This window comes from Hevea brasiliensis, chromosome 1 (assembly GCF_030052815.1).
Source record: "Hevea brasiliensis isolate MT/VB/25A 57/8 chromosome 1, ASM3005281v1, whole genome shotgun sequence".
NCBI lineage: Eukaryota > Viridiplantae > Streptophyta > Magnoliopsida > Malpighiales > Euphorbiaceae > Hevea > Hevea brasiliensis.
In genome coordinates this window covers 103,671,801-103,743,889 of record NC_079493.1, presented here as the reverse complement: position 1 = coordinate 103,743,889, position 72,089 = coordinate 103,671,801, and the positions used below count along the sequence as shown (strand labels likewise).

Sequence of the window (72,089 nt, the reverse complement as noted above, 5' to 3'; positions counted from 1 at the left end):
CTAGTCAAATTGCCAACCAAAAGTTGACTCACCAAATCTGCCAGAACCTAAATTGCCCAGAATTTTTGGGTTTTGACCAATCCTGTCAGCCTTAGTAAAAATGGCATAACTTGAGCTACAAAACTCCAAATGGAGTGATTGAAAAAGGGAATTAAAGTTAAGACATTAAGGAACAACTTTGATAAAGAAAAGTTGGCCAAATTTCCATTGTAGATAAGTCTAATGGGACAGTAAACTTTGGAAACAAAAACTGAAAATTTGGAATTTCTCTTAGGGAGTTTTGAATTTCAATTGGCAATCAATGCCAACACAATTGTAACCCAAAATGTGGTATGTAAGTATAATTAGAACTAGTATACCTATCAAGTATGAAAAAGTCAATATTTTACCTAATTGGTCAAATGAATAATAACCCCATAATCTTAAATACAAAGAACTCAACTTAGAAGACCTTATAAGTAAATTTTAAATGGAAAATTTAATTGTTAGAATTATTGTTAGAATTATTGTTAGAAATAATTGAGAATGAGTATTGAAACACTTTAAATTATGTGTTTAGTATTGAAACACTTTAAATTATGTGTTTCAGTTGAAAAAAAGCCCTCTAAGGAAGGGAGAAGTGTAAACTAAGACAAGACTAATATAAGAGGTTTGTGCACAATAACTTTTGACTTCTTGTTTGCTACTTGAAAATTTTATTTGAAGATGTATGGTGAACAATTTGTGCTTATTATAGCTTTTAGAAATATTGTGTTGCCTATTTTACAAATGAAAATTTGGAATGAAAAATGCTTAGTGCTTTGCATGAAATGTTTGAACAATATGATTTGAATTTGGTTTTGGATTCACACTTGGCATGGCAATATCATTGTGTTCTTCCTCCATTTATGGGGTTGAGATTGACTATGTTCCTCTCTGGCTTTCCAGTTTGAGGTTGAGATTGGATGAGTACTAATATAGTTAGCTAGCCACCTCCCTCATTGATTTCGATTAGTGGGATTGAGTTTGCTTTGTCGTGGTGTACAACACGGCATTGATTTAAAATTTTGTGTCATGACCTAAGTTGTGTTATTGATTGGCAACACTATGATTTATAAATTATTTTGATAACATGGTGTTATAAATGTTGACATCAATTTCATGAAATATGATTGTGAAAGGATTTAAATATTTGTTTATCGATGTATGCTTTTATGTTCAACAATTTTAAATTTTTATTATGCACCACTGAGCAAAATTACTCAGTGATGGCTTTTTATTGCTATCGCAAATAGGGAAAAGGATAAAGCAGTAGAGCGAGCTTCTATAGTGGCGAAGAAGCATCTTTTGAGTACTTTTATGGGTATAATATTTTATACCCTTATAATTTCTTTTGATGTAAATATTTTTGTTCATATATATCTATTGAACTAGTCGAGCAGTTGTACCTTAAAGTTTGTATTAATAATATTTTTTGTTTTCTTTTCTGTCAATTGAGACTTTTGTATGTAAATTGCATTAAATTAAATGATAATAAGGTTTATTGAAAATGTGTTACATTGTGTTGATTGAAGTGAATTGTGTTGGAAATTATTGGAGTTGTGGTTGAAATATATATTGGGAGTGTTTTTAATAGGTTTTGAAGAACTATTTTCTCAAATTACAACCGGCACTCTATCGAAATTTTTATAAAATTTTCAAAATGTCGAATTAATCAAAATTCTAACTTGTGTCCTAAACTCCAATTAAAGACTTTTAATAATGATTCAATTTTACTTTACATCTTAAAATGAATTGAATTTGATTTAAAATCACTTGTAGTATATTTAATGAGTTATCGGTAGGCGAAGTTCGTTAATTTGTTAGGTATACTATGGGATCATATTATGCCTCATGGAGGGGTAAGGTGTGACAAAAGTTGTCTTCCAAAAGGAAGACTTAGCCTTTTTATACTTCAGAGATTTTCATATCCCTAAATTATAAAGTATTTCCCTACATTTAGGGATTTGACCAAAAACAAGATGACTTATACCACTTTTAAGAATCCCATATCCTTAAAGTGGTCTTCTAATCTCTAACATTAAGAAATTTCAATTCCCTAAAGTCAATTAGTGAAAGACCACTAATCATTATTAACTTTACAAGTGTTAACATCTAATTCAATAATTAGATGTGTTTCAACCTTTGATTGTGCCACTTATCAAGTTTGTATTAATTAGGGATTTGAATTAAGCCATAGCACTTTAGGGATTTCCATATCCCTGAAGTGTTATGGAATTCTCTAAAAGCCACTTATCCAATTTTCTCTCATAACTTCTCAAGCCATAATAGCCAAATAAATTCTCCGAACTCATTAATAAAATAAACTCTTTTAATTAATTAATCAAGCTTATATTTAAATATTTTAAATATTAGCTTGAATTCTTCCATTGTTGAATTTAGTTTGAATTCATGCTAAAAACTTTGTAATCTAATTGCAAACTAAATTCATTCATTTAATTAATCAATTAAACTATTTAATTAATTAATCAAATTAATTATGCCTTAATTATTGTGTTCTTATGTGTGTGACTTCTTAGGTTCATAACTAATTAGCAATGAGAATAATATTAACTCTTTAATATTATTGGAACTCTTTCCATACCAAGAGTAAAATTCTCTTTTCACTCTTAGTTCTCATAAATCATGGTTAACACCTAGCATAGTATACCATGACTTTCCAACTAGTGATGAATTAATTCATCTCTTAAATTATGAGCCTTGATCATACATACCATGCACTAAAATCTCTCCGTTACATAATTCCGATCTGGTTAGGGCCATGGTTATGTCAAACCCTAATTGTTTGGAATCATATGTCCTCATCTTAATTCTAATTCTTGATTAATAAGACTTTTCAATCAGAAACTCTTTTTTGATTTGGTCTATCTATCCTGACCAACAATTTTATTTATCAAGAATAATTTAGATAGGCATAATATTTTATCTCTATTTATTTAGGGCAACGGATTCCATCTTGATTAAATACCTATCTTCATATATAACTAGTTACAGCTAACACATGCCCGTATACCTATACCTAGTACAAGTATGTAAATAGTACCAAACTCAAACCACGTATATACAAGATAACTATATTATCTTAAGTCAAGAGATTATATGCACTATTATGATCTAGATGAGTATGTATTGATAAGAGCAAACTCTATGTACATGTCATCTTTATATCACTGGTTCAGCCTACTTATCTTATAAGTGCCCATTGTATTTGTTATATAGCATGAGACTCAACATTCTATCTTATTAGTATCTCATACTAATTCATGGAAAACAGAGGTGACAGTCTATATGGATAAATCATATCTAATGAGATACCTCAACTGTAAATCATAATTTATAGTACTTGTGCTAGATTATTCTGTCACTTATATTTTTAACATCTTAATAATAGAACATGTAACAAGATACTAAAGGATATTTTTAATTAAATTTAAATCATTTAAATTAAAATAAAAGATATTTGCCATTAATAGATAATAAATATTTACTAGATACAAATTACAAGTTATACTATAGGGCATACTACTAACACTGCCTCACTTTTCTGACATGCTATTAAGAACCCTTGCTCATGCCTTTTCTTTGTGTGTTGTTTTGTGCTGGGGTCAAGGAAGCTTATCGACTTATAGGACTTTTTGTAGTAGACTTCGAGCTTCTCCTTTCAATTAGTTGGGAGGCCTTCTTACTTAAATTTCATGCGTTTGTGCTTTGTCCCATGCTTGGTTGCATGTAATGGCAACCATAGATTTGTTTCCTTGTTCTATGTCAGGTCTGAGTAAGGATATCAGGTCAATCCTTTATGCTCTAGGGTTTTTTTTTTATGTTTTAGGCTATAGGCTATTATTTAGGTAGGGCTTGGAGGGTTAGCTTTTCTTATGCTTGTATCTGCTCGGCCTTAGGCCTTTCTTTTACTATAAGCTTCCCTTTTTTCAATGAATGAATGACCCTATCTTTGAAAAAAAAAAAAAAAATTACATGTATGAAAAACATATATAACTTAGGAGAGAGAGAAAGAGAAAAAGTGAGAGTCATAATACTTATTTGTAAATTTTATTTTTTCATTTTAATTTATTAAATTTCAAATCATATAAAAAAATTACGAATATGTAAAAATATATATAAAAAAAATAATTGTTTATTTTAAGGTAATGCCTAGACAAAATGTATTCTTTCCTTATCCTTACTAAGAGCTCAAATGCATGGTAGTGTCAAATTCTTTTAAATACCAATTGCCACCAAAGAGTTTAGTTTGATTATGTGCTCATTAATGAGAAACAAAGAAATTGCTGTGGTTGGAGGAATCGGTTCTTTTGCTTTGCTTTTAGTGGATGTGAAACAATCGTTGGTACTTCCACATATTTCATGCTGTTCACCATTCCCACAGTGCTCAGCTGTGATGCATGGAAATGGTAAAGGGTGGCGTTTCCCCATATCGAAAACAACAAGACAAGGCAGGGAGGTGTTTGGGGACTGTTTCCTGAATTTTCAAAAGTCGAAAACGCATTTCTTGAGTCGGAAATGCGCTTCTTTGAAAAAAAATGAAAATAAGTTTTGTTAAAAACGCAGCTTGAGAATCGCACTAGTCGGAAATGCCCTTATTAAAAAGAAAAAAAAAAGTTATGTTAAAAACGCAGCCCGAGAATCACACCGCAACAAAAGAAGAAGAGGACAACTGTCGGTGACGGCGGCTGAATCATGAGATGGCAACTACGGGGCACAGATGAGTAGCTCCCTTTAATAAGCTTTCCATACTCTGATTTTTGTATATTGAGTTCTATAGATTCCTTTACTTGCTCTCCTCAAACTTCCTTTCTTTTATTCATTTTGCCAAAGCCCACACAAATATAAGCAATAAACTAAAGCTTAAGCTAGAGTAAAATAAATAGGTTCTATTTTCATATGACATTTTTTAAATAATATAGCGTAAAAATAGAGGTATGCATTATATTTGGAAATTTACAACTCACAATTGGATAGAAATTTTGGCTTAGATCTCAAGTTTTTCATTAGTTAATGGGGAAGCAGAATCTATAGTTATATTTTTAATATTTTTGTAATAATTTCTATAATTATATGTTTAATTCTATTGTCATGTGCTTTAATATTTATTATGTAATTTGTTATATATATGTATATATTTTACATTTACATGTTTCTCCATGTTCTATTTCCTATATTTTTTAAAATATTGTTTCTTTGTGAATGTTTCCATGTTTCCCATGTTCGCGTTCGGCGTTTCCATTTCCGTGCTACTACACAGAAGTTCAGTCTCAAAAATATTGTGCAAGAAGACTTCATCTATTGACTTCATTCAAACTCTCACGTTCTCTAGGGTCCTCAGACTGAGAGAGGCAAGAGTACATTGGCAAGAAAAGATTGATCAATGTAATTATGGAGTATCTTGGGATCCATGTTGAGAATTAGCATAAGCAAGATGTCATAAACAAGATGCAGAAGAGCAGAAGCAAGTTCTTCATCATCCAGTAGGTCTGCGGTGATAGCATTATTGCTACACGGAGGCAGAGGCTGGAAGAGATTGGTGGAAATCATGGATAAAAGAGGAGATAGAATTTGATCTTGAAGTATATTTTGAGGGATTTTACAATGGAAAGGAGCTGGATGAGCTTGTGTCTCTTGATATCTTGCTAAGGAGGCTCCAAAGGATAAGTAAAGGTGAAGATAATAGAACAATGAGATATAATAGACTGGATTCCATCATTTTCGGGATCTGAAGAAGACTGCTTGACAATTTTGGGACTGGAAGAGAGATGGGCATTGTTATTTTTTGAATCTAAATCAAAGAGGTGCTGGCAAGGTGGATGATCTTCTACCTGGAGAGGCTGTTGGAGAGTTTCTATGTAAGTATATATAAACATTCATCATCTCTCTGCATTTTCTCTCTGCTTTCCTTTGCTTATCGGTTTCAATCACGGATTGCTATTTATCAGGATCTGCAGAAATCTGGATTTTATTTTCTGAAAATTGCTGAAAGAAAGAAAAAAGAGAATGTGAAGTTATCTTCTTTATTTGTTGTTGCTTGATCCAAGAAATGCCCAAAAAGATAAGCCATGTTTTACGAAGGATGAGAGAGTGATATCCGATTATTGAACAGATAATTTAGCCCACATTCAGAAGCAACAAAGACTAGAAGCAGAACGACATCAATATAGTTAAGGGATCTTTATTTGTTCTTGTTAATCATCTGGGTGGTTGCCACGTGTATTCCTTTCAATACATTGTAAGTTGGTGGAACAGGCAGCTTGCTGCAGCTCATATGGAAATAGAAGCAAGAAAAATCCCTTATTAAATTTAAATTTAATCAAGTAAAACGTATGCATGTGCCTTCACCAACCCTCATCAAAATATGAGCTTTAAAATGATTCAATTGAGGGAGAGCTGTGGACTAATACAGCCAATAGCAGTTGAACATTGTAAGCATAGGGAAACAGAGATACTGGTTTTATACATCAAGGAAATGGTGATCTAGCACAAAGATGAGAAACAAATATTTCTGCAACTTGGCTTTGAGAACCATGTGTTTTACTTATACAAGTAGGTCAAGTTAATCTTTTAATTGAAATTACATCATTCAACCCTATTTATGCGACACTTTTCTGAACCATCTCGCAGAAATCATCAGTGTTCAGGTAGATTTAGAAGACGGCACATGAGGCTTGTCTCCTAACCCATTTGTGCTATCCTTACATGCCATGAAATTCTTATTCAACTTATATTAAAATTCATAGCAGTTGGCCACAAAGCATTTGTCAAGTCACTGATGAACATGTTTAAAACAACAGAAAATTTAAGCATTTAAGAAGGATTGAATGGAATATGCATTTCGTGTGCACAGAGAATTGAGAAGGAAACCACATTCACGGTGCATTACGCTCGTGATAAGTGAAATGGATGTCAGCAAGGTCAGAATTCTCAGAGAACCTAAACCACCTCTTCTTTCCAGCATACATCAAACAGGGCTGCAGGGCAAGCCCTAAAATCACTGTGATGATGCTAATGGCCGTGACTTTGAGAGAAGCAAATGCTAAGACCACTAAAATTAGTAGTGTTGGAGGAATGCATATCAAAATTGCTCCAGCTATCCCAACAGGTATTTTATAAGGCCTAGGAGCTCCTGGGTATTCCATCCTCAATTTCACAAATGCTATAAATTCCATAATCATTCCAAAACAGTATAAGAAGTTCTCTGCAGCTACAATCTCCTGAAAAGTCAACCATGAAAGCAAAATCACACCAGATGCAGAGAATAAGATCCCAGCAAGAGGAGTTCCATAACAAGACCTCTTGCCAAAGAACTCAGGAAGCATCCCACGCTCTGCCATTCCCAGAAGTTGGAAGGAGTCACTGCTCATCTCAGCCACAAACATGCCCATGTTTGACAAAGCAGAAGCACCCTGGATCCACAATCTTAACCATACACCTCCCAGAATTTTTGCAATATCTGAGAAATATCCATCAGACCATAGTTCACGATTGAGTGGAATTGCTCCAGTACCAATCAAGATAGGAAAAAAGTACCCACAAACAACCAAGATAACAGCATAAAAGAGAGCTTTGGGAAGAGTTTTACTTGGATTTTCCACCTCTCCAGCAAGAGTACTAATCGAGTCCCAATAGTTGAGATTCCAAAAGAGAGTATTCAAGTATAAACCCCAGTCCACATTACCCAAATCTATCACAAACCATCTTGAAGGCTCCAATTTGGGGATTGCTACAAGTCCCATAAACACAAAAGGAAGAAGGGAAAACACCCCTAAGAGTATAGCAACCCATCCCACTATAGTTAAACCCCTGTAGTTCATGTAAGTCAGAGCTAGAGTCAATGCCAGAATAGCTGCTACCCTAGGGAAACCACTCCCAAGTGCTGGTACTGCAGATTTTAGATAATCTAGAAACAAAACCGGGTATAAGGCATTATCAATAACCCCACTTAGCCATTTCATCCAACCTTGTTGAAAGCCCCAGTAAGGACCTAGAGCTGATGATACCCATACGACATACCCACCATTCTCTGGGAACATGGTACTCATTTCTGCAGTTATCAAGGCTTCCGGAATGCTCCATATAAATGGAAAAACCAAAAATCCAATAAGTGCTAAAAGGGGTCCAGCTGCCTGGACACTGTCTTCAACCCCAAATGGCCCTCCAGAAACTTCATAAAAGATCAAGAAAACAAGAGGCGCTATTGAAACCTTCTGGAACTTTTCTAACCTAGGAGAAGATGCTTCTCCTAACACTACATACTCGGTATTGTTGGGTTCCGTCATTAAGCAGAATCTGATTAGTTAAGAAACCCCTCTGTTTCTGCATTAAACATCAAACATTCAAAATAAAGGTTATTTGACAAGCCAAAACAATAACATGGAAACCAAATTTAAGTTCTACTTAGAATGGCAATATATTGAGCAATACCACTAACTAACAAGATAGACTTGATGTTCACATTAACCAAAAGTACTGAAGCTGTTAGGCTCGTACTGTACATGACAACGAACAGTAACTATTATATTCTAGTAATTAGAATTGAGTATTATATGCAGGGATTGAAAGTTTTAACAAAATAATTGTGCTCGACTCACTTTAATTTAGACGAAAAATCAAATTAACTTGTCAGTGTAATTTTCAGAACTACCACTAAACCATGTTTAATTATCCAAAAATAAAACCAAGATGGAAATAGTCACGGATTCATTGAATTTCTAAATCGAGCCAAATGGACTCTAAGTACCTGCTCTCAACAGCAACTTAAATTGGAAAAACAAGAGTATAACAACGTGGAAACTAACTACGAAGAAAACAAAAGCAAGCCCAAGAACAAGCACAATAAGACCCAGATAGCGCAACACAAGAACAATGCTTATAAAGACTATTGAAAGGCACTTACACTAAGATTCAACTGTGGACAATGATCTTTAAGAAGCAAAATGTGATATGGGAAACGTCCAAACAATGCAACTTCGAAATCTTTTGTTGACCCCAGAGCCAGAGGAGCTATACAGCTCTCACATAAGAAGAAGGAAGGAGGCGAGAGGGATGATGAAGGGTAGCTTTTCTCTGGGTTAACGGAGCCGCAAAATGACAACCCATCACCGTTTTCACATCGAGAAAAGAAATGAAGAAGCGAAATTGTTATCGGTAGGGAATAGCTGACCATGTCAGGGACGATAATGTGTCAGTTTCTCAGAGAAATGAGGCCTCTTAGATCACCACGCGTCCCCTGCGAATTGCTACTGTACTTCAGCCTGCATGATCCTCCTTTATATTTAACATTTTTGGGTAATTTACGATTAGGTTTTGAGACACAGCAAAACTTCTTTTAATTTTATTATTAATAAAGTAGTCCATATCTGTTAACAGTTAACTATATTAATTAGTTATTTTATTAATAAAAATAATATCTATATTTAGATTTTATATTTAAGTAATTATTTACTTTATATTTAAATAATTATATAAAATTATTTAAATGTGAAAACTATTTTATTAATAAAATGAAAATTTAAAATTAATTTTTAATAAAAACTATTTTATTAATAGCATCTAAATTTAAGGATTAAATTGTAACTTAAAAATAGATAAAAACTAACATGTGATTTTGCTATTCAAAATTTAGTTGTAAACTAAATATTTTTCTATACATTGCGTAGTAATAATTTAAATTTTTTAATTTTTAATTAATTTAAATTAAAGTGAACTTTAATTGGTTAAAATATTTTATTTTTTTCATATATTAGTAAAAATTTTACTTATTATATTAATTTGTATACCAATACATATTAATTTAGTAATATTTATTTTAAATTAAAATAATATACCAAATTAAAATTTTAAATCAAAATTTTCCATATTTGGTAATTTGATTCAATTCATTTTAAATTTTTTAAAAATTAATTTAATCAATTTGATTTTATTTTGATGAAAACAGTTGAACTAAATCAAAATTACCAAATAAAGAAAATATCTATTAAAATTTTAATTCAATCAATTATTTTGATTTAAATCAAATACTACTAAAATCAGTATATATTATTAAGATAAAATTACTTTGTTATGCATTATTTAATGCTAATAATTAAATTTATAATTAAAAAAAATAAATTCAAAATTAAATTTCAAATTCATTTTGACTTTATCTAATAAAATTAATTTCACTTTTAAGTATTTTATATTTTTAAATTTCAAATCTTTAATATTTTTTTTTAAAAATATTATTTTTTAATTATATCATATGTTAATTAATGATGGATGTAGCATAATTAATATTAATGATTTAAAGGAATTAAAAAAAAGTGAAAATTAAAATCAACAACTATTAATCATCTACTTTAGAATAACAAAATACATAGTTGAACAAAATATATGGTAAGAAAGAGAGAGACGATGAACCTTATAGTATCTCAGAGGTCCTTCTGGGCTAATGAAAATAGGAAAATGGCTGAGTGAACTAAGCAGAGAGATCGATTCAGTCATGGTCGTGAATTTTTGGGTTCCACTTGAAACTCTTCAGAAACAAAAACCTTAAAAAAAAAAAAATTAAAACTTAACTAAAGCAACCAAATTAATGGTAGTTCTTTTTCTTTTTCTTTCTTTTTTTTTTCACAACGATAATTTCATTGCAATGTTCTTAAAGGAGCAAAAATGAGAGAATTTTAGACATAAGATCATATGAGAAAGACCTATCATGAAGACATTTGGTGGTAAGATTATGAGTTGCCCCATTATAAAGTGATTCACATGCTGAAACGAAATCCCACCTATATCAGCTATCATTTGCAAAATACACAAGAAAATTCCTTGAATTTGCAGAGGTGGAGAGTTAATGGAGATTGTTTATATGACATGCTAAAGAATGTGAAACCTCTTATTTTGGCTAGGAGAATCACCTCTCTGACAAGTCTTTTAATCTATGGCTTTACCACAAATGGTGTAGTCACTTGGCAATTTCAAGTTGGTACCTTAAAAAAAAAATTACATTTTAAAAAAAAATATATAAGTTAAAATAAAATTTCAAATTCAGTTAAACTTTATCCAATAAAAATATTTCAATTTTAAAATAAAATTTTAAATATTTTATACTAATTATTAAAAGAAGATAAGTTAAAATAAAATTTTAAATATTTTATCTTTCAATTTTAAACACTTTATATTTTTAAATAAAATTATGACTGACTGCATTTTATTTCTAATATTTTTAAATAAAATTATGACTGACTGCATTTTATTTATAATATTCCATTAGTAATAAAATATAGTTTCATTAGTAATATTTCATTAGCAATATATTAATTTTAATTCCATTAATAATATTAATTTTATAATATTAACTAACAATTTTTCTTTTTTGTTTTGATTTTTTCATTTTCAATTTTGTATAGACTCCGTTAACATAATATCATTCTTAATCTATGTTTAATAGATAAAAATTTTAAATCAAATTCCATTAGTAATATATTAATTTTAATTTCATTAGAAATATTAATTTTGTAATATTAACTAACATTTTTTTATTTTTTATTTTTAATTTTGATTACTTTTTATTTTTCAATTTTTATAGCCTCCATCAAGATAAATAAATATCATTCTTAATCTCCATATAGATAGATAATAATTTTAAATCAAAGAAATTTGAATTTAATATTTCTTTATTTTTTTTTATTTAAGGATAAATTTCAATTCAATTTTATTTTAAAAAAATACCATTATCCAGTTGAAGAATGAGTCGGGGCAGTGGCTTAACTGGGATTCTGGATTGGACAGTCTGATTTTGCAATATTTTGATTCTTTATTTACCTCTCATCAAGGCCCAATGGAGACCATAATTGATTGTGTTGACCGAATGCCAACAGAGGATCAAAATGTCTTTTTAATGAAGCCTTTCTCTTTGGATGAGATTAAAGAAGCAGTTTTCAGCATGCACTCGGATAAAACACCTGGTCCGGATTGCTTAAACCCAGGGTTTTTTCGCTTTTTCTGGCAAGTTATTGGTACGGATATTTGTCATGCAGTGTTGGATTGTCTGAATAATAATCGAGAGGCTCCTGGCCAAAATTGAACAAATATTATCTTGATACCAAAGAAGAAAGAACCTAAGTTTGTTTCAGATGTGAAGCCAATATCTCTATGTAATATGGTTGATAGAATTGCTTGTAAAGCTTTAGCTAATCAAATGAGAAGTTGCATGGGGACAGTGATTTCGGATGTCCAAAGTGCGTTTATCCTAGGGAGATTTATTACAAACAATGTCATGATTGCTTTTGAAGTGATTCATTATTTAAAAAGAAAATCTTAGGGTAAGGATGGTTATGCTGCGTTGAAAATAGACATAAGCAAGGCCTATGACAGGGTGGAGTGGTAGTTTTTAGAAGTTATGCTTTTGAAGTTGGGGTTTTGTTCTGCTCGGGCGTCTAAGATTATGCGTATGGTGTCCACGGTAACTTATGAACTTTGTCATGGGGGGAAACTTTTTGGTCCTATAGTGCCTCGTAGAGGTCTTCGACAAGGGGATCCGTTATCCCCGTATTTATTTCTGGTGGTTGCAGAAGGTTTATCGGCCATGCTTCTTTTGAACGAAGTGGTCAATTGCATGGTGTTAAGGTGACACGATCAGCCCCTTCGATTTTACACTTATTTTTTGTAGATGATGCTTTCTATTTTTTTAAAGCTGTGGCTTCGGATGCTTTATGATCAAGCAGTGTTTGAATCTATACCAAGCGGCATCTGGGCAGCAGGTAAATTTTCAAAAATATGAAATTTATTTCAGTAAGAATAGCATAGATGAGGCAAAGGCGTTGGATGCAGGTTTGTTAGATGTGAAAATTATTGATGCTCCTGGGAAATACTTGGGTCTTCCGTCTGTTGTGGGTCGTAGTAAGAAGGAAGTCTTTATGGTGTTCAAGATAAGGTGTGGCAAAAACTGCAAAGTTGGAAGAGAGTGATCTTGTTGAGAGCTGGCAAAGAAATTTTACTCAAGACAGTGGTTGTTTATTCCAAATGATCTAATGACGTTATTTTTGCTTCCTTTGGAGATTTATGATGCGGTGGAAAAGGCTATGAATCGTTTTTGGTGGAAAAGTGGTGGTAATGAAGGCATGGGTATGCATTGGTATTCATGGCATAATCTTTGTCGTGGGAAGGAAGATGGTGGTATTGGTTTTCGTTCGTTACGACAATTTAATATTGCTCTCTTGGCCAAAATGGGTTGGACTTTGTTGACTCGCCTCAATGCTTTGGTAAGTATCCTGTACAAAGCTCGTTACTATGCTGATTCAAATTTGCTCCATGCCTTATCCAAGTTATTTATGGAAGTCTATTTTTGTTGGAATTCCTATTTTCAAAGTAGTTGCTTGAAACGTATTGGTAATGGTCGAGGCACTTCTGTTTTTCATTCACCATGGTTACCAATTACTGATGATCCTCATATTCATTCAGCTAATACAACTGGTATGGAGGATATTATGGTGTCAGACTTAATGGTTCTTAGTGGTTGTATGTGGGATATGGATGTTCTGTAGTCTCTCTTTAATCCTCAAAAAGTGCGTGCTATTTAGTAAATTCCGCTATTCGGCAAATTCCTTTAAGTGTTATTGATCATGAGGATTCTTGGATGTGGAAATTTGATTCTAAAGGTATTTACACAGTGAAGTTTGGTTACAAATATCAGTATAATCAACTTCTTCGAGCCCCTACTTTAACAAAAGATTTGTGGAGTTATGTATGGAAGCTTGAACTGCTGCCAAAGATTCTCAATTTTCTTTGGCGAGCTTTGTCTAATATTTTACCTGTTTGCATGAATTTAATTCATAGACATGTGGCCATGTCTGGATTGTATCCAGTATGTAATCATGAACCAGAAACTGTTTTGCATTGTCTTATTACTTGCCCTTTTGCAAAGGAGTGCTGGGTTATTTCGAATGTTGGATGGTGGGGTGCTGTAGATAATTTCCCAGCTTGGTTGTCAATGATTCAGACTCGGTGTGATAGGCAACAGGTTCAAAAGGCTATTATGATAGCATGGGAGATATGGAACGCAAGAAATGGTATTGTATGGAAGCAAAAGCATGTTGTTCCTTATACTGTTCTTCAAAAGGCACAATATTTCCTTTAGGAGTGGCAACTGGCAAGAGTTTCCACAGTTTCTTATGATCCAAATACAGTTCCTACTGTAATAAAATGGCAACCACCAGATGCAGGTTTGAAATGTAATGTAGAGGCATGTTTTGATGCAGCAACAGGGTTGGCGGGTGTAGGTTTGGTGATAAGAGACAGTAATGATCAATTTGTTGAAGGAATGTGTAAAAGTCTAGGTTATGTGCAAAATTTTTTGATTGCAGAGGCTATGGGAGTAAGAGAGGCTTTAAGTTGGGTTAAAGGAAGGCTATTTAATACGCCTCTGGTGATGGAGATGGATTGTTTGATGGTGAAGCAAGCCCTGGATCGTATTTTGCATGATAATTCTTATTTTGCTACTTTGATTCATGATTGTAAGTTTCTTGTTAAAGACGTTGCATCATTATCCTTTTCTTTTGTCAAAAAATCAACCAACCAAGTCGCTCATATGTTAGCAAGGGCTATTGGTTCTATTTTTGGTTTAGCGAAATGGAGTGTTAACCCTCCAGCTTTTACTCATGATGTGCTGCTTTTTTATCTTAATAATAATTAAGCAGTGTTTTCCTTTCAAAAAAAATTCAATTTTATTTTATTTTAAATACATTTAATAAAGATCATTCTAATAAAATAAAGTTCAAAGGCTCATTTTAGCTCTTGAAGTGTACTCCAATAGTCAATTGAGCCCTTAAACAAAGTTTGGGGTGAGTGAGCTGCACGTGTGTCGCTAGGTAAGAAGGGTTGGGATAATAAGTTCTACATTTTGAAGTCTTTCAAACTCTTGTTGGCTATATTTGGTGATTTCTGTTTGTTCACCTAAGACAGCTTGAAGCCTCCAAACCTCCTTAGCAAGATCCTTTTTAAGGATTTTCTTCACCATCTCAACAGGATAACCATAAAAAGTGTTGTAGCCAGAAGCTCCCTCAAGGTAAAGTCAGATATGTTCCTCTCGACTTCTCTCATCAATTGACCACCAACCCAGTAGCTTGAAACCATGGTGCAAGAACCCCAAGTAGTCATGAGCCCGTGAAGAAAATCTAAAATATGTTCCTGAGCTAGATTCACTTCTTAGTAAAAAGAACAAGCTTTTTTTATCATCAACCACTTTGAAATTACTTGCTTCTTCTAAATCTTCACCTTTAATGTGACCGAATCAACAATAATAATGATTAATGATGTAGAATATATTCAAGTTTCCTTGTCTACTAATAAATTTGGGTGAATTTTGACCCTCATTGAAAATTTATTTCTATTTAAGAAGACCTCGATAAGAGTTTAAAGCTGTGATTTTTTGAGTTGTTGCTTATTTTAATTTGATTCTTGCTGTCGTCAGGGAAAGAATAAAAGAGCTACAATTTGGAATTAGAATTTTATGGGATGAAAAACATCTTCTTCTTAAGGGCTTGTTTGATATTACTATTGAAACTGTTATAGAAAAATTACTTTTTTTAATATAGTAGTTAGAGAGCATTAAAAAATAATTTAAAATTAAATTTGATAGGTTTTAGTCATAAGAACACTAAAATAAGAAAACAGTTTTTTTCAAATTATTTTTTTTTTCAACAGCATCTAAAATTATGTTTTTGTTCAGAAAAGTAGTTTTAACCTTCCAAATTTAATGCCTAACAGACACTAAGCCTTATGATAATTGAAATATATGAAAACAGTGTTGACTCTATTTGGTGCTGCTTCTGCTGGTTTTGTTGCATAGGTGATGGAGATAGAAAGAAGAACACAGAGATGGAGGTTAACATCCATTAAATTTGGGCCTCTTTAGCCAATTTAAAAACTTAAAGTTTAAATTAACCCCAAACTTTGTTTAAGGGCTTAATTGACTATTAGAGTATATTTTAAGGGCTAAAATAGGTTTTTGACCTAAAATAAAAAAAAAATAGACTAAAAAAAGAATTTTAATATTTTAAAAATTGTAAATAGTAAATATTTTATTTTTTTAATTAAACTTATTAATTTTTAATTATTCCAAGTGTCAATATTCATGAATACATATGTCAATTGTTGGTTAATTATTTTTTGAGTCCTTAACTTTCACACACATGCCAACAATTTTTTTAAAATGGAATAGGATTGAATTTGCTCTTTTAGTTTTTTGAGAAAATTTAATAATATAAAATATAAAAATAAAATTAATTAAAATTTAAAATTAATAAATTTGACTAATTTATTTCAAAATTCACAATAAATATGTGAGGGCTGGAAAATAAAATAAAAAAATTATATTATAAATCTTAAATAAATTATTATTATTATTATATTTTAAAAATTTTATTAAAGTAATATATATAAATATGTATATTTTTCTAGAATTTCTTAAAAATATTTTTTTAAGGAAAATATTTTCAAAAAATTATTTTAATTGTTTTAACTATTGAATATTTATTAAATTTGTTGAATTTTATTTTTAATTTTGAGTTGATATTGAAAGAAAAAAAAAAAAACAAAATTAATGACCTTTTTTATTCTAATGTTTAATTAAAATTTATAACATGTCATTACTGTATTTTTTAGGAGGAAAAATAAATGAAGAGTTAAGAAAGAAATAGTAGAGAGAGAATAACTAAATTATAGTTTTTTAAATTTTGAGGAGTAAATTGTAGAATATCAAAATATCATATTAGTCCTTTATGTGGTGTGTGTATTTGCACACATACACACACCAATTTGAATAAAATTGGTTTAATTTGTCAATTTAAGTGTCTAATTGACCCACTTTTGTGTATTATATTTAATTGAACTCTGTTACCAAAATAAAGAGTCAAATTGCTCTTTTATTCTTTTTTTTTTAATTAAATGACAGATTAATCTTTAAAATTTTAAATTTAATTATATTTTATTTTTTAAATAAAATGTTACAAAATATTTTATTAATTTCTTAATAATATTTTTTTAGTAGTTATAAGAATTAAAATTGCTAATTAAAAAATTAATCAATATATGTATCATGGTAAATTTTAGAAATTATTAGTAATTTATTTTTTAAAAATAAAATATTTTTTAACAACTTTTTTACCTCTAACTTCTTAAACGTTCAAATAGATTTCTTTATCTCCAAACCAACCCAAATGCAAAAATTGGTTTTCAGGCTCAGAAAGATTTATAATTGAGGATAAAAAATGTGTGCATGGCTGCGTTTGATTGGCCTTTATAATCATAAGAGTGTTCTAAGTGACCAACTCTATGTCTAGTGATTTATGAGCCTAGAGGGACACGATTCTAAGGGTGCATTTTACCTAAATTGTGCAAAAATAGAAAAAAAAAATAACACATTTGTGAGTGAAAAGAAAATAAATTCCTAAAGCAAGGTAAATTTTATCATGCTATTAAATTCTATCTTATAATCACAATATTGATATCTCTTACCAACATTCAAACTACTTTACTTAGCTAAATATAGAGAAAAAAAATAAAAATAAATTAAATTAAGTTAATACTCAACTCAACTCAACTAAGCCTTTATCCCAAAAATTTGGGGTCGGCTATATGGATTCGTTTTTTTCACTCTGAATGATTTTGGGTTAAATCCTCAGAAATGTGTAATAATTAAATTAAGTTAATAATAAATAAAATTAATATAAATTCATTTAAAAAAAATTAATATACTCTAAATTGACTCCATAAAACTAGCTATCTAGCTAGCTAAGTATAAAAAAGTAAAATTAATATAAATTAAATTAATTTAATAATAAATAAAATTAATATAAACTAAATTGGCCCCATATAACTAGCTAAGCATGGAGAAATAAATTTAATATAAATTAAATTAAATTAATTTAATAATTCATAAAATTAATCTAAATTCATTTAAAAAATTAATATAAATTTTAAATTTTAATTATATTAAATAAGACTAATATAATTAGGTCATTTAAATATAGTTAGTAAATCTTTAATTAACATAACTTCATAAGTAATATATTTATATTAATATGTTTAGGTTAATATTTACAATAATATCTTTATAATAAAATTTTGATTAATATATTTAATAATTTAATACAAAAAGTGTATGATATAAGTAAATCAATTGCATTTTAGAAGTTTAATAAATTAATCTATAACTTATTTAATGTATTTATTTAGAAATTATAATGTTTTATTATTTTTGTATATTTCATTTATTATTATTACTATTATTATTGTTATTATTATTGTTGTTGTTGTTGTTGTTATTAGAATTATGACTCAAAATCCTAGTAGGATTTTGAGAGACCTTTTCCTAATTTGAGTAGGAGAGTTGTTCCTCAATAGGATAAAGGAATATTTCTTATATAGAGTAAAACTCTTATTTTAGTGTTAATCCTAAATTGAGTAGGACTCCTAATTAGATTAGGATTGAGGGAATTAATATTATAAACAGGAGAATAGTAAAAAAATTTATTTGGCTTTCAGCTCATAGAATGTGGCTATCGCCCATTGCAGAGAGAGGCTTTGTCAATTACTGAGGATTTAACTTTGCCCATTGATGAGAAGCTCCTGCCCATTGCAATCCTATGGAGGGAAAGAGGTTTCTGCCTAAGGTGGAGAAATGGCATAGAATTTAAAAGGAATGAATTTTTATCCATTGGCGAGAGGGTTCTTGCCTATATAGTTGAAAACACCCTTTACAGTATAACAGTTAAAGTAGTAAATATATTGGGTTATGTCTAGATGAGACTGAAATGACTAATTAATATATTTACTATAAATAGTTATGTAGTGTGGGTTCTCTTAGGTGTAATTAGGATGATGGGTAGTATAGCTTTGAGCTTGCATATTGATGATTTATTTATCGATGATAGTAAAAGAGTGCATGCCCGTGGATGTAGTCCTATATTGAGAGGATGATCCATGTAAATATTATTGTTTTACATGTTTGCTTTATTCTTTTATAGTTTACACACTTCCGCGGTGCATAACAAATTGGTATCAGAGCATGGGGATGATATTGGTGAGTTCAGTTGAAGGTGGAGTTATTGTGACATGTAGAAGTCACACATGGTGATGCAAGCTCGAGGTGGTGGAAAGTTGAAATTAAGGTGGAGCTCTTGATGCGAAATTAAGATAGTTGAGGACGCGAAAATTTTTTTTTTTTTAAAAAAAACAAGTTGCACCCAAGATGAAGATTGGAGAGATTAATTATTTGAAGGGTTCAAGCTCAAGCATAAAGATTTGATGATTTGATGACACCCGAGAATTTCAGGTACGCAATAGTTGATTAATTTTGAGTCAAGGTGGAGATTGTTAGAATTATGACTCAAAATCCTAGTAGGATTTTGAGAGATATTTTTCTAATTTGAGTGGGAGAATTATTTCTCAATAGGATAGAGGAATATTTTCTATATAGAGTAAAACTCTTATTTTAGTGTTAATCCTAAATTTAGTAGGACTCCTAACCAAATTAGGATTGAGAGAATTAATACTATAAATAGGAGAATAGTAAAAAAGGTTATTTGGCTTTCAGCTCATAGAGTGAGGCTGTTGCCCATTGCAGAGAGGGACTTTGCCAATTGTTGAGAATTTGACTTTGCCCATTGATGAGGAGCTCCTGCTCATTGCAGTTCTATGGAGAGAAAGAGACTTCAGCCTAAGGTGGAGAAAGGGCATAGAATTCAAAAGAAAGAAATTGTTGCCATTGGTAAGAGGGCTCTTGCCCATATAGTTGAAGACACCATTTGTGGTGTAACAGTTGAAGTAGTAAATATATTGGGTTATGTCTAGAGGAGACTGAGAGGACTAACAATGTATTTACTATGAACAATTATAAAGTGTATGGGTAGTATAGCTTTGAGCTTGTAAATTGTTGATTTATTTATCGATGATAGTGAAAGATGACATGCCCGTGGATGTAACATTATGTTGAGAGGGTGAATCATGTAAATATTATTATTTTATGTGTTTGCTTTATTTCTTTGTAGTTTACACACTTATACGGTGCACAATAATTATTATGTTATAAAAAAATAAAATTAAAATAATAAACATAAATATTAATTGTGAATACAAGAATAATAAATTTATAACGTGCTTTAAATTAGTTAGATAAAAATGTATACGACTCTAATAATGATGCAAATGTCCTCTTGCATGTAGGACGCCTCCTCTCATTTGTTCGTCGGGTGTTGTATCACCTCAATCCACCTCCATTAGACCCACTGTCTTCAGCTTGGGTAGTTTCTATCGATGTCATCGTTAAATGTAGATATGATGGGTGGTTCTGACTCTTAATAATTCCAAAATGACTGGATATTATAGAATCATCATTGATAGAAAAATGTCCACGGCCATATGGGATAAATCCAAGATCAGAGTAATGGGGACTAGAAAGGAATTGTGAAGCATCTCCAGAAAATAAATTAGTTCTTAAACTGGAAGGGATATCTATAAAATGCTTGTCAAATGCTTAGAACATTGCATCGCTAGGCGTCTGTGATTGTAGATTTTCCATAAACACATATGAAGTCCCTGTGAGTCCATGGCCTGGAGTCTGATTGAAAACCCATGGTATAGAGGAAGATGATTAAAAAGGCATTGAAGAGCCAGGACTCCAACCAGAGAATTGCATTTGTACATCACCTCCCATATGAGGAGTAGAGGATGATTAACCTTGTTCAGTGTATGTGCCAAATGTTAGTAGTTTGCCCTAGAGCATATCATTTAGTATGTATCTTGTACATGTTTTTATTAATAAAAGGTATTTTCACTTTTCTGTTTACATAATATATTTATGTGTAATAGAAAAGGGCCATTGATATTTTGTTAGAAATTCTATTCTTAAGTTGTTAAGAATATGAGTAACAGTATTTCTAGCACAAAGTATCATAAATAGGTTCACAATCGAGGATACTTCACAATAAGGACATGACTTATTCAGAAAGATTGTAATCATGTTTGTTCCCAAGTTATTTACATGAGATGTAAATAAGATAGAATGGTGAGTCTCATGCCACATAACAAACATGATAGGCACTTATGCATGATAAGTAGGCCGAACCAGTGACATTTATGATAAGCACATGGAGTTTACTCTTGTCAATGCATTGTCATAAATCATATTAGTGCATATGATCTTTAGACCTGAGATAGCACAGTTATCTTGTATATAGGTGGTTTGAGTTTGATACTGCTTTCATACTTGTACTGTGTATGGATATATGGGCATGTGTTGGCTCCTACTAGTTATATATGGAGGTAAGTGTTGATCAAGATGGAATCTGTTACCCTAAGTAAATAGGGATAAAATCCTATGTTCATTTAATTGTTCTTGATGTTTCAAGTTCCTCGCAGGACATATAGATTTAATCAGAAAAGAGTTTCTAATGAGAAAATCTTTTAATCAAGAACTAGAATTAAAAGATAACATAATATTCATAGCAAATAGGGTTTGACATAAACCATGACTCCAGCTCGATTTTGAATTTTGTAACAGAGAGATTCTAGTGCATGGTAACATATGATTATAGGTTCATTTAAGGTAAACCTTATTATTGATTGGGTGGCCACGACATGCTATGCTAGGTGTTAACCATGGTCTATGAGGTGCATAAAATGATTTAGAGAAATCATTTATGGTAAGAAAGAGTTCTGATGATATTAAGAGTTGATATCATGTCTCATTGCCAATTAGTGATGAGCCTAGTGAGTCACACACATACACAAGTAATCACCAAATTAAATATGATTTAATTAATTAATTAAAGAGTTTAATTGATTAATTAAATAGGTTTGGTTTGCAATTAGATTGCAAAGTCTCTAGCATGGCTTGAAACAAAATCTAGGTTATTGGATATATAGTATAAGTTAAATTTATATTTAAAGTGTTTAAATATAAATTTAATTATGAGAAATTAATTAGTAGAGATTAATTAATTAATTTATATTTGATATAAATTGATTAGAAGAAGAGAAATAATTATTTTGGGTTGAGAACTCAAAATTAAGACACAATGGTATTTTGGTCATTTCATAGGGTGACATGTGGCACCATGAGATGGTGACACATGGCACTACACATAAGCTTGCCATATGTCTTTTAATCATGTAAGATGATCAAAGTCAAGATTAAATATAGGTTTGACACTGGGCACAATGTGATTGGGTCAATTAAACCTAGAGGTAATCAGAAGGTGACATGTGGCAAGGGTTTTAAGTGGTGACCTAGCTATATAAGGAAAAGGATAAAAAGAAAATATACAAGCTGCTCATTCTCTCTTTGGTGCCGCCACCCTTGGTTACTTCTTCCTCTCTTCTTCTTCATCTCTCAACAATTCAAAGAGATTTTCCAATAATCTCTTGAATTAAAAATACTAGAAATCGTTTCTAGTGTCCTGTTTACATCAGTAATCTCTCAAAAGGCAAAACCTGATTTTCTAATTCATTGGAAAAGCTTTAGAAGCTGTTCAATGGGCTACCATTGGTGATCTTGGTGTGGACAAGCTAGAAGGACAACATCTGGTGTCCTAGGCGCATCCCAAAGGTGCTAAACACATTGCTGTGCATCAAAAGGTTAGTGCACTTGTTCTTAATCTAATCTAGGGTTCTAATGAATTAATCTATTAATTCTAAAATCTTAAATGGCAAATATAGATCCAAAAACATATTAAAAGAGTTTTAATATGCTGTTTATCATTGAAATCAAATAGATAAAAATGAATTTTGCATGATACATGTGACCCTAGATAAAAAATTTTTGAATTTAATGATCTAAATTTATGTTTTTCATGCTTTCGCTCCTTCAATTGGTATCAGAGCCACTATATTTGCCATTTAGATTGTTGATTATATGATTTAATTGTGTGATTTGATCATGAGATGATTAAATCATTGCTGGTTGCAATGAAAAAAAAAAAAAAAGGTGGCGGCATGCTTGGTTACACCATGGTGCGCATGGTTTGTGCACCACCATGGTGCGCATGGTAATTGATGGGTGTTGTATGTGCAGGTGTTGTATGATCTAAGGCCCATTTTATGTGTAATTAAATTGTTTAATTAGAAATATAATCACACAATTAAATTTTAATTCAAATCTGAATTTTTAAATTTGCTTGAATGTGATTCAAATCTAAATTTTTAAATTTGTTTGAATGTGATTCAAATCTGAATTTTTAAATTTGTTTGAATCATATTCAAATCTGGATTTTTAAGTTGAATATGAGATATTCAATTTAATTTAAGTATGTATGTTTTATTTAATTGTTAAATAGTGATATGCATGATAAATGATCATAGACCATAAAAGATCAATGTGATTGAATTTATTTCTTTTATGTTTCTTTGGGTTGTAAATTAATTAATTTATTTTAAATTTTTTTGGGCATGTATTATAAAGGTTGTAATATTTTTGGATTGTAATTTCATTTATTTAGTTCTTGTAAATTCGCCTTGGTATGCCAAGGATTACTATGTAATTGGATTGCAAGAAGATCAAGGATGCTAAAAGCATTGGTGGGACTAGTGGGAGGAATTCAAGATTAAGTGTTGATTATGTACTCCTTCAGTAACTCTTGTAATATGAATGAATGAAATGCACCTAGGAATGCCCTGATTCAATTCTTGGTATCTCAGAATTGAATCCCTTAGAAAGTCCATGATTATACCATATTTATTATTATCCATGAATGCATGAGATGTATGGGGATGTATGCAAGTATATAATATATGCATGCTAATTGGATAATATGCAAAGTGAGACCTTAATAGTAATTAGGACGACCACAAAATCTTCCAAACAAATGATTAAGTTGGAAATGGTATAATTAAAGTAATTATAACATGGGCCCTCCATTGAGGCAATTATTTTAAGAAATTTTAAATACTTGCTAAGATGCAATTAATTTAAGAGATTTTCTTAAGAATAATTGTTAAGTATGAGATGTTGTAAATATGTAAATGGTTTGGTGGCCAATATTGGATGTACCTGAGGTCATTAAAATTATTTGCATAAATACTGGCTCAATGGGATCAACTTAACTAATGCAAGATAAGTCAATAATGGATGTACCTGAGATTTTGAGCATTAGGGGCTAGGTAAAGGATTGAACCTCACATGAGATGTAATGGGCAAGGAGTTGCTCACTTATAGTTTATTGTAATTCCAATAATGGATGTACCTAAGGATGATCAATAGAATTATAAGAATTCAATCACCCACTAGAAATCCATCCAACTAGGATTTCTGTTTTCTACTTTGGAAGTGTAGGATTCGCTAAGTTAGTGAGATGACCAATTTGATTAAAAGACCATAATCATTTTGGTTAAATACATGATACATTTACTAATTAATCTGGTTATTATCTGTAGTTAATTTTCTGATAACAATGAGCACACCACAACCACCACCATCCAATATCCTTGCAAGCATACTTGATCGCAATAGGTTGACAGGACCTAATCTATCTGAATGGCTAAGAAATTTGAAACTTATCCTGAATCTAGAACCTTGAACATATAGGATACGTTCTAGATTCAAATGTTCCTGGTCTCTTACCTCCAGAGGCCACTCAAGAGGAACATGAAACTTTGGACAAGTGGAAGGAGCATGATATGAGAGCTAAGTGTTACATGCTTGCTTCTATGAGTAATGAGTTACAGAAGTAGCATGAAAACATGCAGAGTGCGAGTGAGATCCTCCTTCACCTACAAGAGTTGTATGGTGAGCACAGTAGGAATGCTAGGTATGAGATATCTAGACAGCTGTTCCGCATGAGGATGTCTGAGGGACAGAATGTTGGGGATCATGTCCACAAGATAATTCGGCTGATTGAGCAGTTGGAACATCTTGACTTTAACATGGATTTCCAACTACAGACGGTTTTGATCCTTCAGTCCCTTCCTGAGTCATTTGGGAATTTTGTGACAAATTTCCATATGATTAAGTAGGAATGCATCTTGGCTAGTTTACTCAACATGCTGGTTATTGCCCAAAAGAATATGCTGGGCAATTAAGAAAAAGAGGTAGCCTTGATTGCATCTTCTTCTACTGGAAAGTCCAACAAGAAGAAGGGCAATAACAAAAAGAAACCTCAGATTCCTGGTCCTTCCAAGAAAATAGCTAAACAGAAAGGGAAAACTAAAGCTGATGAAGGCAAAGGAAAGTGTTTCCATTGCCAGTAGGATGGGCACTAGAAAGGGAACTGCTCAGAGTATAACAATCTAAAAGAATGCAATGCCATGAAAAAATCAAGTCAAGTTCAAAATATATTTGACACTTAAGATTAGGTCATTTTGCAGAAGATAGGATTGCAAACCTGAAGAAAATGTGGATTTTATCCTCATTGGGTTCTGAACCTACTTCAACTTTGTGAATTCTGCCTTCAAGGCAAAATGACTAGATTACCCTTTGTTGGACAAGGACTAAGAGCTGAAAAATATTTTGGAGCTAATACATAGTGATATATGTGGTCCATTTAAAGAAATGGCTAGAGGCGGTTTTCATTATTTTATTACCTTTACTGATGATAAAATCAAGGTTTGGCTATTTGTATTTGATGAAATACAATCATGAATCCTTTGAAAAGTTCAAAAAATTTAAATCTGAAGTAGAAAATCGAACAGGAAAAAGTATTAAAGATCTTCGATTAGATCGTGAAGGTGAATACTTGAGTATTGAATTTGATGAATACTTGAAAGAGTATGGCATTGTTTCTAGCTGACTCCTCCAGGAACACCACAGTTGAATGGTGTGTCTGAAAAGAGAAATCGTACCCTATTGGATATGGTATGTAGTATGATGAGCTATACTAATATGCCTATCTCCTTTTGGGGATTTGCATTAGAATCAGATTTGCATATTCTGAATAGGATTCCATCAAAATCAGTATCTTTCACACCTTATGAGATATGGCATGGAAGAAAACCAAGTCTTAAGCATGTTAAGATGTGGGGTTGTCCAGCTTATATAAAAAAGCTGAACACTGATAAATTGGAAACCAGATCAGAAAGGGTCAATTTGTTAGATATCCAAAAGATAGTTTTGGATCTTATTTTTATTTGCCTACATCACAAAAGGTTGTGGTAAGTAGAGATGCCACATTTCTTGAACAACAATTTGTTTAAGAAGGAGGCAAAGGAAGGCAAATAGAGTTAGAATTAGAGAATTCTGACCAACCAACAGATTAGATGGATATAGATCCATCTAGTCAACCTACACCTATTGATGAAACATCTACAGTTATTCCTCGTAGAACAACCAGGGCATCTCACCCACTAGTGAGATATGATTTCCTTCATGAAGAAGAACAAGAGTTGTCTACTCATGAAGAAGTAGATCATGGAGATGATCCACTTACCTTTGAAGAAGCTATATCAGATGTAGGCTCTTCAAAATGGATTGATGCTATGAAATCCGAGATTGATTCCATGTATAAGAATCAAGTTTGAGATCTTGTTGACCCACTTAAAGGTATTGCACCTATAGGAAACAAATGAGTTTTCAAGAAGAAAATTGGTTCTGATGGAAAGGTAGAGACCAATAATGCAAGGCTAGTAGAGAAAGGGTTTCGGCAAAGGCAAGGAATCGACTATGAGGAGACTTTCTCACTTGTTGCCATGCTTAAATCAATTAGGATTCTATTAGCAATAGCTGCATATTATGATTATGAGATTTGGCAGATGGATGTCAAAACAGCTTTTCTCAATGGATACATTGAAGAAAACATTTTCATGGACCAACCTAGGGTTTTTCAATCCCAAGATAGTTCCAAGGTATGCATGCTAAAGTGATCCATTTATGGGTTAAAACAAGCTTCGAGGAGTTAGAATGTAACACTCCTATGTTCGGTAGTGCGTTCTACTATTCCGGTGATCAGTGTTGTCCGGATAGCTAGGATGCCTAGAACTACACTTAGATATGAGTGAGAAGACATAAAATAATGAAATACAAGAAAAGAAAATACAAGAAAAATAAAGGAAAAATAATAGCAATGAAATGTAACTAAGTTAAACGAGCCGAGAACCCTAGCGATGGGTGACCGCACTGGGAAGTCGCGGCATGGACCGTTGAATAGCCCTGGACCGTGGGAAACCCTGGAAAATATTTTTAGGACTTAAATAAATATCTATTGAAGTATAAATACCATTAGAAATATCAAAGAAAAATTAATTAATTAGTACAAAGAAAAGTGAGAAATCGAGAAAACGACAAAACTCGGTATTACCGAAAAATCGAGAATGCAACCCGAACAGAGGCATTGTGGTCATTTGACACCCAGAATTGTCTTTTGACCTAAATGTCCATTAAAAATAAATGATATTACACTTGGAAAATATCATGAAAAATTAAATTGGTGGTACTTAATGTAAATAGCAAAAGATAGGAGCTTAATGTGGGAATAAAGAAACTTAAGAATAAACAAACATTTATTTCTCACTTAGTGCTCCACTCACACCTAAAGTGGACCACTAAACCTTCATTTGGATAGCAGAAATTCATCTTCCTCAAACATCCAAAGAACCAGCCGAAAATGGTGAAGAAGAAACCTCCATTGCCGTCCCACCTTGAAGCTTCATTCTCCCATGATCTAAGCCTATTTCCTTGCACTTTCCTTCACTAAAATTGCTCTACACCACTTGGGCAGTAGATAGGCAGCCAGAATATCAAGTTTTGGTGAAGTTTTGAAGAGTTTCAAAAGTGGTAAGTAGGTATTTTTTATGCTTGCTTCATTAAAGTTTGTGTGGGTGTTATGGGTAGTTGAATTGTGGAAGGATTTTTGAAGTTTGATGATTTAAAGGAGAGGTATATTTTTGGTAGCCATGGAACTTCAATAAGGGTAGTTTATCTTTGCATGTAAATGGTAGATTAAAGTGTTGATGAAGTGTTTATGTGTGCAAGAATAAATTGGGTGATGTATATTAAATGTATGTGAAAGTACACTTGATTTGGGAAGCTTGGAAGCTAATTGAAGAGATGTACAATTCGGCAAAGTTTTGCCGAAGTATAGATCAAATATGTTGTTTCATGGGTTGGTTTATGGAATTATATTGTTGAATTATGGTGCTTGTTATGGCAGTATGTATATGTGTATAAGGGTTTGAATGTGGACATGTAAATGAGCTTGTTATGTGGTTAAATTGTTTGTAATTTGGACTTGGAAAATTCTGTACTATAATGTGCATATTGAATGTGATTACAAGCTGCCAAAATGACTAAAAAATGTGTTGTGAAATGTGTTAATGATAAGTACAAAACAGAAATGATATGGAAGAGTTAACTTGGTAGGCATAGGATGTGTATTTGATGAGTGATGAACAATGAACAATAGGGCAGTGTATGTTTTGGCTTAGAACCTTAAGTGTGTGACTCCAATTGGTATGAGACCAATTGGAGGTGAAACTAGGCACAAAATGTGCCAATTTTCATGAAGGAAGCTTACCAAAATTCTGCTTAGAAGGTGACTTGAAAAATGACCAAATCCGGATTTGTGCACTGAAAGCCTGAAAATTGACCATTTGGGCAACAGTTAGTATTTTGGCCATAACTCACTCAAAACAAGTCCAATTGACCTGAAATTTTTACCATGAATAGTTAAGACATACATATACAATTCTTAAGAAGACAACAAAGCCCAAAAATGGCCAGAACCAAGCCAAATACCTTGCACAAGTTTAGGTCCAAAAACTAGCCGAACCAAAAGTGACCTAAAAATGACCTAAAATGACCATTTTGGTACATTCTGACCAGCAATAGTAAAATGACCATAACTTGGTCTAGTAAACTCAGAATGACCTAAAATTTTGCCCTGCGTGCAATAAGACATAGACCTACAAGTTTGTAGTTTTGATCGAAATCCAAAAACCGAGGAAACTATGTCATCCGGCTAGGTCAAATTAGTATACCGAAATTCGGTAAATTGCAATAAAGTGCAATATACATGGAAATGAATTTGGTAACATGTACCAACACTAAAATGCTATAAAATGTGACATATTGGTAACATTAGAATTGACTCACTTAGAGTGCATCAAGGGTCAACATTATAGGTTGACTAATGAAATGAATTGAAGGGAATAGTACCAAGAAAATTTAAATATTAGATCTTATTGTTAGAAACAAATTCATTGAGTACTGAAACACTTTAAATTGTGTGTTTCAGTTGAAAAGGATATTAAGAAGCATAAGGAACACTGAGTCAGGGCCAAGAGGCATATATCAGAGGTTTGTGCACAATAGTTATTTCTTTTGAATTTTTCAATTGAAATAAATTATGATTATTTGTATATTATTGTTTTAAATTGTGTTTGTGCACAATAATTTTGATTTCTTATTTTCTACTTAAAAATTTATTTGAACATTATAGTTTTAAATTGTGTCTGTACACAATACTTTTTATATTCACCGCTTTTACTAGAAAATTTATTTGGAGAAATGAGTTATGAATAATTTTTTATTGTTTTGACTTTGGGAATCTTATTTGGAAATTATTGTGTTGCCTACTTTGCAAATGGAAATTTTGAGATAAAATGTGATTTGGGAATTGTATGAAATATTGTGATTTGGAATTATTTTGATTCACACTTAGCATTACACTGTTATTATATTCCTCCCTCTTTGACTTATCAGTATGGGGTTAGTGTGATTATGTTCCTCCTTCTTTGACTTGCCATTCTGAGGTGAGTGTGGATGAGTACTCATTATCTAGCTAGCTTCCTCCCTCATTGATTTCGATTATTGGGGTAAGTGTGTCTTGTCATGGTGTATAACACGGCATGTGTGGAAAAAATTGTGTCATGGCCTAAACTGTATTATTCAATTATTTGATCAAATGGTGTTATTGATTGGCAACACTGTATTATTCAGTTATTTGATCAAATTGTGTTATTGATTGGCAAAACTGTATTATTCAGTTATTTGATCAAATTGTGTTATATGAACTTTGTAAATTGTAAAATGGAATTGTGAATTATTTGATTTGTGAATTGTCAATAAAACATTTATATATCGCATTTCAAATTGTTATTATGCACCACTGAGTAAATTTTACTCAGCGATAGCTTTTCATTGCTATCGCAGGTAGACAGACTGACAGGACAGCAGACTAGGCTGCTAATGCTATATTGAGAGATCATCGGGTATATTGAGTATACCATATTTTGCATTTTGTATTGTAATGTATGTTCACTGTATGTATATAGTATTCTTGGTTTTGAGCAGTTGTAAATTAAAATTATACATTGAAGTTGTAAATTATATTTGTAAATTCTTTTGACTTATAAATATTGTGATATATTTCTTTTATTTCAGCCTTTGAAAATACTGAAAAATTATTGTGGATTTGAGTTGAGAAACATATTGTGTTGATTAAAGGTTGGAGTTTGAGATTGAGAAATATATTTGAAGTGCTTTTTATAGGTTTTTGAAGAACTGCTTTATTCAAAATACAAATGGCACTCTGCCAAAATTTTTACAGAAATTATTATTTCTTCGAATATGTTAGCTGTTTCACTTCAGTTCAAAATTTTTTTAATACCTATAAATAGTGCTCACCACTGTAAAAAGAAGTAAGAAAAGTTTTAAAATCCCTTGTAGTGTATTTAATGGGTTATCAGGAGACGAAGTTGGTAATTCATTAGGTATACTACGGGATCATGTTATGCCTTATGGAGGGGTAGGGTGTGACATAAAACATCCATTTTGATAAAGCCATTATGTCATTTGGTTTTATAAAAAATGAGGATGGGCCATGTGTATAAAAGAAGGATAGTGATAGTGCTATCACTTTCCTTGTCTTATATGTGGATGACATTCTGTTGATAGGTAATGACACAGGTATGTTGACAACTGTAAAGATATGGTTGTCAAATACATTCTCCATGAAAGACTTGGGGAAGGCAACCTATATTATTGGGATTCGCATCTATAGAGATAAAGCGAAAAAAATAATTGGTTTATCCCAAAGTCTATACTTAGAAAAGGTGTTAAAAAGGTTTAACATGCTTGATTCCAAGAGAGGATTTTTACCAGAAAGACATAGTATTCACCTTTCTAAAGAGATGTCTCCAAAGACTCCTGAAAAAAGAGATAAAATGGCCAGGATTCCATATGCTTCGGCTATTAGAAGTTTGATGTATGCAATATTGTGTACTAGGCCGGATATCGCATATGCTGTTAGTTTGACTAGTAGGTATCAATCCAATCCAGGTTTGGAACACTGGATAGCTGTCAAGAATATCCTTAAGTACTTGAGAAGAACTAAGGATTTATTCTTGATATATGGAGGTGGAAACTTGCAATTGGATGGTTATACTGATTCTGATTTCCAATCAGATGTCGATGATAGAAAGTCTACCTCTGGGTATGTGTTCATTTGTAATAGAGGTGCAGTCAGTTGGAAGAGTTCCAAACAGAGTACAACTGCAGATTCCACTACAGAGGTCGAATATATTGCTGCATCAGATGTTGCAAAAGAAGCTATTTGGATATAAGAAACTCCGGTCTCACCAGAAATCCAAACATATAGAAAGGCGTTACCACATTATCAGAGAGATAGTTGGGCAAGGCGATATAGCCATGTAGAAAATAACATCAGCTGAAAATCCAGCTGATCCATTCACTAAGCCTTTATCATAAGCATAGTTAGATCGACATCTTGAGAAGATGGGTCTAAGGTATTGTAATAAATGACTCTAGTGCTAGTGAGAGATTGTTAGTAGTATGCCCTAGAGCATATCATTTAGTATATATCTTGTACATGTTTTTATTAATAAAAGACATTTTCACTTTTCCATTTACATAATATATTTATGTGTAATAGAAAAGGTCCATTGATATTTTATTAGAAATTCTATTCTTAAGTTGTTAAGAATATGAGTAACAGTATTTCTAACACAAAGTATCATAAATAGGTTCACAATCGAGGATACTTCATAATAAGGACATGACTTATCCAGAAAGATTGTAATCATGTTTGTTCCCAAGTTATTTACATGAGATGTAAATAAGATAGAATGGTGAGTCTCATGTCATATAACAAACATGATAGGCACTTATGCATGATAAGTAGGCCGAACCAGTGACATTTATGATAAGCACATGGAGTTTACTCTTGTCAATGCATTGTCATAAATCATATCAGTGCATATAATCTTTAGACCTGAGATAGCACAGTTATCTTGTATATAGGTGGTTTGAGTTTGATACTACTTTCATACTTGTACTATGTATGGGTATATGGGCATGTGTTGGCTCCTACTAGTTATATATAGAGGTAGATGTTGATCAAGATGGAATATGTTACCCTAAGTAAATAGGGATAAAATCCTATGTTCATTTAATTGTTCTTGATGTTTCAAGTTCTTGGCCAGGACAGATAGATTTAATTAGAAAAGAGTTTCTGATGAGAAAATCTTTTAATCAAGAACTAGAATTAAAAGATAACATAATATTCATAGCAAATAGGGTTTGACATAAATCATGACTCCAGCTAAATTTAGGATTTTATAACAGAGAGATTCTAGTGCATGGTAACATATGATTATAGGTTCATTTAAGGTAAACCTTATTATCGATTGGCTAGCCATGGCATGCTATACTAGGTGTTAACCACGGTCTATAAGGTGCATAAAATGATTTAGAGAAATCATTTATGGTAAGAAAGAGTTCTAATGATAGTAAGAGTTGATATCATGTCTCATTGCCAATTAGTGATGAGCCTAGTGAGTCACACACATACACAAGTAATCACCAAATTAAATATGATTTAATTAATTAATTAAAGAGTTTAATTGATTAATTAAATAGGTTTGGTTTGCAATTAGATTGCAAAGTCTCTAGCATGGCTTGAAACAAAATCTAGGTTATTGGATGTATAGTATAAGTTAAATTTATATTTAAAGTGTTTAAATATGAATTTAATTATGAGAAATTAATTAATAGAGATTAATTAATTAATTTATATTTAATATAAATTGATTAGAAGAAGAGAAATAATTATTTTGGGTTGAGAACTCAAAATTAAGACACAAGGATATTTTGGTCATTTCACAAGGTGACATGTGGCACCATGAGATGGTGACACATGGCACTACACATAAGCTTGCCATATGTCTTGCAATCATGTAAGATGATCAAAGTCAAGATTAAATATAGGTTTGACACTTGGCACAATGTGATTGTGTCAATTAAACCTAGAGGCAATCAGAAGGTGACATGTGGCAAGGGTTTTAAGTAGTGACCTAGCTATATAAGGGAAAGTGTAACACCCTCCCGGTAGCAATTCCGTACATTCTACTGTTCCGGTGACCGGTGTCGGTCCAGACAGCTAGAACGTCCGGAAAAATATTTAAATCAAAGTGAGGGACCATAATTAACTCAAATATTAATAAGAAAAATTTAGGAAAAATTTTAGAAATAAAATACAACCAAGTTAAACGAGTATGCCCAAGCGATGGGTAACCAGAGGTAAGTTGCGGTTCTCGCAACGAGGAGCCCTAGACCCGGAAAAAAATTCATAAAATAATTTTTGGGACTCCAGAGAAGGGTCATTGAGGTTCCTATGGCATTAGAATGCCAAGAAAATATTTAGAAAAATTTTTCAATCGGTACAGCCAATTTTGACCCGTTAAGCCAAACAGAGGGCATTTTGGTCATTTCGCCTTCAGAGGTGATTTTTGGCCGACTTGTCCAGTTAAGTAAATAATTATTATGATCTAAAATATGAATAAATATTAGTAAAAATTTAATTAGAAATGAGTTAAAGAAAGAAGAAAGAAAAATCAAATAAAAAGGCATTAATGACATAAGCTTGATGTAATTAGAACCCCTTAGCCAATCAAATTAAAGGAAGACATTTATAATATATAAATGGGCAGAAAAAGAAGACCATTTTAGAGAATTTTCTGCAGCTACTCTTCTTCCCCAATAAAATGTTTCATGCTTCTCTTTTCCCTTCTCCATTTTCATGCTTACAAAGCTTGAATCCACACCCTTTCTCACCTCAAAACCCTAAGTTATCTTCACTAAAACTTGTCCCCACATCCTAAGCAACCTCTAGGAAGCCAAAAGAAGAAGAAAGAAGGAGTTTGGGTGGCTTGAAAAATCTGCCACCTAAAGGTTAGTGCCTATTTACACTTAAATCTCTTTTAATTCATGTTAAAGACTTAAAGTGAGTAAGGTTTTGTAAATTAAATGAATGGAATCTATGTATATGGACCCTATGAATTTCGGCTGCCCTAAGGAAGGAACAAAGGTGGAGTGTTTTTGATGGTTTTAATGGACTTAGAATGAATTAGAGATTATGTTTAAGGTGTATATACACATAAATAATGAATGGAAGTGCTTAATTAGGTGTATGTGTGAATCATAAGGGAAAACTAGGGTTTTGAGAAGTGAAAAATTGACTTGGCTTAGGAAATTGTTAGAGAACATCTTAATGGTCAATTAGTGACCATTTTAGGTGAGTTGACCATAAATTGGACTAAAATATGGCATGGCAAAGTGGAATGGTAGGCTGCCTAGGGACAGCAGCATAGTGGCTGAGATTTCAGTCCACTTGGACTGCCATATCTTTGGCTGTGTTGGTCCAATTGGTGTTTGGCCAATTGGACATGAAACTAGGCTTATAATGGCACATTTTTTCTGAAGAAACCATGCCCAAAAGACCAAAGCAAGAGGACCAAAACTTGGCCCCAATCCGGATACCCTGCAAACAGCCCCTGCAGAAATGACCAAATGAATAGTAACTGTTCATTTGGCCATAACTCACTGTAGATATGGTCAATTGACCTGAAATTTTTACAGCAACAAGATAAGATATATACAAACAACTTTCATGAAGGACACTAATCTAAATTATGCCATTAACCTAATCAAATCATTGAGCAAAGTGAAGTTTACTGTACTGAGATTTCCAGAATTTTCATTTGAGCAGTAATGTTTGGATGGCTATAACTCTCTCTAGAAAACTCGAATTTAGGCGATTCTTGAACCGATGAAAACCTAAGGCATAGTAGAAAATTTCATATAAGAAAGTTAGGCCAAATTATGAACTTAACTTGATCAAATTACTGACCAAAGTTGGACCAAAATCTGCCAAAACCCAAAAGTGCAGCATGAACAGTGCACGTGAACAGTAAACTTATTTTGGCCATAACTTGAGCTAAAAAACTCCAAATGGAGTGATTCAAAAAAGGAAATTCAACTAGACAGAATAAGGAACAACTTTCATGTTTACCATTTCCTCAAATTCCCACTGTAAAAATAACAAATGAAACAGTAAAGATGAAGCACCAAATCTGAAAATTTTGTTCAATTAGCATTAAGCTTAGAAATGGTATTAGCAACTAATACCAACAAGTTTTAAATACAAAATGTGGTATGTTTGGGGTGTTAAAACTAATACACCTATTTTCTATCCAAAAGTCAACATTTTTGTTGACCAATGAGGTGAATAGTGACACCAAAACCAAAAATTGGCAATTTTGCCAAAATGACCTAAGCTTTGAGAAAGTGACCAAAACCAACAAGTTTTGAATACAAAATGTGGTATGTTGGGAGTACTAAAACCAATGTACCTATTGTTTATGCAAAAGTCAACATTTTAGTTGACTAATGAAATGAATAGTGACATGAAAACTTGAAATTCAAAAATTGTGAAACTTAAAAGTGCAAAATGCCCTAGTAGGCCTAATGTGATTGGTTTGGATAGATTGGCATGCCAATAGGGTATTGTTTTAGCAGTACTGCGAAAGGCTTTATGCCTGTATTCATGGCTTTATGCCCGTATTCATGGCTTTTATGCCCGATTATGTGATATCATGGCTTTTTAGCCATACTGACTGCATACGTGGTTGACGTTCTGCGTCCCATGGTATGACGGCCCGAGGCACGCGGTGTCGGTGCCAACGACCCGTTATCCAGTCCAATCGTCCAGTATAGGTTACTTGGGCATGGAAAAGTATAACTGTGATTGAACTGATTATTAAAGAAAATACGAAAATTAAGTATCAGGAATGATTACAAAAATACAAAGAAGCTCAAGATCATTAAGAAAATAATTAACGAAATGCATGAAGAAGTTAATATCATAAAACATGATTAGCCCTCGACTAAAACAATAAGTGAGTAATTATTCATTTCTTATGAACACAATAGCAAGGAAATTATTATTTTTATTTGCATATTGTATTTTCTTGTATTATTGGCACCACTAAGCTTTATGCTTAGCGCGTCGCTTTTGCAACGCGTAGGTACTGAAGATTTGGACAGAGGGCCCAGTAGACCACAGATTGGGTAAGGCCGTTCACAGTTCTGCATAGTGTCCGTGTCACCTCAACTTCTGCAGTGCATTGGTAGGACACTAGGTGTCATTTTGGCATTCTGTAATAAATTTTGATTTTCTCATATGTAATGAAACTTATGTAATGTATTTTGATTTTCATGTAAATAATGCAAATTTGTGTTTGTGAAAGGAAAAGTGAATACATAACTGTGACTTGTACATGATTATTACATGAGATGAATGAATGATTAAATGAATGGTGAAAAATGTTGAGATTTTGATATTGAAGTTTGAGAGTGATGAGATGATTGAATATGATCATAGGAAGTGTTTTTCACAGGTTCCGAAGAACTGTTTTCTCTATTTGTAGCCGGTATTCTGCCGGATTTTCTTTAAAATTTTCGAAACCTCAAATAAATTACAATTTCAATAAATGAATTATATTTCACAAGTTATTTTCAAAACTATGATAAAAATGAATTCAGATAAAATAGAGTGCTCCGGCACACTGAGTGGCATAACTTGCTCGGCTACACTGTAGTCGGGTAAGGGGTGTCACAGAAAGGATGAAAAGAAAAAATACAAGCTACTCATTCTCTCTTTGGTGCCACCGCCCTTGGTTACTTCTTCCTCTCTTCTTCTTCATGTCTCAATAATTCAAAGAGATTTGCCAACAATCTATTGAATTAAAAATACTAGAAATCACTTCTAGTGTCCTGTTTATGTCAGTAATCTCTCAAAAGGCAAAACCTGATTTTCTAATTAATTGGAAAAACTTTAGAAGCTATTCAAGGGGCTGCCATTCGTGATCTTGGTGTGGACAAGCTAGATGGACAATATCTGGTGTCCTAGGCGCATCCCAAAGGTGCCAAACGCACTGCTGTGCATCAAAAGGTTAGTGCACTTATTCTTGATCTAATCTAGGGTTCTAATGAATTAATTTGTTAATTCTAAAATCTTAAATGGCAAATGTAGATCTAAAAACATATTAAAAGAGTTTTAATATACTGTTTATCATTGAAATCAAATAGATAAAAATAAATCTTGCATGATGCATGTGACCCTAGATGAAAAATTTTTGAATTCAATGATCTGAACTTATGTTTTTCATGCTTCTGCTCCTTCACCAAATGGGTGGTAGGAGATCGACGGTGGCACTAGATAGAATTTAGAAGCAATGGAAGGTATGGGAACCTCTCATTGACGCTGTGTCCTTGACCTTTTGGCAATGTGGTCAAGAGGCACTCGGTTCTGTAGAAGCATCATCTATATCATCATGAATTGGGCAGATGGAGGAGCAGGTTGTGGTGGTGGTAACTGTGTAAAACTCTTCTCTTCATTAGAAGCATATAAAATGACCCACCCTTGCATCTCGCTGAATTTAACTGGCCAATGGACCCTAAAGCTACACGACTTTAATAATTATGTTCTCAGCCACGTCCCCCTAAAAGCAAAGTTAGAAACATGTAAGGTTATGCTTAAGTAATTAAAATATTTATGAAAAAATAAAAATGTTTAGGTCATAACTATAACACTAATAGTCGCGCCTCTATGCGATATCCACCTCTGAGAGATGTTCCTATATCACTCCATGTAATGTAAATGATATTGTAGTGGCTCTCAAAAAATTCTGCCTTAAACAACCCTGTCTACATGACAATTCTAGATTTGGATCCAATGTGCGTTCACTGTACTCCAATCTATATTAGATTTTTATATTGTTTTGCAGTGGGTCATGCGGTATGAGTTGTTCACGACCAAATTGATGCATGACTCTGTCCGTTTGGTGCCACTCAACAATATGAAAACAAATGAGTGGCATGATGGATCTCCACACATTTTGTCCTTGCAAACAATAAGTTGGGAGACCCTGTATTTCATTGTCCGAGTATGGTTCCCAAACTATCTGCAATTGGCAACAAGAGATGAACACGTGATGTTTATATTAGTTAAATGAAATGAAAATTATAGACAATAATTAACAATAAAAAATGTTTACATGTTTTGGGCTCATCTTATCTATCTTAAATTTGATATCCACTAGCACACGTGTTACCACATTAGTTATTTATCGTGCTTGACTCCACCTGCAATGTCACTAGCAAACTTATAATTTTTTAATTATATGAATATTTTTAAACCATATACAATATAATAATCCGCCATATGTACCGTCCACCGATTGGTGCATCTTCAAATGGCCTTCTAATAGTGATGGTGGAAGAGAGTGATGTAAATCGATCCTAAGCCCATATCTATAGGATATGTAGAGCGCCACTAATTTGTGACACATCTAAATTAGTCGCACGACATAGCTCTTTGTATAACCATTCGAGGCATACTTCACCCCAACTGTACTCTCCCGCTCTTTGTTGATGAACAAGCAGCGGTAGGAACATCAAGCTTACTCGCAATGCATTGCTATCGGGAAATAATACACCACCGATAATTCTAAGTATATAATTAAGCCCTAGCATGACTTTCCACATCAATATCATTAGCATCGTGCAACAAATGTGTGAACGCTTCAACTAATCATATCAATTTAACAGTATTTCCAGTAATTGCTTTGGCTAGAAGCATTATTCCTAATAGTTCATTGCATACCAATTCCAAGTTAATTTGAAAAATTCCAAAAACTGCATCAATATGTTTACTGTTTATATAAAAATCAAGTATTTCACACCCTTGTAACGTGTGAAACATTTACTTAGCTTTTGGTCTAAAATAATGATATGCTAAAATTTGTAAGAATCAAAAATTACATTGGAAGTAATTATAAATATTAAATTTAAATTAAAAGAAATTATGAATGTAAAGACGTAATTATTAAAAACAAATACTTTTTATTACATTTTTCAAAAAAAAAATTTAAATTATTATGATTAATTTTTAAATTTATATCAATTAGTAATTTATTGACCATTAGTAAATCACTTTATGCAAACTATTTATTACTAAGAAATTATCTATTTAACCCACATTTTAAATTTATTTATGCCTAATATTTTTTCTATTTAACCCACAAGACACTTTGGGTAGATGCATGCTCCTTCTCTGCAAACATGCCTAGAGTCATTCTCAACTACACTAGTCTTGCTATAATTAGAATGGGTAAAGATAATTCTACTCATACTCATCTTATAAATTATCTTGTACATGATTCTTGTATGCATCTATATAAAAAATTACCAATTATAACATGGGATGAAACTCTTTAAAGTTTATCCTTGTACAAACAATGCCCTATATAATAGTGTTCATACTCACATCAATGAAAACTATTTCCAAATCCTTACTCTTACTAATACTAATTAGTAATAATGAATATTCTGATGGTAGACACCCACCTTAATAATTTAATAATTACTAATGCTAATATTAAAAGTTAAAAAAATATCATTTTTTTAAAATAAGGACTAGAAATTTATTTTAAGAGGAAAATGAGTGTGTGATTTATAATTTTGTTTATCATCATGTTAGCTTTACCTACAATTTCCTTTCAAATTTTCTTTTTATTTTTCTCATTCTTTCAAATAAAGCATAAATAATTAGTCCTTCACATTAATTTAATGAAACATTTTAATTCCTCCAAAATTGTTATTTTTTTATTCTAATAATAAGTTACTAAAAAATAACAACCAAATTATCATTTTGGAAACAAACCTTAGATAATTTTTCTAATTAATCCCATATTAATTAATAAACAAAATTTGTAAGAAAATTTATATTATTAGTTTCCTAGCCGACTATAAACAAATGCTAAAAACATCTCTTTTTCTTTTTAATTTTTTATAAACAAATCAATGCTTATGCTAAAAAATAATAAAATAATTAAAAAATTTAACTCGATCAATTTTTTTTTTTTTTGAACAGGAGTATTTTCAAAGGCAGACAGTGAGATTGATGTCCCAAACTCGACTCTAGGATGCTTATTATTTACTAAGAGCCTCATTTTTATCATCCAGCCAACATATAATTAGCAATTTAGGCTTTGCATGAGTGGGTATATATAGGTAAGATAAAGAATTTTAAATTTTTAGAAAGTGTAAAAAATTGATTTGTTTAGTTTAGAGGGATCGTTCACGCTTCTAACAAGTGAAAGATTATTTTTTATTCTAAAAAAATAGTTGATTTACTTCATATTTCACTTATATCTCTTAATTTTAATTTATTATTAAAAAATTCTTAATTTTAATTAGTCAAATTCTAGGTTTTGATGTGCTAACTTTTTCTAGCAATTTGGTCTAATTCCCTTGGGTTCTAGGTTTTGGTCAAAACACCAATATTATAGATCTATGTCTTATAAAAATTTTAGCATTAGTTTCATTACATTTGTAATTTTTTAGACCAAGTTATGACATTTTTATCAAAACTGGTCGGGTAGGCCTATGTCCAGTAATTTCTGGACAATATGGTTTTGGACAGTTTTTGTGTCCCAATTTGGGCTAGCAATTTGGTTTGATTAAATGCATTTCTGTCTTTGTGTTCTTCATGAAAGTTGTAGTCCTATGTCTAAGCTTTCCAATGATATAAAATTCAGGTCATTTGGACCTGTCTAGAGGGAGTTATGACCAACATTTAGTCATTTTTCTAGGTTTAGGGTATGGTCAGCCAAATTGGAACAGTAATTTGATCAATTTTTGGATAGAATTTGGGCATAGTCTCCTCGTGAAAAATGAAGCATTTTGACCCTAGTTTCATCTCCAATTGGTCTTATACCAATTGGAGCAACACAATTCAAGTTATGGTTGTCTAAGCATGCTGGACTCATTAGTCCAGAAATCCTGCATGAAAACTTCCACCAAACTCCTAAACTTCAATTGCATTCATGGCACTTCAAATAGTCAACAAACAGCCTCAATAACATCAATTTCAAGCCACAGCACAAAGTTTCCAAATTAGGTCAAAAACCCTAACTTTAAATTCTCAATTCATGCATAACACATGTAAATCAACATACTACTCATATACATACTTGATAATCACCACTAGTAAACATGATTATGGTCATCAATTCATCAAAACCTCTACCTCCCCTATGGTAACCGAAACTTAGGTTCAACCAACCCTGCATATTCTTCATCATTTCCTTTAAAATTTCTATGCATCTCAACTTAATTTCAAGAAATATCCAAGAAATTTAAACTAACTTGCACACACCTTAATTATAAGATTTCCAAGCTAGCCAATTCTTTCTTTTCTTCTCTTCTTTTTGCTACTAATCTCTTTAGCAAGGTCTAAAATTAAGTTTTTGTTTTGGGGACTAGGGTTTTTATGGGGGGAATTGAAGAGAATTCAAGGTTGAGGAAGATGAAAATGTTGGAAGGAAGCTCTCATGGTGGTTCGGCCAACTTAGATAGGAAGAAGAAAATTAAGTCAAATGGATGATAAGAAGAAATTAATTAAACTTGCCTCATATAAATTGATGTGTCTTATTTTTATTTGCTTTTAATTAGGTCATCATGACATCTTGCTTAGGTCATAATTGAAATTAATTTTTCTTTTCTTTCTTTTTCTTTTCTTATTTTTTCATTACATAATTAATGATTTAATTTATTTTGTATGTTTTAATCTCTCTCATTTTAATTGATATTTAGGTCAAAATTCAACTCTAAGAGTGAAATGACTAAAATAACCTTCGTTGTGCTTACCGTGTTATAATTTCCTTTACCGAATGATTAAATTTTTTTTGACATTTTTAATATTATTTAACCCTCATAAAATCTTTAATTTAATCCAAAATATTTATTTCACAGGATTCCTCACGGGTCTGAGGTTGACAATTGTCTTCACAGTCGCTTCCTAGTACGGTCATCCATCGCCGTGACCCTAGCTCGTTTAACTGAATTTTACTTTGCTTCTTTTACTTTTCTTTAATTTTACTTAGTTTTTATTCAGCCAATTTATGTTTCCTAACTCTAGTTTGAGTGTAGTTCCAGACATCCTGGCTATCTGAACAGATATTAGTCATCGAAAGAGTAGAATGTACAGACTACCTAAAGTGAGAGCATTACATAGCATGTTTAGAAAACTAGTAAATATCAATAGTCAATCAGGGTAGTTTGCTTGATTTTCCTTCACTTTTAATAAGGATGGCAATGGATCGAATTTGGATTATATATGTAGGGTATATATTACTTGAACCCATTTATATAAATATTTAATTAAATATAAAATATTTATTTTTATAAAAATATTTATAAATTTTTATATATTTTATTTTATATAAAATGAAATTTAAATATTTTATGAAATTATTAAATTTTTAAAATATAAATTATTAATCCAAATAATTTTTTATATAGATTATTAATTAAAATATATAAAACTAACGGATTCGAATTTTTTCGGTAATAGTAATCAGGTTTGAGACGAATCTAAGTAATTAAAATAAATTTTGATTAGGTTTATGACGAGTTTGATTTTGAGAATATTAATTAGGTTTGTGTTCGGTTAGGGTAATTTTCGTGGATATCCTACTCATTATCATCCATAACCTTTAAGGTGCAGTAAATAAAAAGATCTCGACTTTCAGTATTCCATCGACTTATCGATTATTCACCTTTATGATAAAATGAGAAAGAGAGAAATACCTCTTATTATGCAGCTCATTAATTATATACGACTCATATTACTTTCATTAATTGGTTTTTTTTTTTCTAACATAAAATAAAGCATAGATTGTAAAAATCAGAAATAACAAAGAAAGTCTTTTGATCTTCATAATCAACTTAAATAGAGAAATTAACTGTTCAATAACATGAGGCTTTGACTTTGATACTAAACGTTAATTAATTTAAGAATAAACATTTATACTTGAATATCGACTAAACATCATCAATCCACACCCACACACCCCCCACCCCAAAAAAAAAAAAAAATCATCAATCCAAAATCTTGAATAAATAATTCTCATGATTGGAAAAAAGGTTAGATAACTATTTAGTTTTTAAAAATTTAATAATAGTGTAAAAATATTAATTAATACTTAAAAAGTGTAAAATCATCCAATTAAACACTAATTGTAAAAGAAAAAATAGTGGTCAAATGTAGGGATGGCAACGGGTTAGGTGTGCGGGTATCTGATCCGACTGAATCCTAATAGGACAAGTTTGAATATTATATAATCTGATTTGGAATAAATTCGGATTTGAAAAATAATGTCCATAATGAGTTTAGGTTGGATTTGGATTTTACATATTGGGTATCCGTTATTCGAATCCGTTTATATAAATACTTAATTAAATATAAAATATATATTTTTTATAATAATATTTATAAATTTTATATATTTTATATTATATAAAATGAAATTTAAATATTTTATGAAATTATTAAATTTTTAAAATATAAATTATTAATCAAAATAATTTTTTATGTAAAATATTAATTAACATATATAAAATCAAACGGTTCGAGTTTTTTTTCGAGTAATAATAATCGGGTTTCAGACGAGTTCGGATAGTTGAGAATAAATTTTAATCAGGTTTTACACAGATTCGAGTTTTGATAATATTAATCATATTCGAATTCAAATTTTAGTAGGTTAATTTTCATAAATACTCTATCTGTTGTCATCCTTAGCCAAATGAACCTCTTCCATCTCATATGCCACCTCCAGATCGTACGCCTCCAGGACTCCGCACAAGTTTGACTCTGACGTCGAGTCCATGTTATCTATGCTGACTTTTGCTCGGTTGGATCCCTCGAAGCACTTGACGATCAACAACCATAGAAGCCAATTTGGTCAACAAGAAGCCAATTTGCTTCCTGGCTTATTACCACGGAGTCTGGTTCCACCGTTGATATTTACGAAGCTGGGGATGTAGTTAATCATTCGTTAATTACAAATTTTTTAAGACTAATTGATTTCTCTCCCCCTCCCTTTTGTACACTATACAAAACCTTCTTACGAGATTTTACGAAATCAATCTCTCTAAAAACGAGCCATGTCATCCCCAAGTGACATCCTCACCAAGGAATTTACCCTTTATTCTTGATAAAACTTCAACACCACTCGTTCACTTCCCTATTCACAGAAATGTATATATTCGGACAACCAAAATCAAATTGCTAATAGTAATTTACAGATTTTAGATATAAATGGGGATGAGAGAGAATTTTGGAGAATGAAAGGGAATTACAAATCATGACATGTGGTAGAGATCATCTAAAATGTTAAATTATTTTGTGACATTTGCATCCGCAACTGATATATACACTCAGCAGGCTTGTACAAAGAAAATGTGCTAGGCTTGTCTATGAAGGAACGGAAGCGTGAAAAACACAAGATTATACCATTGAATTCAAAAATTTTCACCTAGGGTCACAAGCACCATGCAAGATTTATTTTTATCTATTTGATTTCAATGATAAACAACATATTAAAACTCTTTTAATATGTTTTTGGATCTGTATTTGCCATTTAAGATTTTAAAATTAATCAGATTAATTTTAGAACCCTAGATTAAATCAAGAATGATTACACTAACCTCTTGATGTGCTGCAGCGTGTCTGCGCCTTTGAGATTCGTCTTCAGGACACCAGATGTTGTCCCTCTAGCTTGTCCACACCAAGAACACCTATGGCAGCCCTTGAACAGCTTCTAAAGCCTTTTCTATTAATTAGAAATTCAAGTTCTGCCTTTTAAGAGATTAGAGATGCAAACAGGACACTAGAAACAATTTCTAGTGTTCTTAATTCAAGAGATTGATGGCTAATCTCTTTGAATTGATGAGAGATGAAGAGAAATAGCTGGAGAGGCTCAAAGTGGCGTGACATATGAGAGGAGAGGCTGCTGGTTGTGTTTTCTTTTCATAACCCCACTTAAATAGCTAGGTTAACACATTAAACCCTAGCCACATGTCACCTTTTGATTAGCTCTAGGTTTAAGTGACCCAATCACATTGTGCCAAGTGTCAAACCTATATTTAATCTTGATTTTAATCATCTTACATGATTAAAAATATTTGGCAAGCTTATGTGTTATGCCATGTGTCACCATCTCATGGTGCCACGTGTCACACTGCAAAATGACCAAAATGCCCTGTGTCTTAATTTTGAGTTCTTAACCCAAAATAATTATTTTCTTCTTCTAATTAATTTATATCAAATATAAATTAATTAATTAATCTCTATTAATTAATTTCTCATCAATTAAATTCATATTTAAACACTTTAAATATAAATTTAATTTATACTACACATCCAATAATCTAGATTTGGTTTCAAGTCATGCTAGGACTTTGCAATTTTATTGCAAACCAAATCTATTTAATTAATCAATTAAACTCTTTAATTAATTAATTAAATCATATTTAAATAGGTGATAACTTGTGTATGTGTGTGACTTACTAGGCTCATCACTAATTGGCAATGAAACATGATATCAACTCTTAATATCATCGAACTCTTTCTTACCATAAATGATTTCTCTAAATCATTTTATGAACCTCATAGACCATGGTTAACACCTAGCATAGCATGCCATGGCCACCCAATTAGTAATAAGATTTACCTTAAATGAACCTATAATCATATGTTACCATGCACTAGAATCTCTCATACAAAATCCCAACTCAAGCCGAGTCATGGTTTATGTCAAACTCCATTTGCTATGAATATTATGTTCTCTTTTAATTCCAGTTCTTGATTAAAAGATTTTTCTCATCGAAACTCTTTTGAATAAATCTATCTGTCTGCCAGAACTTGAAACATCAAGAACAATTAAATGAACATAGGATTTTATATCTATTTACTTAGATGAACAGATTCCTTATTGATCAACACCTACCTCCATATATAACTATCAGTAGACATATCATGCGCATTTACCCTTAGATAGTACATTTATGAAAGCAGTATCTAACTCTAACTACCTATATACAAGATAACTGTGCTATCTATATGCACGATATGATTTATGACAAAATATTGACAAGAGTAAACTCCATGTGCTTGTCATAAGTGTCACTAGTTCGGCCTACTTATCATTTATAAGTGCCTATCAAGTTTGTTATATGGCATGAGACTCACCATTCCATCTTATTTATATCTCATATAAATAACTTGGGAACAAACATGAATACAATCTTTACGGATAAGTCATGTCCTTATTATGAAGTATCCTCGATTGTGAACCTATTTATGATACTTTGTGCTAGAAATATTGTCACTCATATTCTTAACAACTTAAGAATAATATTTCTAACAAAATATCAATGGACCTTTTCTATTACACATAAATATATTATGTAAACGGAAAAGTGGAAATGCCTTTTATTATTAAAAATATGTACAAGATACATACTAAATGATATGCTCTAGGGCATACTACTAACAATCTCCCACTAGCACTAGAGCCATTCATTACAATATCTTAGACCTATCTTCTCAAGATGTCGGTCTAATCGAGTCGTGACATAGGCTTAGTGAATGGATCACTGGATTTTCACCGATGCTATTTTCTGCATGGCTACATCGCCGCCCAACTATTTCTCCGATAATGTGGTAGCGCCTTTCTATGTGTTTGGATTTCTGGTGAGACCTTGGTTCCTTAGCTCAGTATGATCGCTCCATTGTTGTCACGGTAATGGAACCGCTAACTCAATGGAAGGAATTACCGTAAGTTACATCACGAACTTCTTTATCCAAACGACTTCCTTTGCAAGATCTCGATGCAAAGAATATACTCGACCTCGAGAGTGGAATCTGCGATCGTGCTCGCTTGGAACTCTTCCAACCGATCGCACCTCCATTACAAATGAACACATATCCAGAGGTAGACTTTCTATCATCGATATCCGATTGGAAATCGAATCGGTATAACCATCCAATTGCAAGTCTCCACCTCCATAAATCAAGAATAAATCCTTAGTTCTTCTTAAGTACTTAAGAATATTCTTGTGACTATCCATGTTCCAAACTGGATTGGATTGATACCGCTAGTCAAACTAACAAAGATATGCGATATCAGCCTAGTACACAACATTGCATACATTAAACTTCCAATAGCCAAGCATATGGAATCTAGCCATCTTATCTCTTTCTTGGTGTCTTTGGAGACATCTCTTTAGAAAGGTGGATACCATGTCTCACTGGTAACAATCCTCTCTTGGAATCAAGCATGTTAAACCTCTTTAACACCTTTTCCAAGTATAGACTTTGGGATAAACCAATTATTCTTTTCGCTCTATCTCTATAGATGCGAATCCCAAGAATATAGGTTGTCTCCTCTAAGTCTTTCATGGAGAATGTATTTGACAACCATACCTTTATAGTCATCAACATACCTGTATCATTACCCAACAACAGTAAGTCATCCACATAGAAGACAAGGAAAGTGATAGCACGTCACTAACCTTCTTATATACACATGGCTCATCCTCATTTTTGATAAAACCAAAAGATTTAATGGCTTCATCAAAACGGATGTTCCAACTCCTCGAAGCTTGTTTCAACCCATAAATGGATCGCTTTAGCTTGCATACCTTGGAACCATCTTGGGATTCAAATCCCTTAGGTTGTTCCATGAAAATGTTTTCTTCAATGTATCCATTGAGAAAAGCATTTTGACATCCATCCGCCAAATCTCATAATCATAGTATGCAGCTATTGCTAATAAAATCCTAATTGATTTAAGCATGGCAACAAAGCAGAAAGTCTCCTCATAGTCTATTCCTTGCCTTTGGCGAAACCCTTTCGCTACTAGCCTTGCCTTATAGGTCTCTACCTTTCCATCGAACCAATTTTCTTCTTGAAAACCCATTTGTTCCCTATAGGTACAATACCTTTAGGTGGGTCAACAAGATCCCAAACTTGATTCTTATACATGGAATCAATCTCGATTTCATAGCATCAATCCATTTTGAAGAGTCTATATCCGATATAGCTTCTTCATAGGTAAGTGGATCATCTCCATGATCTACTTCTTCATGAGTAGATAACTCTTGTTCTTCTTCATGAAGAAAACCATATCTCACCGGGTGGGTGAGATACCTGTTGTTCTACGAGGAACAATTTGTAGATGTTTCATCAATGGGTATAGGTTGACTAGATGGATCTATATCCATCCGATGCTGGTTGGTCAGAATTCTCCAATTCTAACTCTATTTGCCTTCCTTTGCCTCATTCTTGAACAAACTGTTGTTCAAGAAATGTGGCATCTCTACTTATCACAACCTTTTGTGAAGTAGGCAAATAAAAATAATATCCAAAACTATCTTTTGTATATCCAACAAATCGACCTTTTACGATCTGTCTCCAATTTATCGGTGTTGACTTTTTGATATAAGTTGGACAACCCCAAATCTTAACATGCTTAAGACTTGGTTTTCTTCCATGCCATATCTCATAAGGTGTGGAATAAACTGATTTTGATGGAATCCTATTCAGAATGTATAAAGCTGATTCTATTGCAAATCCCCAAACGGAGATTGGCATATCAGTATAGCTCATCATACTACGTACCATATCCAATAGGGTACGATTTCTCCTTTCAGATACACCATTCACCGTATGGCGTTCTGGAGGAGTCGGTGAGAAACAATGCCATGCTCTCTCAAGTATTCATCAAATTCAAGACTCAAATATTCACCTCCACGATCCGATCGAAGAGCTTTAATATTTTTCTGTTTGATTTTCTACTTGATTTAAATTCTTTGAACTTTTCAAAGGATTCATGTTTGTATTTCATCAAATACAAATACCCAAACCTTGATTTATCATCCGTAAAGGTAATAATGAAAGCCCCCTCTAGCCATTTCTTTAAACGGACCACATACAGAACTATGTATTAGTTTCAAAATATTTTCACTCTTAGCCCTTGTCCAACAAAGGGTGATCTAGTCATTTTGCCTTGGAGGCAAGATTCACAAGTTGGAGTAGGCTCAGAGCCCAATGAGGATAGAATCCCCATTTTCTCCAATTTTGCAATCCTATCTTACGCAACATGACATTACCTTAAGTGCCAAATATATTTTGAACTTGAGTTGGTTTTCACCATGGCATTGTATTCTTTTAGATCACTTGCATTCATTTTGTGTTTGTCATTATTATCCAAATAATAAAGACCATCATTCATATAACCCGAACCAACATATTTATTTCCAAAATAAATATTGCAAACATCATCTGTGAACTGAAATTCATAGCCATTTCTAGTCAAACTAGATATAGAAATGATGTTCTTAAAAGCATCAGGTACATATAAAATATTATCCAAACACAAAACATGTCCAAACATGTAAAAGATTTAGATCCTATGGCTAAAGCTTCAAGGTTGAGCCATTGCCAATCAGACTCTAATATCTTGAGAATGCAAGCGCCATCTTGTTTGCTAGTTCACGCATATCATTAGAATTGTGAGAACTGCACCATGATCTAAAACCCAAGTCAGTAGATGAACTATAAGTATCATCAGAATCTAAATAACAAGATATGGACATACCTTCCGAAGGTGTATCCTTCTTGTCCTTCAGAGAAGCAAGATACTCTGGGCAGTTCCTTTTTCAGTGCCCATCCTTTTGGCAGTGGAAACACTTTCCTTTACCTTCATCAGCTTTAGTCTTCCTTTTCTGTTTAGCTATTTTCTTAGAAGGACCAGGAATCTGAGGTTTCTTTTTCTTATTGCCTTTCTTCTTGTTGGACTTTCCAGCAGAAGAAGATGCAACCAAAGCTACCTCTTTTCCTTTATTGCCTGGCATATTCTTTTGGGCAATAACCAGCATGTTGAGTAATTCAGCTAAGGTGCATTCCTGTTTAGTCATATGAAAATTTGTCACAAAATTCCCAAAAGACTCAGGAAGGGACTGAAGGATCAAATCCGTTTGTAGTTGGAAATCCATGTTGAAGTCAAGATGTTCCAACTGCTCAATCAGCCGAATCATCTTGTGGACATGATCCCCAACATTCTGTCCCTCAGACATCCTCATACGGAATAACTGTTTAGATATCTCATACCTAGCATTCCTGCTGTGCTCACCATACAACTCTTGTAGGTGAAGGAGGATCTCACTAGCACTCTGCATGTTCTCATGTTGCTTCTGTAACTCATTACTCATGGAAGCAAGCATGTAACACTTAGCTCTCATATCATGCTCCTTCCACTTGTCCAAAGTATCATGTTCCTCTTGTGTGGCCTCTGGAGGTAAGGGACCAGGAACATTTGAATATAGAACATATCCTATATGTTCAAGGTTGAGACAAGTTTCAAATTTCTTAGCCAATCGCATGATTAGGTCCTGTCAACCTGTTGTGATCAAGTATGCTTGCAAGGATATTGGATGGTGGTGGTTGTTTTGTGCTCATTTTTATCAGAAAATTAACTGCAGAAAATAACCAGATTAATTAGTACATGTATCATGTAATTAACCAAAATGATTATGGTCTTTTAATCAAATTGGTCCTCCCACGACCTTAGCGAATCCTACACGTCCACAGTAGAAACCGGAAATCCTAGTTGGATGGATTTCTAGTGGGTGATTGAATTCTTATAATTCTATTGATCATCCTCGGTACATCCATTATTGGAATTACAATAAACTATAAGTGAGCAACTCCTTGCCCATCACATCTCATGTGAGGTTCAATCCTTTTACTAGCCCCTAATGCTCAAAATCTCGGTACATCCAATATTGACTTATCTTGCATTAGTTAAGTTGATCCCATTGAGCCAGAATTATGCAAATAATTTTAATGTCCTCAGTACATCCAATATTGGCCACCAAACCATTTACATATTTACAACATCTCATGCTTAACAATTATTCTTAAGAAAATCTCTTAAATTAATTGCATCTCATGCAACTATTTAAAATTTCTTAAAATAATTGCCCCAATGGAGGGCTTATGTTATAATTACTTTAATTATAGCATTTCCAACTTAATCATTTGTTTGGAAGATTTTATAGCCATCCTAATTACTATTAAGGTCTCACTTTGCACATTATCCATTTAGCATGCATATATCATATAATTGCATACATTCCCATACATCTCATGCATTCATGGATAAGAATGAAATATGGTATGATCATGGACTTTCTAAGGGATTCAATTCTGAGCCACCAAGAATTGAATCAGGGCATTCCTAGGTGCATTTCATTCATTCATTTTACAAGAGTTGCTGAAGGAGTACATAATCAACACTTGATATTGAATTCCTCCCACTGGTCCCACCAATGCTCTTGACCTCCTTGAACTTCTTGCAATCCAATATTACATAGTAATCCTTGTCATACCAAGGCGAATTTACAAGAACTTAAATAAATGAAATTACAACCCAAAAATATTACAAACTTAATAATACATGCCCAAAATAAATTAAAATAAATTAATTAATTTACAATCCCAAAGAAACATAAAAGAAATAAATACAATCACATTGGTCTTTTATAGTCCATGATCATCCATCATGCATATCACTATTTAACAATTAAATAAAACATACATTCTTAAATTAAATTGAATATCTCATATTCAACTTAAAATTCAGATTTGAATATGATTCAAATAAATTTAAAAATTCATATTTGAATATCATTCAAAAAAATTTAAAAATTCAGATTTTAATCACATTCAAACAACTTCAAAAATTCAGATTTGAATCACATTCAAACATTTTTAAAAATCAGATTTGAATCACATTCAAATATTTTTAAAAATCAGATCTGAATTTTATTGAATCAAAGTTACAAAATCAGATTTAAATATGATTCAAACAACTTTAAAAATTCAGATTTGAATCTCATTCAAACAACTTTTAAAATTCAGATTTGAATCACATTCAAACATTTTTTAAAATTCTGATTTGAATCATAATTTAATTGTGTGATTAAAACAACTAATTAAACACTTTAATTAGTCAAAGAATAGGCCTTAGATCATACAACAATTGCAGAATTAAAAGCCAAACCTTGAATCACCCATGGAACCATTGTTGCCGCCACCAATGGTGGCTTCTCCATGTGTGACGCCACATCTCATGATCCAACCAGCAATGAATCTCTTGATCTCATGATCAAACACACAATTAAATTATATAATCAACAATCTAAATGGCAAATATAGTGGCTCGATACCAATTGAAGGAACGGGCGTGAAAAACACAAGATTATACCATTGAATTCAAAAATTTTCACCTAGGGTCACAAGCACCATGCAAGATTTATTTTTATCTATTTGATTTCAATGATAAACATATTAAAACTCTTTTAATATGTTTTTGGATCTGTATTTGCCATTTAAGATTTTAAAATTAATCAGATTAATTTTAGAACCCTAGATTAAATCAAGAACGATTACACTAACCTCTTGATGTCTTTGCAGTGTCTGCGCTTTGAGATTCATCTTGAGGACACGGATGTTGTCCTCTAGCTTGTCCACACCAAGAACACCTATGGCAGCCCTTGAACAGCTTCTAAAGCCTTTTCTATTAATTAGAAATTCAAGTTCTGCCTTTTAAGAGATTAGAGATGCAAGCAGACACTAGAAACAATTTCTAGTGTTCTTAATTCAAGAGATTGATGGCTAATCTCTTTGAATTGATGAGAGATGAAGAGAAAGAGTGGGAGAGGCGCAAAGAGGCGTGACATATGAGAGGCGAGGCTGCTGGTTCTGTTTTCTTTTCATAACCCCACTTAAATAGCTAGGTTAACACATTAAACCCTAGCCACATGTCACCTTTTGATTAGCTCTAGGTTTAAGTGACCCAATCACATTGTGCCAAGTGTCAAACCTATATTTAATCTTGATTTTAATCATCTTACATGATTAAAAATATTTGGCAAGCTTATGTGTTATGCCATGTGTCACCATCTCATGGTGCCACGTGTCACACCGCAAAATGACCAAAATGCCCTCGTGTCTTAATTTTGAGTTCTTAACCCAAAATAATTATTTTCTTCTTCTAATTAATTTATATCAAATATAAATTAATTAATTAATCTCTATTAATTAATTTCTCATCAATTAAATTCATATTTAAACACTTTAAATATAAATTTAATTTATACTACACATCCAATAATCTAGATTTGGTTTCAAGTCATGCTAGGGACTTTGCAATTTTATTGCAAACCAAATCTATTTAATTAATCAATTAAACTCTTTAATTAATTAATTAAATCATATTTAAATAGGTGATAACTTGTGTATGTGTGTGACTTACTAGGCTCATCACTAATTGGCAATGAAACATGATATCAACTCTTAATATCATCGAACTCTTTCTTACCATAAATGATTTCTCTAAATCATTTTATGAACCTCATAGACCATGGTTAACACCTAGCATAGCATGCCATGGCCACCCAATTAGTAATAAGATTTACCTTAAATGAACCTATAATCATATGTTACCATGCACTAGAATCTCTCTGCATAAAATCCCAACTCAAGCCGGAGTCATGGTTTATGTCAAACTCCATTTGCTATGAATATTATGTTCTCTTTTAATTCCAGTTCTTGATTAAAAGATTTTTCTCATCGAAACTCTTTTCTCAATAAATCTATCTGTCTGCCAGAACTTGAAACATCAAGAACAATTAAATGAACATAGGATTTTATCTCTATTTACTTAGAGGAACAGATTCCTTCTTGATCAACACCTACCTCCATATATAACTAGCAGAGCCAACACATGCCCATATACCCATACATAGTACAAGTATGAAAGCAGATCAAACTCAAACTACCTATATACAAGATAACTGTGCTATCTCAGTCTAAAGATTATATGCCTCGATATGATTTATGACAAAACATTGACAAGAGTAAACTCCATGTGCTTGTCATAAGTGTCACTTAGTTGACCTACTTATCATTTATAAGTGCCTATCATGTTTGTTATATGGCATGAGACTCACCATTCCATCTTATTTATATCTCATATAAATAACTTGGGAACAAACATGAATACAATCTTTCTGGATAAGTCATGTCCTTATTATGAAGTATCCTCGATTGTGAACCTATTTATGATACTTTGTGCTAGAAATATTGTCACTCATATTCTTAACAACTTAAGAATAATATTTCTAACAAAATATCAATGGACCTTTTCTATTACACATAAATATATTATGTAAACGGAAAAGTGGAAATGCCTTTTATTATTAAAAATATGTACAAGATACATACTAAATGATATGCTCTAGGGCATACTACTAACAGTCTACAACATTCTTTTTTTTCTTCTTTTGAAGTAAATGAAGCTGAAACAACTGCACTTACCAATAATCGCCGCATGAGCAACGCCCATCCTCAAAGTGGTGAAAAATTTTTGAATCTCCCACTATTACTTTCCTTTTAGTAACTTGTGAAATTTTCTTTGCAGCACTGTGGCAATCTTTGCATATTCTAGTGTTCTTTCTAATAATGATAGGATTTCCAATTGTCGTAGAGATCAAGCCAAAGCAGATGGCTAGTTTGACGCTATGATTCTTAGGCGAATTCATTTTCTTATCAACCAAGTCTTCTGGTCTGAACTTGTTAAGGGAATCAACGTGGATGTCTTCTCCAATCTTCTTCAAGATAATATCCAACACATCATAAATCGTGTTTATTTGGTAGTGATGCTTGTCTTGATTGACAAACTTGTGAGTTTTACCATTGACCTCAACCATACAGCAACCAATTGTCTTCACTATGCCTTTTATCTTCATAAGAAATTTAATCTGCTCTACATCTTCCCACCTTCCAGCTTCTGCATACATATTAAAAAGCACAACATAGCAACCTGTATTGTCATGGTCCAAGGACAAAATGTGCTTAGCTGCAAGTTCAGCCAAGACTATGTCATTATTGTTCCTACTTGCAGTTAGTAAAGAACCCCATATCCTGGCTGTTGGGGCCAAAGGCATCTCTTCAATGAACTGCTTGGCTACATTAAGATTTCCAGTGCGTCCAAGAAGATCTAGCATACAGCCAAAATGCTCTATTCCATGATCAATGTTATAGTCCCCTTTCATAGAATTGAAGAACTCCCATCCTTCCTCAACCAGACCACAGATGCTGCATGCTGACAATAGTGAAACAAAAGTACTCCCATTGGGTTTGATGCCCTTTTCCCTCATGTTGGAAAACAACTGTATCGCAGTTGTTCCAAACCCATGAATAGCATAAACCATAATCATTACGTTCCAAGAGACTACATCCCTAAACAGCATGTCATCAAAATACTTTCTTGCAGACTGAAGATCACCACATTTTCCATACATATAAACCATTGCATTTGAGGTCAAAGTATTTGAACAAAGCTTCAATTTTGTAATATAAGCATGAACTTGTTTACACTCAGCCACTGAGGCTAATTCAGCGTAGGCAGGTAGGATGCTTGAAATTGTAACTGTGTCTGGTTTGAGAGGCTCATTCTGAAGGCGTTGAAACAATTCTAAAGCTTCTCGACTCCACCCATTTTGTGCATAAGCAGCTATCATGGCGTTCCATGATACCAAGTTCTTTTCATTTATTTGACCAAATACACATTTTGCGGATTTCAATTCTCCACATTTTCCATACATGTCAACCAAAGCAGTTTCCAGCACTATATGAGGGAGAAACATTTTCCTAATGGCAAAACCATGGATACATTTACCTTCCAAGAGAGCTCCTAATTGTGAACAAGATGGGAGCAAATTTATCATTGTAATAGCATCTGGAATAAAATTATCCTCTTGCATTCTTTTCATGCAAGCAAATGACTCGTAAAAATGACCGTTCAGAGCATACCCGCCAATAATGGCATTCCAAGCCACTAAGTTCTTAGATGAAATTCTATTAAATACACTCTCTGCATAATCCAATCTACCACACTTGGCATACATATCAATAAGTGATGTCTGAACCATTATGTCCAATTCAAGTCCACTTCTAATCACTTGGCAATGAATTTCCTTCCCACCATGCAGACAACCCTCAATGGAACAACCGCCAAGAGCACTAATCATGCTGGGTCTATCGGGTTGCCTTCCAGAATGTAACATTTCTCTAAAGCATATCAATGAGTTCAATCCGTCACCAACTATTTGATATCCACCAACCATAGTATTCCACGAAACTAAGTCCCTTATAGGCATTTCTTCAAAAACCTTCTCTGCATACTCGGTGAACCCAAGTTTGAAGTACATATAAATAAGGGAATTACAAACAAAGAGATCAAAATCCAATCCATTCTTAATCAACTTCGCATGAACCTTTTGCCCATCAACCAAAGATAATAACCTGCCACATGCTTTGATCACAAATGGAAATGTAAAATGATCAGTTATAATCCCTTCACATTCCATCCTATAGTAAAAATCAATAGTTTCTTGAAACAACCCATGGTTGGAAAAACCTCGAATAATAACATTCCATATATAGGTATCCGAGTGGTTCATTTTCTCAAACAGATACAGAGCATTATTCATGGAACCAGAATCAACAAGAGCATAAAGAGTCTTTATGAGATTGAGATCGTTGGGCCTAATAGAACGAGGTTTCGAAGTCTTTGATTGCTGTGTATGAATAGGAGCTGATTTTGCGCTTCTTGGATTGACGACGAAGTCAGGGATTGGAGAGGATTTTGGTGATTCCATTTGTTTTCGAGAAATATCTTCAGGAGTGTAGGAATGGGAGAAGTAGCGACAAACGAGTTTTGCAGCCATTTTCAATGTTTTCAATACTCCTTTGAGCTAGAGAAATGAAATTGGCTTTTGGAAAAGAATCATGGCGTCGTGATTTGTGAAGGTTAGCTGCGGCGGTTTTTAAGACCCAGGTGGCTCAGCGACGTTTGTCTTGGTGCCATTTTCCTTGAACCTGGACGGATGGTTTAAAGGCTTTGTTTGAAAAAAAAAAAAAAAAAAAAACCAAGTATAATTTTGTATATATACTTTCCCGGTCTTTCAATTAAGGATTAAACAAAGTTTCTAAATAAATTGAAGTTTAAATAATCGCACTGTTAATACTTCGAAAATTTAGTAGTTAATGTCCTTAAATGCATTGACATGGCATGCTGATATTAGTACTACGTTTAATGTAGCATGATCATATTAGCATATTAGCCGACATAAAATGCTAATGTATATTTTGATGTTATGGTGCTGATGTTATGATGTCACATTAAAAGTGACATAGATATTAATATGACACATCAATATTATATCAGTATTTTTAAAGGTGTTAATCACCTTTTTTTTTTTTATTAAGACACAATAATTCAATTCCTGATTTACTATGAAATTTTCTTTAATTATTGAATTAAAAAAGTGTAAAAGTACAAGACATTAAATAGTACTTTCTCAAAAGAAAATTATTTATAATAAAAAAAACTCAATTTTATGTTCACATAATATTGATTTATATTTTTAAATAAATTTTTTTAAATTAAAAAATTAAAACTTTTAACCTATTAGGTTTTCAAGATAATTAAATTAAATATTTATAAAATTTTAATAGTTAAACAGGAGATAAAAGAATTGCAAGTTCAATTAAAAATTAAAAAAATGCAATTAAATAGAAAAAAACACTCCCTTAAGCATAGTATAATCGCAAGTCAATATTTTTTTAGTAGGTAAGATTTTCTTTTATAAGTAAAAGAATTTTACATCGTTGTTATTCACGTTTAATGTGATACGATTAAAGTTTTAAGTTTAAAATTATCTCCTACTTCCCGTAAATGGGTATAGCTTGTCCCACATCAAGTTAGCCTCCTTATAAATGTGTACTTATTCTAGGAACCTGTGCTTTTTAGTTTCTAAAATTTATCATAACTAATACTTAGGATAAATTTTAATAATTATTCCTTAATTTATATAGTTATAATATTATAGTTTTTCAATTTTAAAATGTAACATAAATTCCTTTAAATTTTCAAATTTTACATAATAAAATTTATTTCACTTTCAATTATTAATTTTTCAATTAGAAACGGACGTGAACAGCTCCCGCATTGCACTTAGTTAATATTTCTATCTTACCTCTTTTGTAAAGTGTAAAATTATTTTTTCTATATGTGAAAAGTTATTCTGTTTACAGAGAGAAAAATGATTCAATTTACATATGACTTGAAAAAGAAAAGAGAAATACTGACTAAACTTCATGCTGGAACTGTCTAGGTCAGCGTCTGACTGAAAAATCGGTAATTGAGGATTAAAAGGATTTTATTGTACAAAATTTAAAAATTGAAGGATTTTATGTTATATTTTAAGTTAAGGAACTGTAATGTTATAACTAAATAAGTTCAAGGATAATTATCAAAATTTATCCCTAATACTTATATTAATTTATTAATTTCTTTATTTTTTAAGACACAATGATTTTGTCCCTAGTTTTATTTTGGCTTTCCAAGTTAAATATTAATTGAATTGAAATTAAGAGAAAATTAAAATTAATTGAATTAAAATTGAGAGAAAATTATAATTAAAAATTTTGATTAGTGAAAAAAAAATAAAATTTATATTATTAATTAATTATTAATAAAAATATATTTATATTTCTTTTTTGTTTGAATAAAATAATAATTATGATTTAATATTAATAAAAGAATAAGTATAAGTTATATGTTATTAAAAAATTATAAAAATAATTATTATAAATAATATAATAAAATTATAATTAATATATGAATTAATAGAAATTCGATTATTTCTAATAGTTCAGTTACGAAATCAAAGGTAACTAAATCGATAACCGAAACTGAAAATTTTTATAATCACTAATTGGAATTGAATTGATCTGATTAAAGCTGGTTAATAACTGAACCAAATTAAACTTACTTTTATTAAAATAATCAAATTTCATCAGTTTGATTTGGTTATAATTGAATAATGCATACCTCTATCTTCTGTAGCTACAACCCATTGGTTTCCCTTCCAAATATCTTGCAATTGCTGCTGCTATACCAAATCTCTTTCCCTTATTACTAGCATCATCGAAATTGATCTTGATGGTTCCATCCGAAGGAGGAGACCAATGTAATGTGTCGAGTGATGATATTCCAGATGTTGAAGGGATTCATTCCCTAAGGAAGCATTTGGTATAAGGTTAATAAGAGGTAATTTTTACCTTTATTGTTATAATAAGCACGCAAATCTAAGGCATACACACAAATTGCACAATCACACAGTATTGAAAATAGAAGAAGAATAACACAGGATTTAACGTGGTTTAACCGTAAGGTCTACGTCCATTATAAGACAAGAGAAAAAGGTTCCACTATGATGAAAAGAAAAAGATACAATCAATCAGAACTCTCAAACCCTAACCCTAGTGTGCTTCCCGATTATCTCATAACTCTACCACAAAGGGTAGAATATTATAATATTTACACTGGTCCATACTACGAGGGCATTGCCCCCGCAACCCCAAGGAAATCAGTGGTGGGCTTTGGGCCCAGGCCTATCAGCCTGTACCCTCCGCTACCACCACAGATATCACTTTTTATCCCAATCGGGTCGCAGCACAAAACTTTCTAGTCGGGTCACAATTTGGGTCCATAAAAAAATATATCCAAAATTAGCCACAAAAATAATAATTTTTTCCCCTGGCTTAAATTCCCTTTATCATCAACAAAATAGCCACAAAATACTCTGTCTTGCTCTATGCCCTCATAAGGCCATTACTGAGCATTATAAACACCAACCAAGTCTAGGCTGTAACAACCCTGAAGAAAAAAAAAAAAAAAAGGTGATTTGAGTTTGGCGTGTGACAGTGGGTTTCCACTGTCACTGCCAAACATTAAAAAAAAAAATGGTGAAAAACGGGAGGAGGACACCCCCCCATTCTCTCTTTTCTCTCCTCTCCTTCCCTCTCTTCTTCTTCTTTCTTTTTCCGGTGACCGGCCGGCGACCTCCCGAGCAGCTCCCCACCCGGCCGACGACCCTCCGGCGACGGCCATAACCACCAGAAACGGCGACAAGGGAGGGAGAAGAGAGAGAAAACGCGGACACAGTGGGCAGCGGATTTCCGGCGCGATTCCAGCTTCATCCGAAGTCCGATCGAGGCGATTCAGGTGGCGTTGGAAAAGCTTGTTCCGAGACCTTTCTTTTGATACCAATTTTGCAACAAATGGAGGTCGGATGAGTGAGATATGGAGGAGAGAAGTTTTGGGTTTTTCAAGCTTTTTCGTCAGATCTACGACGATCCGACCGTTGGATCGACGATCCGAGACCACCTATGGACTGAGGAAGAGGAGAGGAACATGGTGGTATGATCAGATACGGCAAATGTCGCCGGCATCGGCCGCCACCGCAGTGCGGTGGTTTCGTGATGGCTCTGGTGGACTATGGAGATGATTCAACTTCCAGAGGCTTCCTTATAAATTTTTGGAATTTTTGAGACACAGATAAACTTCGGGTAAGACAATTTCTATTATTTCTCTGTCTGTGGAGTATAAATACAGTGTTTCTTAAACAGGAAAAAATTCGAGAAAAATTCTAAGAAAAATATATGATGAAAGTAAAATTATTTGGAGATATTCTATGGTATTTGTTGAATTTTTGAGTGATTAAGAATATTTTTGAAAAATATAGATGGATTTTAGTTAGATTTTTAGCATATGGGCATATAAGATTATTTGAAATTAAGATAATTAAATTTTATATAATTGGTTGAAGCTTGAGGATGGAGGTTTAAATATGTGAATATTTAATTGGGTTGAATTAAGAATATGTTAGATGTTGGAAACTTATAGAATCGAGTAAAATTCTTGAATAAAATATTCATATGTGATTAGAAAATTACAATTCATTTTGCAATAGCCTTATAATATTATTAAGGACCGTGGGGCAAAATTTTAGAATTTTTAGAGCTTGTTTGAGTGGATTTTTGAAAAATGTCAATTATAGGGACTAAAACGTAATTTTTAAGATTTTGAGTATTGTCTGATTTGGAGAGCCCAAGAGGGGCCATGTGATATTGATGAGATGTGATTGTGGAAATTGAGAATTTAGAAGTGTTATTTGAGCCTTTTTACAGGTTGGGTAGGTCCCAGGTAAAGGGAAAACTCTGCCGGATTTTCGGCATGAATTAGGCTGTCTATTGCCTCTTTAGAGTTTTATCTTAACTTAGTACTAATAAATTTATAATTTAATTATTAGGTGATCGAGGTCAGCTATTTTTCTGCATCCAGCAGCCACAATAGTTATTGGTGTACAGTGAGTAAAATATTAATTTTAATTGTAATTTCACTATTATTATATGTTCAAGCATGCCCATGCATCACTTATATGCATATCTATGTAGATAAACTTTAGGCACGATTTATGTTGCATTCATAACTGTGAAAGTGCCATGTATGTTGTTGTGGTAATTTGGAGCAGTGTGCGTGCGTTGGCGTGCGTGTGATGTGGTGTGGACTATGGATAGGACGGGTAGTCACGGCTTGAGATCTTCGCTGGGACCCGATCCTTCGGGGGTAGTCACGGCTTGAGTTCTTCGCTGGGACCCCGATTTGGTTTATTAAGTGAAAGTCCGGCTTGAGTTCTTCGCTGGCACCAGGTTGGATTTAAGAGAGCTGTATAGGGGATCAGCTCCCATATATTATGATTGATATTATTGGGTGTGTGAGTGCTCCAAATTTCCTTTTTGCTGTTATGATGTGAAAATATTGTTGATGTTGCACTTCACTCCACAGGATGCATTAGTTTTAGATAGTTATAGAGATTATGGTTAAACTTGATATTTTACTCTCTGAGTCGAACGCTCACTCCTGTTCAATATTTTTTCAGGCCACAGGAGGAGTTATTTTACAGAGCAACCTATTTTCTTCCTCGTAGGTTTAACGTCGGTTATTTTAATTGTTTTACTCTCTTTTCTAAATTTAAAATCTAGAACTCCGCATGTGTTAGTAATAGTGTGGACCTTATTAGGAATCGTGTAATTTAAATTTTTCAGATTAATAAATGAAGATTTGTATGATATTTAAACAGTTTGTAAAATGAGGTAACAGGGTTGAGCCGGGCTCCCCTAATTTTAGTCTCTGATGATTTCTGGGCTAAGACGGCCAGAAATAAAATTATAACAGTTTAATTTAAATTATTTTTATATGCATATTGGGCCTAAATTGTGGGCTTGGTTATGGGTTGAGGAATAGTTAGGCTTACTACGGGCATCGGGGGCTTTAGGCTGGCCCAGGTCTTAGTGCTGGTCCGGCCCATAGGTTGGGTCGTGACAAAGTTGGTATCAGAGCTTGGGCTCTAGATTCATGGGAAATAAAATACTTGGGAGTGTAAAAGGAGTCTTGTTAGGATGTTACATGCGGAGTATAGGATTCTGTTTTGTCTTTTCTGTAATTCTTTGTTTCTAGATTCTGCGTTATACCTCGGGAAATATAAAAGTGCCTCAATCAGTGTCTTGATTTTCATGGAGTACATAGAAATGTGAAATAGAGTTGGTAGACATGTGAGGTCCATCATGAGGATACGTACTCGAAGAAATGCTATGTTTCTGTCTGTATGGGTTTAAATGGTGTGCCCATTTCGTGCAAGGCACGAGTACATAAAGGTGAGTCTTGAAAGTACAGTTGCCCTAGATAAGGATGAGGATACCATTGCTAGCAGTCATCAGTGGATGACCCAGTCAGAATAAGTTTCTGATAATAGAATATTCAAGAAAGATAAGAAATTGGGAGACCTAATCGGTCAGGACGTATCGTAGTAACTATACAATGTTCTTGATGTCTGCTTTGTAAGCTGCAGATTACAGTACCGATATGAGATTATTGTGTAGAGCTGCGTGCATCCCCGTGGTGCTCCATAATGAGGGTGTTTGCAGATGGCTTCTGTTTTGGTACAGTTATGCTAGAACAGAGTTCTATATCTACAGAGGAGTTGGGAACTCCTGGTTAAGAGTCTAGAGTTAGAATATTAAAAGTTCACAGTTGGGTGATAACTAGAGTCAGTGACACAGTTACCCTAGCATGAGCTAGAGCTGCATTAAGAGTTGCCATCAGACCAGAGGTTTCGGATTAGTTGCAAAGTAAACGTGACACTTATAGAGTGAGATCATCTAGTCTTCAGTATGGAATTTTGGATCATTTTTGTAGTACGATAGACATTTTCCTTAGAACTTAGTGAGAATAGTATACCCGTTGTGTATCAGCAAGGTGTAAAGTACAACCCTACTACCTAGGGAAAGTCAAAATTATAAATTGATGATTCGCAAAGCTATGATATGATAGGAGAGTCATTAATTTAACATGGTTTGGGCAAGGTGGTAAATGTAGTACCTTTATTGCAGTAAGTTAGGGTATAGTCCTATCTTTTTAGAAGGGATCGAAGGTTATTATTAATAATGGTGACGAACAAAATAGTGCCCCAGATGGGACTGTAAAGTGTGGTAGAGAGTAGTTGGCTCGGGTATCCTGCAGATGATGCAAGTTCCATTATAGGAATCATATATAATTAGATCACGATAGATGTAAATCCTTTGAATTGGATGATGGGTTTGGGTGCCCAGAATCTTAAGTTTTGGCTAATTGAGTAAACATGGAAAATAATAATAATAAAAATAATAATAATAACAAATAAATAAAATTACTGCAGAATCAGTTCTCGAGGTAGTAAGGGTATTATGTAAACTAAAGGATAAGAATAGAAATCATACGATAAAGGTATGACTGTAATTTTCTGAGTTCCTTTCTAATTTCATATTGTTCAAAATAATAGTATAATCTAATTATAACAGTATTAAGAGTAATAAATTAGCAAAGATAAATCATAGAAGGCCAATGAAGTGCAGAATGAAAGTTTGGACAATTGATTGCAGATGCAATATAATCTAAATGCCAGTGGAAGTACTAGCTAGAGTGGTCAAAGGACCAAATCTGAGTAGCACAGACATATGATAACGCGATAGAGACTCTAAAAGATATAGTTAGCAAGTACAACTGTCATGTTAAGAAAAAAAAATGGAACTAGGGATTGAATAGTCAAGTTCTATTTTGGGTAAGACAAAGGAAATAAATGAAAGGATAACCTAAAGAGCGCATAATAAAAGGAACAAAGTAAGATATAGGGTAGGCTAAGCGTTATTCTTGGCAAGGTAAATTGTGACACCCCTTACCCGTCTACAGTGTAGCCGAGCAAGTTATGCCACTCAGTGTGTCGGAACACCAATTCATATTTCAATTTCAATTAATCTCTTTTAATTTATTTATTTATAATTTTTGATAAATCTAAATTTTTTCGCAAATTTTATAGAAAATCCGGCAGAGTGCCGGCTATAAATTGGAAAAACAGTTCTTCTGAACCTATTAAAAATACTCCCAATAATATCATCACCTTATTCTCAATCAACCTCCAATATATTCTCAACAATTTCTCAATTCACTTCAATATCTCAAAATTCAATTAAATTCAAACTACAGTCAACTCAATAAAAAAAATGCTCAATTTATTACTGAACATATTTCATAGATATTTACATCAAAAGCATAATTACATGAATTTATAATATACATTACGGAAGGTTACAAAATACAAAATATCAAAATAGCCTAATGTCCTACCAAATGCACTGCAATGTGAGGTGACTCTGAACTCTGAGTGCAGATATGAAGGCTCACCCTGTGTGAGGTTTGCTGGACTCCCCAGCTATGTCTCCAGTACCTGCGCGTGGCAAAAGCAACGCGCTAAGCAATTCTGCTTAGTGGTGACAATATAAAATAGAATAAAATAAAATAAAATAAGACATGTGTGCAAAATGTATATTTACATTTTTGGGGTGGACTAAATTTCAAATATTTATTGCAATATTATTCGATTAAAGTTTGGTAAAATTTATTAATACTGCCTGAGTAACCTACACTAGTTGACTGGACTGGATAAACGAGTAAACTGGTACTGGGTACTAAGTACCTTGGACCATCACACCATCGGTCACATTGTGTCTCCCGGTGTGCAACAGAACAGCTAATAAGCTGTGATAATTATCAGGGATTAAACCCGAGTATAATAACTCATTATCATAGCTAAAGGCTATTATGTCACAGAATGGCACGGGAAGCCATGAAATACATAATGGCATAAAGTCATATGCAGTACTGCTAACAGAACCCTATTGGCATGCCAACCTATCCAAACCAATCACATTAGGCCTACTAGGGCATTTAACACTTTTAATTTGTGTAATTCTTTGAAATTGAAATTTTTATGACCTCTATTCATTTCATTAGTCAACCAAAATATTGACTTTTACATTGAAAATAGGTAATTTAGTTTAAATATCATCAACATACCACATTTTGCATTTTAAACTTGTTGGTATTGGTTGCCAATACCATCTCTAAGCTTAATGTGAATTGGACAGAATTTTCAATTTTCAAGCCTTGGGTTTATTGTTCCATTAGTTACTGTTGCAGTGGGAATTTAGAAAAATGGTAAACATGAAAGTTGTTCCTCATTTTATCTAGTTGAATTTCTTTTTTCGAATCACTCCATTTGGAGTTTTGTAGCTCAAGTTATGGCCTAAAAACCATAACTGGCCGGATTGGGCAGATTCCAAAAATCTGGGCAAAACTGGTTCTGCCAGATTTGGTAACCTAAGTTTGGTTGGCAATTTGACTAAGTTATGGTCATAATTTGGGTCAAGTTTCTTCATGAAAGTTGTTGGCCTATATGTCACCTTGTTGCTGGTAAACTTTCAGGTCAATTGGACCTTGCTAGATTGAGTTATGGCCAAATGACCAAATACTGTTCATTTGGTCATTTTGCCCAGGCAGATTGCAGGTCACCCGAATTGGAGCAAGGTTTTGGTCCACTTAGTTTGGTCTTATGGGCATGGTTTCTTCACCAAAGTTGTGCCATTTTGTGTCTAGTTTCATGTCCAATTAGCCAAACATCAAATGAACCTCTACAATTTAAGTTATGGCTATCCAAACAGGCTGGACTCACATCCAAACCTGCAGGTCACACAAGGCAGCCACTCCAACCTCAAATCCCACAACCCATTTCACTTCATTTTTTGATTAAAACCAAACCAAATGGTCACTAATTGACCATTAAAACTTAATTTCACCATTACATGATCAACATCTCAATTTTGGGTCCAAACCCTAGCTCTACCATTTCAACTTTTCAAACACATAAAATCAATGCATATATAAGTTTAAAGAATTAATTGTCACTAACCTTTAATGGAGCTAATCTCAAGCTTGTAAGAACTCTTCCTTTTGATTTCTTTTTGCTCCCAAAAGCTTTACTAAGAGGAAAGAACAAGAATTTATGTTGGGAACTTAGGCTTTAGTTGGGTAAAAACAAAGAAAAGCAAGCTTGGTAAAGCTTGGCTATGGTGGACAATGGGAGAGCATGAGTGACGTTTTTGAAGAGAGAAAGGGCTGCTGAAATTTTCTAGAATTCTGCCTCATTTATCCCTTTTTATTGAATTTTAATTGTCTTGCTTTAATGTGATTGGCCATAGCATTTTTAATTACCTCATGCTTACATAAGCATGAGGTAATAAATCCCATTATTTCCATTTACTTTTCTTTCATTGCTTATTCATTTTTTAAATAAATTTTCATTAATATTTGTTCATATTTTATGTCATATAATTCACTTGCATAAATGGACAAGTTGGTCAAAAATCATCTCTGAAGACGAAATAACCAAAATGTCCTCCATTTGGCTTACCGGGCCAAAATTGTCTGTACCGATTGAAAAATTTTTCTAAGCATTTTCTTGGCATTCTAATGCCATAAAAACCTCAATGACCCTTCTCTGGAGTCCCAAAAATTATTTTATAATTTTTCCCCTGGGTCTAGGGCTCCTAGTTGCGAGAATCACAACTTCTCACTAGGTTACCCATCGCTAGGGCACCGGCTCATTTAACTTGGTTGTATTTTATTTCTAAAATTTTTCCTAAATTTTTCTGATTAATATTTGAGTTAATTATGGTTGCTCTCTTTAGTTTAAATATTTTTCCGGACGTTCTAGCTGTCTGACCGACATCAGTCACCGGAGCAGTAGAATGTCTGAGTTGCTACAGGAGGGTGTTACAACTCTTCCTCTAATTTAAATTTCGTCCTCGAAATTTTACAGTGCAAGAGTTGAGGGAACTGTTGCCTCATCGTCTGTTCACTTTCCCAAGTTGCCTCCTCGGTGTTGTGGTGCCTCCAAAGCACTTTCACCAGTGGAATCTGCTTATTCCTCAACTCTTTTACTTCCCGAGCCAGGACCCGTATGGGTTCCTCTTCATATGTCAAATCTGGTTGTACTTCAGTTTCTCCATGGAGATGACATGTGAAGGATCTGAGCGGTATCTTCTTAGCATAGACACGTGGAACACATTTTGGATCTTGTCCAGCTCTGGTGGTAAAGCTAGCCTGTAGGCTACTGGTCCCACACATTCAATGACTTCATATGGGCCAATGAACCTAGGGCTTAACTTACCCTTTCTTCCAAACCTCAATATTTTCTTCCATGGTGAGACTTTGAGAAACACTTTATCACCAACTGCATACTCTATCTCTTTTCTTTTCAGGTCAGCATAAGACTTCTGTCTATCGGAGGCAATCTTCAGGTTAGCTTTGATTATTTTCACTTTTTCCTCAGTCTGTTTCACCAGGTCTGGCCTTACCAGCTTATATTCGCCCAATTCAGTCCAGCACACTGGAGTTCTACATTTCCTCCCATACAGTGCTTCATACGGAGCCATTTGAATGCTAGCTTGGTAGCTATTGTTGTATCACAGTGCGCGGTGGGAGGTATCTATCCCAACTTCCCTCAAACTCAATGACACAACTCCTCAGCATATCCTTAAGGACTTGACATATATTTCATGTTATTATTATCATTTCAGTTCAATATTTGCATTAGTTCAATTGGTTTCAGTTGTTTACTTGAATTACTCTTTTTGATTGCCCATCCGTCTGAGGATGAAAAGCTATGCTGAAGTGGAGTTGTGTACCCAAGGATTTATGCAACTTCTTCCAGAATTTTGATGTAAACCTTGGGTCTCGGTCAGATATGATAGAAAGTGGGATTCCATGCAGCCTAACTATCTCACTGATATACAATTCTGCTAGCTTCTCCAGTGAGTAGTCAGTCCTAACTGGCAGAAAATGTGCTGACTTTGTCAATCTATCCACTATCACCCATACTGCATCATGCTTCCTTTGGGTGAGGGGTAGACCACTAACAAAATCCATAGTGACTCGGTCCCATTTCCATTCAGGTATGTTTATGGGCTGTAACAAACCCGATGGAACTTGATGTTCTGCTTTGACTTGCTGACATGTCAAACACTTAGTCACATAATCAGCTATATCCCTCTTCATACCAGGCCACCAATAATGAGGCTTCAGATCATGATACATTTTTGTACTTCCTGGGTGCATAGCATAAACACTGGCATGTGCCTCTTTCAGAATACTGGCTTTCAATTCCCCATTATCTGGTACACATACTCTTCCTTTGTAGTATAGACACCCATCTGCTTTCACCTCATAGTCAGTTGCTTTTCCCTCTGAGATTTTGCTCATAATAGCTATTAACTTTTCATATGCCTTTTGCCCATCTAAAATCTGCTGTAGCAGGTTTGGCCTCACTTGCAACTCAGCCAAAATAGCTCCATCTCGAACCAAAGATAGACGGGCATTCAATGATCTCAAAGCTGTGATGGATTTTCTGCTCAAAGCATCAGCAACTACATTTGCCTTCCCAGGATGGTAGTCAATTACACAATCATAGTCCTTCAGGAACTCAATCCATCGCCTCTGTCTAAGGTTGAGCTCCTTCTGAGTTGGCAAATATTTTAGACTTTTGTGGTCTGTGTAAATGTAGCACTTTTCACCATATAAGTAGTGCCACCATATCTTGGTCACGAAGATAATTCTGCAAGCTCTAGATCATGGGTAGGGTAATTTCGCTCATGTGGCCTTAACTACTGGAAGCATAGCGACCACCTTCCCCTCTTGCATCAATACACACCTAACCCATTATGAGAGGCATCACTGTAGACCACAAAGTCCTTTAAAACCGTGTGTTAACACCGGTGCTTCACAACATAGCTTTTAACCTCTCAAAGCGGCTTGGCACTTGTCGTTCGGCCAAATTTCACATTCTTGTGCAACAAGTTGGTCATTGGAGCAGCTATAAGAAAACCCCTTCACAAATCTTCTATAGTATCCAAATAGCCCTAAGAAACTTCTGACCTCAGTTGTATTTCTGGGAGGCGTCCAGTCCATCATTGCTTCTATCTTTTTGGGATCCACTCTAATCCCCTCTACTGATACTATGTGTCCAAGGAAAGAGATTTCACTCATCCAGAAGTCACACTTGGACAACTTAGCATGCAGCTTCTTTTCTCGCAGGGTTTGCAGAACAATCCTCAAATGTTCATCATGTTCTTCTCTGGTCTTGGAATACACCAGAATATCATCAATAAAGACCACTACAAACCGATCTAAGTATGGATGGAAGATACGGTTCATAAGGTCCATAAATGCTGCTGGTGCATTTTTTAACCCAAACGGCATCACTAGAAATTCATAGTGCCCATACCGAGTTACGAATGCGATTTTGACACATCGCATCCTTTACCCTCGGTGATGATATCACGATCGAGATCAATTTTTGAAAATACACCGGCTCCTTTCAACTGATCAAACAGATCGTCGATTCTGGGCAATGGATATTTATTCTTCACAGTTACTTTGTTCAACTGCCGGTAATCGATACACAATCTCAAGGTTCCATCCTTTTTTCTTCACAAACAGCACCGGAGCTCCCCATGGTGACACACTGGGGCGTATGAACCCCTTATCAAGCAACTCTTGCAACTGAGTTTTCAACTCCCTCAATTCAGTGGGTGCCATCCTATAAGGAGCAATGGAAATGGGTGCTGTACCCGGCATTACCTCAATAGCAAACTAGACTTCCCTTTCTGGTGGTAAACCAGACAACTCTTCAGGAAATACATCTGGGAAGTCTCTTACTGTGGGTATATCATTCAGGTTTGGCTTAGCTTGCTTAGTATCAACCACGTGTGCTAGGTAAGCTTCACAGCCTTTTCTCATCATTCTTCTTGCAACTGTAGCTGAGATAACATTGGACAGGAAATCTGTCCTTTCACCCACAACAGTAATCTCATTACCCTCAGAAGTTTTCAGAAAAATTCTCTTCAATTTACAATCCACTATTGCCTGATGACGTGACAACCAGTCCATTCCCAAAATCACGTCAAACTCATAGAAGGGCAATTCAATTAGGTCTGCCGAGAATTCATACCCCTGAATCCTCAACGGGCACCCTTTATACACCTTATTCACTACCACACTGTGACCTAGTGGATTTGTGACTAGAATGTCTTGATCACTCTCCTCTATTAGAACTCCCCTCTCTACGGGTAGTTTGATGCAAATGTAGGAATGAGTGGATCCTGGATCCACCAATGCATGTACAGAAGTGTTATAGAGGGAAAACGTACCCCTGATGACATATGGGGCATCTTGCTCCTCTTGAGCTCTGATGGCATAGGCCCTGGCTGGTATTCTAGTGTCTGGCCTCTCAGCTGACTCGGATCACGAGGCCTCGATGATGGACCGGTGTCTCAGGTTTACCAGGTTTCCTACCCCTTTGTGGTGCAGGAGTAGGTCTGTCCGTTTATGTTGGAGCAATAGTAGTAGTCCTCTTTGGACAATTCTTGATCTGATGTTCTATCGATCCACACCGTAAGCATGCACCGGTCACTCGCCAACACTCCCCCTTATGCCACTTCGGCAAGATCGACAAGCGAGAAGATGCGGGCTGGTCCCTAAACACCGTCCACCGAGAGCTGCCCATTGATGGTGTGGGTGGCCTCTCCTAGGTGTGAGCGTGGTGCAGGCCCCGAGACTGACCACGACCTGTGGTGGTCCCGAACTCTGGCGGGAGGACCCTTACTCTTCTTCTGGAGGCGAGAATATGCCTTTGGAATGACCCGGACCCCTCTTCTGCTGTCTTTCCCGTCTATTTTGTTCATTGATTCTAACCCTTTCCACTTTTGATGCTGCATCTACTAGTTTAGCAAAATCCGTAATCTCCAGTGCTGTGATCATAACTTTGATGTTGTCATTGAGCCCTTCCTCAAACCGTCTGCACCTCTCTGCCTCGGTAGGGAATATCTCCCTCCCATACCGGCTCAGTATGACAAACTCACGCTCATACTCAGCCACTGACAACTGTCTTTGTCTCAAACTGATGAATTCCCTTCTTCGCTCTTCTAATATATTTCTTCCTGAACTCTGTAAGGAAGAATTCCCAGGTGATCCGTTCAGGTTGCACCTCACTGGTTACTGTGTCCCACCACTGATATGCGTCATCCTGAAATAGGGACACATCACCCACCAGGTTCTGCTCGGGGGTTCAGTTTAACTGTTTCAGTACTCTGATGGTTCTGTCCAACCAATTTTCTGCAGCCATGGGATCATCCTCCCTCTTCCCAAAGAAGTCTACAGCCCCATGTTTTCGTAATTTCTCCAGATGAGATTTTTGTGGTGCTGGTGGAGGTTGTGGCTGTGGTTGTGGTGGTGGAATTGCCCCCATCATTTGCCGGTAGAACTCGGTCATTTGCTGAAATAGCGCAAACTGAGGTTGAGCAGGTGCCTCAGCTGCTGGTGGAGTGGGTTCTCCCCTACCCCCAGACTCAGCCCTTGGTGGAGCAAGACCCTCCACCTCTTCATCAACTGCTCTTTGCGAAGCAGGATCCATAACCTATTCAAAATAAGAAAACAACAGATCTGCATCAGTGTCACCTCAACACTTA

General features: G+C 33.5%; 2 protein-coding genes across 2 annotated transcripts; both read right to left on the bottom strand.

The window, feature by feature from the left end:
• Positions 1-6,687: 6,687 nt before the first annotated feature.
• LOC110667152 (probable polyamine transporter At1g31830) lies at positions 6,688-9,356 on the bottom strand. The gene is made up of 2 exons (XM_021827894.2): positions 8,942-9,356; positions 6,688-8,361 (listed from the first exon to the last, which is right to left on the bottom strand). Exon 2 carries the CDS (start codon positions 8,322-8,324, stop codon positions 6,915-6,917), a length of 1,410 nt encoding a protein of 469 aa, XP_021683586.2. The 5' UTR covers positions 8,325-8,361; positions 8,942-9,356; the 3' UTR covers positions 6,688-6,914.
• Positions 9,357-54,544: 45,188 nt separating this feature from the next.
• LOC110667151 (pentatricopeptide repeat-containing protein At4g35130, chloroplastic) lies at positions 54,545-57,204 on the bottom strand. Its single transcript, XM_021827893.2, has one exon. The coding sequence runs from the start codon at positions 57,011-57,013 to the stop codon at positions 54,596-54,598; it is 2,418 nt and encodes an 805-aa protein (XP_021683585.2). The 5' UTR covers positions 57,014-57,204; the 3' UTR covers positions 54,545-54,595.
• Positions 57,205-72,089: the final 14,885 nt, after the last annotated feature.

Coding starts and splice junctions, on each gene's coding strand:
- LOC110667152 (XM_021827894.2), bottom strand. CDS start 8,324: ATGACGGAACCCAACAATACCGAGTATGTAGTGTTAGGAGAAGCATCT.
- LOC110667151 (XM_021827893.2), bottom strand. CDS start 57,013: ATGGCTGCAAAACTCGTTTGTCGCTACTTCTCCCATTCCTACACTCCT.